Source organism: Gossypium hirsutum, chromosome D03 (assembly GCF_007990345.1).
Source record: "Gossypium hirsutum isolate 1008001.06 chromosome D03, Gossypium_hirsutum_v2.1, whole genome shotgun sequence".
In the NCBI taxonomy this organism is placed as follows: domain Eukaryota; kingdom Viridiplantae; phylum Streptophyta; class Magnoliopsida; order Malvales; family Malvaceae; genus Gossypium; species Gossypium hirsutum.
The window spans coordinates 12,619,436-12,691,524 of NC_053439.1; the positions used below are offsets into that span (position 1 = coordinate 12,619,436).

At 34.8% G+C, this 72,089-nt stretch overlaps 1 protein-coding gene and 1 non-coding gene across 3 annotated transcripts in view; one reads left to right on the top strand and one right to left on the bottom strand.

Annotated features, from left to right (window-relative positions):
• The window catches only part of LOC107949514 (cellular nucleic acid-binding protein), a 3,201-nt gene extending 3,019 nt beyond the window's left edge, over positions 1 to 182 (top strand). For both annotated transcript variants that reach the window (XM_016884177.2, XM_016884178.2), the window contains exon 5: positions 1 to 182. This exon is cut by the window's left edge and continues 480 nt beyond it. In XM_016884177.2, the coding sequence (XP_016739666.1) occupies positions 1 to 40 (40 nt within the window). In that variant the 3' untranslated portion in view covers positions 41 to 182.
• Positions 183 to 38,640: 38,458 nt separating this feature from the next.
• Positions 38,641 to 38,747, bottom strand: LOC121215641 (small nucleolar RNA R71). Its single transcript, XR_005911617.1, has one exon. It is a non-coding gene; the product is annotated as a small nucleolar RNA R71 (small nucleolar RNA).
• Positions 38,748 to 72,089: the final 33,342 nt, after the last annotated feature.

The window sequence follows — 72,089 nt, forward strand, 5'->3', positions numbered from 1 at the left end:
AGCAAGGATGTATGACCGCAGTGGCGTACGTAGGTATTAACTACTTAACTGACCAACTTTTATATGATTCATTCATTAGCATCCCTTTGTTTAACTCATCTTTATAATTTGATTTTCAATTGATTTATTCTTGAACTGATAAGCCATTGTTGTTCTGTAATTAAGGTCGCAGTTTCCTCTGCCTTGAAAATTGTCTTATTTTTCTTCAGTGGTGAATATTGGCATTAAATTTTGGAGGGAATACCTAAAATTTTAGGAAATTTGAGGGATTTAATGAGAATTTTCAAAAATTTTGGTAGGCCTAATTAGAACTTTAACAAATTTTGGAGGCTTAATGAGAGTTCTAAAAAATTTTGAAATGCTTCATACGATTTTTCAAAGATTTCGGGAGCTTAATAAAAATTTTCAAAACAATTTACGGGTTTAATAAAAATTTTCCAATATTTTGTGGGCTAAGTTCATAATTATTGGAGAAAAGTTGGTTAAAATTCGGGTATAAATCTTGGATATGGTTTATTTCTAATATAAATGTATACAAACTCACTCTAAATGTAAGAAAATTTTATTTAAAAAATGAACATTTCGAATCATAGATACTATATACATGAAAAAACTTCAAAACGATTAGACTATCATATACTTATGCTTATGTATAGAGACGAAGTTAGAAGATTTTTTTGAGAGTATGAATTAAATTATATATTTTTTATGATAATAAAAAGGTAATTTTATCATTTTAATAGATTATAATTATAATTTTTAAAAGATTAAATTAAAATTTTATATAAAAGATCTAAATGTAAAGTATGCATAAGAATATTATGAATTTAATAAATTCATATAAGAATATTATGATAAGTATGCATAAAATCTATTGATAAGTATGCATAAGTATGCATAATATCGAATAATAGACTTTAGTAAAATAATTATTTAAAATTATATTTTATAGTATTATATATTATGATTTTAGTAAATTCATATAAGAATATTTAATATTAAGAATTTTATTAAATTATATATTTTTATTAAATTATATTTAATAATAATTATGTTAAAATATGATTAAATTATTTATTATTTATATTAATAATCTTATTAAAATTTAATAACAATAACAATAATCATCTACCTAACAAAAATTCTGCTAAGGGTATTCTAGTCATTTAGTTTTTTTCCTTATGCTATTACAACATCATTCCATTCAACCAAATACAAGAATACTATTACAGTTCTATTCCATTCCATTCAACCAAACAATTGAATTACTATTACGCCTCTATTTCATTACACCTCTATTCCATTACAGCAAACCAAACGTACCCTTAGGGTAGATCATAAAGACAACAATTAAGGAAATTCATGCATATGAAAAAAAGGTTAGAAGAATAATGCAAGCATTGGTGAATAGGTTCTGAGGAACCTGCATAACAAGGCAAATGATGTAGAAAGGAAAATAGTCCACTAAATAGTAATCATGGAAGCCAGTAGGGCATAAGGGTGGCAACCTAGCAAGAACTAGACATGAGAAACGACGCACAAGTAATGCCTTGTAATTAGGCAAGGAAAGAGGACTTATCCATAGATCGCGGTGAAGGATCCGCCATTAAGAGCCTCAAAAGAAGTGTTGAATGAGGCTCTATATATTAGAGGAAAACTTTGGAGATTTATAGAGAGCCTCACTTCCAATAAACAGTTTTTTAATGTAACACTCCCTACCCGGTACGGTCGCCGAGCCCGAGTAATAGAATGCTATGAACAAATATCAAACAATTACATGTAATTTATTTAACAAATCTCAAATGAATATCAGCTCATCACACACAAGCAAGTATATCATGCTATTAAATCTATTTTGGGTTTATATCGAGCATATGGAAGCTTAAAAACAATTCGATATAAAACAAAGATCAATTTCATCAAAAACAAAAAGTTAAGAAAAATAGGAAAATAAGGGTCACACGGTCGTGTCCCCTAACCGTGTGAAATGGTCGAGGCTGTAGGGGTCAAAAGTGTAAATATTCAAAAATATGTTACACAACTGTGTCTTTGGGCCGCGTAACAAATTGTGGTCGTGTTCACCAAAAATCAACTAAAACCTACAAGCCACATAGTCGTGTCTTAAGCTGTGTAGGGCATATGGTTGTGTGTTAGGTCGTGTGTATTTGAAAAATACCTTCCAATTCAATCCATTCAACCTACATTCACTTAAGCAATGAGCAACCATTTAATCACATCCAAACCAATTCAAAAGCATCAAATTCAAACCAAAATAATCATTTATAACAATCAACCTATGTGCCTAACCAATATGCCACATTTGACACCTCAATCAATAATAAAAAATAAACTAAAACATTATGTGCATATCATTTCAATATGCCCTCCAAGGAACCTCAAACTATGATTCAATTAACACCAAACTAACCATTTGAAACAATCTCAAATTGACTCCTACTCAACTTTATTCCATATATAGCAAACTACCAAACCATTTCAAGCATAATATAGGCATAAGAGTCACTTTTTTCACATCTATTTAATAACACCTTACCTACTTACAAACTAAGTTGTCAACTATACAACCCAACTACTCAACCATATACCATTAATGATGTGAGCTTGCCTACGAATCAAATGGAGAACGAACAAGAAGCCATTAAGCTGCCCATTGGTCCAATAACGCGAGCTAGAGCTAAACGATTCAAAGATGCTATTTTAGCAATGGTGGAACGGGTTGAGGAAAATGATAGCAAGGAGTTTAAAAACGAGCTGAACATATTCAACTTCTTTGAAGCTGAATTTCGTTCTAGCTAATTAATTTGCTGCTGGAATTTTAGACCATTTAAATAAGCATTTAAATAAGTTTCATTACAGCTTTTAAATATGTCTTAATTAATTTAAGTGTTTAATATGTCTTGATTTGGCTGAATTAAAGGTGTCTAGATGTCATTTAATTTGTCTAAATTATTACATGTTTTAAATTTGTCCAGCCGAATTTATGTGTTATGATTTGTTAATATTTAAGTTGTCTCAATGTTATTTAGGACGTTCACATTATACTTTAATTTAGTTCAGCTGAATTTGCTTGAAATTAATTAAGTTTATGTGTGTTTTTAGGTGCAGCCGAATTTGAAGGTGAAATGGGACAGATTCATGCATGAAGATTCAATGGATGTGAAGATGCATGCATATTGGGTTCATGCACTTAACGATACATGCATGGAATGCATTAAAATTGGTGTGCTGATTTTTAAGTTTTCTATGTGTCCATTCGGCCAAAAGAGATGATTGTTCATTATCCAAAGCTGCCATTTATTTCCTTCACATTGCTGGAAATCTTTTGGCCATTCGGTTCAAGGTGTTCACACCTTAAGGCTCTTCAAAACCGTCCATTCACACCTGATATGGCTGCTCAAGTACTCTCTTTATTATTGGTAATTTTTCAGCAAGAGTTGCCTCTTGAATGCTCATTTAAACCCATTAGCTGAATGTAGCTGCTACATGCATCTCCAAGATCCACTTGCTTAAGGTGGAAGCTTCATAGTTGGTCACAATTCAGCTGAATCTACATTGCCCATATTCATGAAGTTAAGCTGAATTTTAGTTCAATGTTTGCTTAGAAATTAAGTCTTGAACTTGTCTATTCGGCTACTAGTTGAAAGTCTATAAATAGTTTCTATTTTTCTTGTAAAAGGACTTTTTGACAAATCTCTGAATGAAATATAATTTTAGTGAGGCAATTCACTCTCTTTATTCTTCAAAGCTCAATTGACTTATCTTTACGAGTGGCGTCAATCTGACTTTTTTTTGAACTTATCACCATAAGGTGTGGCGTTCCAACTATACCGAAGGTTCCTATTTTGCTAAATAGAGGGTCTCGGTTTTATCTACCATTTCTTTCCTTTTCTTTGAAACCTTTAAGCCCGGGTCCTTATTTGTTAATAAGGGTTCGTACTTGTTTCATTGGAAACCATTTATCCCCGTTTTGCTTCCTAATTCATTTAAAACCAATATAACTCATCTTATTGAATTTTGAACTAAATCGACACTACCTAAATTCGATCAGGAATATAATACGACTCGTCACATCATCCGAATCGAGCTCGTATCAGTTGGTATCAGAGCTGGTTAAATTAGGTACGTAAATTGTAGATTCAAAAAAAAAATCGAAAAAAAAAATCGAAATAAAATTGAAAAAAAAAATTTGAAAAAAAAAAATTGCATACGGTCTAGGTGCGGACGAAAAGAACGTGAAAGATCCGTAAAAAAAAAAAAGAGTTTGGAGACACTTCAGCAAATTTTTTTCTAAAATCACATTCTACACTCCTTTATACCCATTTTAGTGAATTTTCACGCTATTAAAAAAAAAATTTCAATTAGTGAATCCATTTTATACGCCACATCTTAAGCCTTTCTTTCTTTCGAGCCTACCCTAAACCCTACGACTTTCCCTTGCAAACCCCATTGAAGCCGACCCACAAGTGTGGATAAATCTAAGTAGCTTTTCAGAATATCGAGAGTTGGATTTGAGAGGTAAAAGGCAAGAGAGTACATCAAGATAAAAGCCGAAAATAGAGTGAAACACGAGAGGAGTGAATTCTTTTCTTGTGAGTGAATTGTGAGGTTTTTTTTTGGTGAGGATATTTTCTTAATTTTAATCATCATGTCAAGGAGCCCGGAACGACGAGCAACAAGTGGAGGAGCCTCGAATGCCGCTGGTGGAGGAGTTAATCTTCAACCAAGGAGAAACGTTCCCGGAGGCGGAGTGCCCGATCTACAAGTTCAAGCAATCGTGCGAGAAATTTCTCGTTTGTTCCAACCTCAATTTGATTCCCTTTATGAACGAATGGAACAAATGGAGGAACGAAGCCAACGTGCGAACACCCCTCCTATTCCGAGAAGAGAGCGAGAACGTCCATGGCAAAATGTAAATGATCTATATGAAGCAAGTGACGTTGAAAGTGATCGAGCTTCGCGACAAAGTGCAAGGCGACAAGGCCAACGAGCACGGGGACCAAGAGATCGAGAGAGGACCGATGATGATTTAAAAAACATTAAAATGGCGATTCCTGCTTTTCAAGGAAGGTCGGATCCCGAGGCCTATCTTGAATGGGAGAAGAAGGTGGAGTTAGTTTTCGAGTGCCACAATTACTCGGAAAGCAAGAAGGTAAAGTTAGCTGCTATAGAATTCTCCGAATACGCCATAATATGGTGGGATCAACTCACGATGAGCCGAAGACGCAATGGCGAACGTCCCGTGTCTACATGGGCGGAAATGAAAGCCATAATGAGAAAGCGATTCATTCCTGCTTACTATCACCGGGAGTTGTATCAAAAGCTCCAAAGCTTAACTCAAGGCCAACGAAGCGTGGAGGATTACTACAAGGAAATGGAAGTGGCCATGATCCGCGCCGATGTGGAGGAAGATCGAGAAGCCACCATGGCTCGATTTCTCGCCGGCCTTAACCGAGATATTGCAAATATTGTGGAGCTACACCATTATGTCGAGGTCATTGATATGGTCCATATGGCCATAAAGGTTGAAAAACAATTAAAGAGAAAGGGTACGTTCCGTTCTTTCCCTAATACTTCTTCTACGACTAAGTGGGGGCAAGGGTCCAACAAACGAGACTTGCCGAGTCGAAATAAAGAAGTAAGTGGAGCTACCAAATTCAACAAACCGATTGCCGAATCGAGTAAAGGAAAGATGGTTGCCCAACCAAATAGATCTCGAGACATCAAATGCTTCAAATGTCTTGGAAGGGGCCACATCGCAAGCCAATGCCCGAACCGAAATGCAATGTTTGTTCGAGATGATGGAGAAATTGAATCCGAAAGTGAACAAGAGAACGAGGCTGTTGAACAACTCGAAGAAGAGGAAGACATCGAACAAGCCGAGAATGGAGAAATCTTGGTTGTGAAAAGAAGTCTCACTTTGCAAGGTGCCGAAAATGATCAACAACGCGAAAACATCTTCCATACGCGATGTCAAGTGCAAGGTAAGATTTGTTGCGTGATAATCGATGGGGGAAGTTGTACAAATGTGGCTAGTACGTTGATGGTGGAGAAACTCGGATTGGCCACCACCAAACATCCCCATCCGTATAAACTCCAATGGCTTAACGATGGTGGAGAATTAAAGGTAACAAAACAAGTGCTCATTTCATTCACAATCGGAAAATATCAAGATGAAGTGATGTGCGACGTTGTACCGATGCATGCGGGACATCTTCTTTTGGGACGTCTGTGGCAATTCGACAAGCGAGCAATTCATGATGGTTACACAAATCGATTCTCTTTCAAACATATGGGACGAATGGTGACTCTAGCTCCGTTATCACCGAAACAAGTGTACGAAGATCAACTCAAAATGAGGAGTTCGATTGAAAAATCAAAAGAAATCGAGAGAGAGCAAAAAAATGAAAAGAATAAAGAAAAGAGTGACGAAAAGAAGAAAAACAAAAAGATGAGTGATAAAAAAAGAGAGAGTGATTCAAAAGAAAAAGAAATGAGTGATGAGATTGAAAAAAAGAATTTGTTTGTAAAAGAGAGGGAAGTTCGAAAATCGATGCTATTGAAACAACCATTGTTGGTTCTTTTGTACAAGGAGAGCTTGCTTGGCACTAACGAATTTGATGACAAATTGCCTTCTTCTATTTTGTCTGTGTTGCAGGAATTTCAAGACGTATTCCCGGAAGAAATCCCGAGTGGGTTACCACCTATTCGTGGAATTGAACACCAAATCGATCTTGTGCCGGGAGCCGCAATTCCAAACCGACCTGCTTACCGGAGCAATCCTGAAGAGACGAAAGAATTACAAAAGCAAGTAAATGAACTCCTTGAAAAGGGCTATGTGCGAGAAAGCCTTAGTCCATGCGCCGTACCTGTTTTACTAGTTCCAAAGAAGGATGGAACGTGGAGGATGTGCGTGGACTGCCGTGCTATAAACAAAATAACTATCAAGTATCGTCATCCTATACCACGATTGGATGATATGCTTGACGAGCTAAGTGGCGCGAGTTTATTTTCAAAAATCGACCTTAAGAGCGGTTATCACCAAATACGGATGCGTGAGGGAGATGAGTGGAAGACTGCGTTCAAAACGAAGCATGGGCTTTACGAATGGCTCGTTATGCCATTTGGCTTAACGAACGCCCCAAGCACATTCATGAGGCTTATGAATCACGTTTTAAGACCTTTTATTGGTAGATTTTGCGTAGTATACTTCGACGATATATTGATCTATAGTAAAAATTTGGATGAACATATTTTACATTTAAAATCTGTTTTGGAAGTATTGAGAAAAGAAACCTTGTATGCTAATTTGAAGAAATGTGATTTCTGCACTAACAAGGTTGTGTTTTTAGGCTTTGTTGTTAGCTCGGAGGGTCTTGAAGTCGATCAAGAGAAGATCAAGGCGATCCAAGAATGGCCCCGTCCGACGAATGTCTCCCAAGTCCGAAGTTTCCATGGACTAGCAAGTTTTTACCGTCGATTCGTGCCAAATTTCAGCACCTTAGCCGCACCTTTAACCGGGGTTATTTGTAAGAATTCCAACTTCATTTGGGGAGAGGAACAAGAAAAATCCTTTTTGAAAATTAAAGATTGTTTAACTCATGCACCGTTATTAGCTTTGCCTAACTTTGATAAAACTTTCGAGTTAGAATGTGATGCATCAGGTTTAGGCATTGGAGCTGTGTTGATGCAAGATGGTCGTCCTATTGCCTATTTTAGCGAGAAACTGAATGGTGCTGTCTTAAACTATCCAACATATGACAAGGAGCTCTATTCGTTGATCCGAGCCTTAGAAACGTGGCAACACTATCTTTGGCCCAAGGAATTCGTCATACACACCGATCATGAGTCCTTGAAGTATTTAAAGGGGCAACACAAGTTGAATAAGCGACACGCTAAGTGGGTAGAATTTCTCGAATCTTTTCCCTACGTTATTAAATATAAGAAAGGTAAGGAAAACGTAGTGGCTGATGCACTATCTCGAAGGTATGCGTTGCTAAATATTTTGGATGCTAAGTTAATGGGGTTTGTATTTCTTAAAGATTTATATGTCAACGATGCTGACTTTGGTGAATTCTTTAGATTATGTGCCAAGGGAGCCTATGAGAAGTACTATCGACATGATGGGTACTTATTCCGAGAAGGAAAGCTTTGTATACCCCAAGGTTCCGTACGAGAAGTGTTGATCGAAGAAGCCCATAGCGGAGGATTAATAGGGCACTTTGGTGTTGCTAAGACATTAGCTACATTGCACGAACATTTCTTTTGGCCCAAGATGCGACGAGATGTCGAACGATTTTGTAATAGATGCATTGTGTGCAAACGGGCTAAGTCACGAATTAAGCCCCACGGTTTGTATAAACCATTACCTATTCCCGAAACCCCTTGGTCTGATATCTCCATGGATTTTGTGCTAGGTTTACCTAGGAGTAAGAATGGCCGAGATTCAATTTTTGTGGTTGTAGATAGGTTCTCAAAAATGGCCCATTTTATAGCATGTCATAAAACTGATGATGCCGTTAATATTGCTAACTTATTTTTCAAAGAGGTGGTCAGGTTGCATGGCATGCCTAGAACAATCGTGTCCGACCGAGACGCAAAATTCCTTAGCCTTTTTTGGAGGACACTATGGGGGCGTCTTGGAACGAAGTTGCTGTTTTCAACCATTTGCCATCCGCAAACGGATGGCCAAACCGAAGTGGTCAACCGGATTCTGTCTACCTTGCTTCGAGCTATTATTCGGAAGAATGTGAAGGCTTGGGAAGAATGCTTACCACATGTGGAGTTTGCGTATAATCGAGCTGTTCATTCAGCTACCAAATTTTCTCCTTTTGAAATTGTCTATGGTTTCAATCCATTAACTCCACTTGATTTATTGCCATTGCCTTCTAATCAACTTGTTCATGTAGATGGGAAGCGCAAAGCTGATTTCGTCAAGCAATTGCACCAACGAGTTCGAGACAATATTGAGGCCAAGACCAAGAACTATGAGCAACATGCTAACAAAGGTCGTAAGCGAGTTGTGTTCGAACTGGGAGATTGGGTTTGGTTGCATATGCGTAAGGAGAGATTTCCTATGCAAAGGCGATCCAAACTTCTTCCGAGAGGGGATGGACCGTTTCAAGTCCTTGAGCGAATTAATGATAACTCCTATAAATTGGACTTGCCTGGTGAATATAATGTTAGCGCGACTTTTAACGTTTCTGATTTGTCTCCGTTTGATGTAGATTCCGATTTGAGGGCAAATCGTTCTGAAGAGGAGGGGAATGATGTGAGCTTGCCTACGAATCAAATGGAGAACGAACAAGAAGCCATTAAGCTGCCCATTGGTCCAATAACGCGAGCTAGAGCTAAACGATTCAAAGATGCTATTTTAGCAATGGTGGAACGGGTTGAGGAAAATGATAGCAAGGAGTTTAAAAACGAGCTGAACATATTCAACTTCTTTGAAGCTGAATTTCGTTCTAGCTAATTAATTTGCTGCTGGAATTTTAGACCATTTAAATAAGCATTTAAATAAGTTTCATTACAGCTTTTAAATATGTCTTAATTAATTTAAGTGTTTAATATGTCTTGATTTGGCTGAATTAAAGGTGTCTAGATGTCATTTAATTTGTCTAAATTATTACATGTTTTAAATTTGTCCAGCCGAATTTATGTGTTATGATTTGTTAATATTTAAGTTGTCTCAATGTTATTTAGGATGTTCACATTATACTTTAATTTAGTTCAGCTGAATTTGCTTGAAATTAATTAAGTTTATGTGTGTTTTTAGGTGCAGCCGAATTTGAAGGTGAAATGGGACAGATTCATGCATGAAGATTCAATGGATGTGAAGATGCATGCATATTGGGTTCATGCACTTAACGATACATGCATGGAATGCATTAAAATTGGTGTGCTGATTTTTAAGTTTTCTATGTGTCCATTCGGCCAAAAGAGATGATTGTTCATTATCCAAAGCTGCCATTTATTTCCTTCACATTGCTGGAAATCTTTTGGCCATTCGGTTCAAGGTGTTCACACCTTAAGGCTCTTCAAAACCGTCCATTCACACCTGATATGGCTGCTCAAGTACTCTCTTTATTATTGGTAATTTTTCAGCAAGAGTTGCCTCTTGAATGCTCATTTAAACCCATTAGCTGAATGTAGCTGCTACATGCATCTCCAAGATCCACTTGCTTAAGGTGGAAGCTTCATAGTTGGTCACAATTCAGCCGAATCTACATTGCCCATATTCATGAAGTTAAGCTGAATTTTAGTTCAATGTTTGCTTAGAAATTAAGTCTTGAACTTGTCTATTCGGCTACTAGTTGAAAGTCTATAAATAGTTTCTATTTTTCTTGTAAAAGGACTTTTTGGCAAATCTCTGATGAAATATAATTTTAGTGAGGCAATTCACTCTCTTTATTCTTCAAAGCTCAATTGACTTATCTTTACAAGTGGCGTCAATCTGACTTTGTTTTGAACTTATCACCTTAAGGTGTGGCGTTCCAACTATACCGAAGGTTCCTATTTTGCTAAATAGAGGGTCTCGGTTTTATCTACCATTTCTTTCCTTTTCTTTGAAACCTTTAAGCCCGGGTCCTTATTTGTTAATAAGGGTTCGTACTTGTTTCATTGGAAACCATTTATCCCCGTTTTGCTTCCTAATTCATTTAAAACCAATATAACTCATCTTATTGAATTTTGAACTAAATCGACACTACCTAAATTCGATCGGGAATATAATACGACTCGTCACATCATCCGAATCGAGCTCGTATCAATTAACATGGTCATTGCCATCACTTATACACACATATATATGTATACATATAATTTCTCAAAAATACCAACACAATCCATATAAACATTATATAAACATAAGACATACTACGTACATGCCAATAGCAAAATGAACACATACTAACATGTTAGTTCAGGATTTTCCCCTGAATACTAAGTCGATGGTCAAATCGTAATGTACTTAACCTGTGCACGGAAAACAAAATCATACTCGAACATTAAAACATAATATAAATTCTATAATGCATTTTAATATGTCAATCTACAAGTCCTATTACATCACCTAATTATTCAATCTATTTACATATCTTAAACCAAGCTATCATAGTTGCAACATATACATTTTCTCTATCTCAATCGAATTGATTAAATCTTACAATATCAAATCCATAATTCCAAGCTTAAAAACTAATATCCGTCATCCAACCTTGTTTCAATTTCATTTATACTCAATTTCTTAGTTCTATAATATAATTTCATCAACCAACCATTAAATCACACATGTGACATCATAATTCATCACTAATTGAATTCAATTGCACAATTATAACAATATATCATATTTTCAAACCTATTCAATTTAGTCTTTATCACAAACAACTAATTTGAATCAATTCAATTCAGCTCGTCCTATCATTTCCAACTTACCTTATGTTATTACCATGTAGCATAGTTCGTGAATGCATCAATTGAAAAGGTTCAAGTTATCGAAATACAAACCGTAACTCTAAACTATTTGTTGACCACTTTACCTTTTCCTTTCTTTTTCGAGGAATCCAAGTCATCATTAGTTACAAATTAGCATAAAGACATAAAATTATCAATACACAACCATTTTCACAATTAATTCCTATTTTATAAAACTTTTGCATTTTATTTAATTTAGTCCCTAAAACCAGGACTAACATAACTTTCAAATTTAATCATCGATGTTTATACCGATTTCACTCTAGGCCAAATTTAACTTCCTATTTCTCATTTTTACCCCAAAATTTGAATTCTTGTCAATTTAGTCCCTATTACACAAAATCATCAATTAACTTTATAATTTAGTCATTTTCAATACTAAACTTAAAATCTATCAAATTGGTCCCTAAAACTTTAACTATTCAACAATTTTAGCCCTCAAACTTTAACAGTATTGTAAAATATGACATGAATCATGTAACTTGAGCTCCCAGAATTCTTAAACCATAAAACTTATTAGAAAATAACTAAATTAAACATACAAAATTAAGTTAGAAATTTTGGAAAACCTAATTGCGTTCGTCCATCAATTGTTCTTCTTCACTTTCGAATGAAAAAACTATGAATACAAGTGGTTGTCTCTTTCTTCCCACTTACACATTTATTTTTTTTTACCTTTATTGATTTAATTAGAATTTTTTATTTTATAACTTAATTAAACCAAAATTTATTATTAACATAAGTAGAAACCGGCCACTACAACATATAAAGTGGTGCATTTTTTATATAAGGCCCTCACACTAATTTCTAATTGTAGATTCCTTAAAGATTTAACTTTTAATGTTTTTATTATTTAGTCTTCGTACAGTAATTAAACACTAATTTAACAAAAATTACCTGATCAAAATTCAATTCACTTATAATATAACTCCAAAAAAATTTAATAAAAACATTTACAAGTCCAGTTTATGAAAACAAGGTCCTAATTCCTCATTTTCCAAAACCATTGACTTTAGGGTTAAACCACTTGTAATTAACTAACTGTCTAATTAGATATTTTTTCATATCTAAATTTAATTTAAATTTATCGTAGACTCATAAATATTGTTAAATAATATTTACAGACTCGATTATCAAATTACGGGGTTTTGAAATCGACATTCTGGTCCCACTAAAATCAGGTTGGTACACTTGTACCTAACTAATTATCTAATTACCAAATTAGTTAGACCAAAGTTCAATATAATATTATAATTAATTAGTAAATACTATTAAATAATATTAACGGATTCGGTCAATGAAGAATGGGGTTCCGAAACTATCATTTTCGACACTACTAACTTTCGGTTCGTTACAGTCAAAGCCTAAAAAGTGTGGGGAGGATCGATCTTCTATACTCCGAGTAGTCAAACTGGTAAGAAGGGGTTAATTAATACCCCTTTGATAGGAAGAGGTACCATAAAGGATAAACCGATTGACAAATATTCATGTCAAGACTATTCTTCTTCAACAGGAAAACCATTGAGGAGGTACCAGGTAAATGGTTAGTTCCGTAGGGAACCAACATAAGAGAGAAATCATGAACATAGATGATCACTTCGATGATAGTCTGTTGGGTGTTGAATGCCAAAATGGTCCACAACAGATAGACATGACACACTTACGAGCTTGGTATCTCGAATAAGGTGGATTACAAAAGGTAATCCAACTGTTATTCGTCCCAAGTGGAACTTAGTCTGCTAGAGTGGCGAGGGGGGACCTCACTGTTAGAGTATGCCCAAAGATCAATCATGAGATGGTTGTAATAACATACTTGATTTATCATGTTTATTAATATAAGGCGTTACCATTATTATTTCAGTTTCTTTTCTGTGTGTATAAATAAACTGTTTTATAATAATATCCTAAGAGTAATATGATTATTCTTAAAAGGTCCTTAGTCAAGTATTATTGTTGGATAGGACAACAATAATGCATTAAGACTAACATGTAGTTGATTGATGATAAAGAGTTTTCATTGATATGGAATGTCAAAATCGATGCATGAATATGTGTGTTAGAGAACAACATATTGGACTGACCCGTTATGAGTATGTTTCTTAGATTATTATGTAATTGTCACAACATTACTCATAGTGATTAATTTGTATATGATCCTCAGACTTGAGATCATCATAATTCCAACTGGTTGTTCTATAAAGGCTGATGTTGGATATACCACGATCTAGGGATATGGTTGATCGATATAGGATAAGCCCCTCCTACATAATGAGAGTAATATCTTAGGCCACTTGATTGAGTGAGACTAGAAATGCATGACCATGCTCAAATAAGCTGATATGAGATGTCATACTTATTTATATATCATAGTCTACTTAAGATATCAAGGAACATGGAATGGACTATGCAAGTGTGACTATTCCATGACTTGTGTCCAATCCAGAGATAAAGGACTTAAGGATTATTGCATGAAAGGTTAATCATAAAAAGGTTATGTCGAATCATGATTTCTTGTGACTTAGGTAGCAATGATGCATTGCTAGGTGCCACTCATTGTTTGTAACATTGGAATCATTCTAGTATTACTGCTAACGTTACAAGAACCTACAGGGTCACACCCTATAGTTGAAATGAACGGAATAAAACATAGTTGGTATTGTGTTTGGTTGTCGCTTGAATTAAATTAATTATAGAATTAATTTAATTGGATAATCAAATATCGAACACATTATGTACAAGGTTGTTGTACGCATAAAGAGAACATGAATTTGATTAGTATATAAATTCAAATAAATATATAATTTATCGAAATCATTATTATAATTAATGTAATTATAATTTTTGGTTTAAAGCATAGTTATATTTATTTAATTTCTAGAAACCCTAAAAATAGATATAAAAATCTTGTTTTTCTTTGTTTGGGGTCTAACAACTGTCAAAGAAAAGTTTTTCCAAAACAGTTTTGGGGATTTCTTCCGTTAATTGTCAATTGGGTGGGTTACGTAGAGGCCAGAGTCAGGATAGATTGCAGCTTGGTTCGATAGTAGATCAGATTACTTATTGCTGAGGCGTTGCTGTCTACTTAGAATAAAAATTCGGTAATTTCAAAACCTTTATTTCACCTCGATTCGTTCCTCACACATGGATTCATGGTTAGGATCGCCGAATGTTTTAATTTTTCGCTGCGCCGTAGGGGTGCCGGCGTTCCAACAGTGGCATCTGAGCCACTTATGTTATACATACTCGGGTTTAAATACTTGGGTGATGCAGTTGTATGAGATCATGCTTCAATTTTTATTACGTTTACGATTGTTGAAATCGTTTAAGAGTAACCTGATAACCGTTCCTTTTGACAATGGATTAAATGTTAATTATGGTGTTATGGCCTATTCGGTTTAATGTTATTACTGTTAAGTGTTAACAGATCTGTAATGGTGCGACGGTAGTACTTATAGTTTCCAGTAAGAGTTAACTGGTTAGTGGAATAAGGGTTGTTCTGGCATGAAACCTCAAGGACTAAAATCTCGAAAACACGATTCTATTGATAAAATTTATCAAATCGTGAGGTTTCATTTGAATGCGATATGTGGTTCGTACCATGGGGGCTCCGCCCCGCACCCCTGGTCCATACCGCGGGTATTATGTATGCTATTATTGACATAAAAGTATGTTTCATAATAAATTAAACTTGGTGGCCATAAAAGTTGAAAGGATATGTTATAATTCACCTTAACAAGACGTTGTGTTATGTATGCTATTATTGACATGCACGGTGTTTGAAATGCATAGTTATAGCCCAATGACCCATTTGATAAAAGGTTGTAATTTTATAAATATGGCCTGCGTGTCGTGCCTTACTACTATTCTCTTGCATTTCTCTTCCCATCTTACTCCCTCGTATGTAAAACGAGTTTCTGCATATTGTAATTTGTAAGAGTTACTGTGGACTAGACGAGAAGGAAAATAAGCCAACTAGTGTGGACCGATAGCTTGTGAAACGACTTACACCTTTCAGTTTCCTTTTGGTTCTCCCATTGGCTTGTGTTGCACCACCATAGTGTATGGACTATAACTATTGCATTTATTTATTGCTTTATTTATTCATGTATGAGATGCTATGAATATCTAAAGCATGCCAAATTTTAAATATGATAAAAATTTGATAATAATGAACCACATTAATTGATGAGATCAATTAAATAATTAATAGACATGCAATACATACAGTAAACTCATATAAAGTTAGGTACATATTCAAATTTATGTCCATTTTAGATACAGATAACAGAATCAGATTATCAGTACAGATATGCAAAATCCTATCCCCATCCTCTACACACCATCTCCGACCAACCCATCACACCATGTGAGGTTAAAAACACCCACCCATCCCTACACATCAAATAGTGTCGATGCGACACGTTACAGATAATGTGCAACCAAGCTGCTAGAATAAAGGCGAAGTGTTGCCGTACAGATTACTTCCTCCACATATACAAAACCCACCCCAATCACAGATACATAAATAACAGATTCTGTAATATCATGCATATCATGCTCATATATGGATGTCCTATATATATATGCTTAACAGAGTAATCAGTCATGCATTTTAGTGTCATACTCAGAGTAAAATTTTAGACTATCAGATCACATAGTTTTAGGGTTCAATTAGCCCTTACCGACCTTACAGTAGGCCCATAGTCAATCTGAACGACCCGTGCGACCCTAGGGAAAATTTTAGAAATATGGGCCCATGTGCCCATGTGGGCCCACAAACCTAGATTGGCCTTGACCGTGTAGCCCACACGGCCTAGCCCAAAACCTACATGCCCGTATGGCATACTAGTGTGGCCCACACGAGCCCAACTTGGCCTAGCACGTGTGGCCCAAATAGCCACACTCACACCATCACACGGTCTTGTCTAGTGCACGACCAAGCCTTTATCGATCACATAGTTGTGTCTTGCACACGGCCAACCACACGGGCAGACACACGCCTGTGTGGTGTCGATAGTCTGATTTTTCATCTTTTACCGAAGCTCGATTTTTTGCGTTTCGGGTACATACCTGGTACAGTTTTGATACGAAAACATTCCCGAAGCAAACAACACCTAATACAGACAACAAAAACACCCATGATTACTCAAATACTCAAATCCAACGGAGACACTTCTTGACCATAACTCGAAAACACAACAAAAACCTACTCTGAATTGATCCCAAAAGCTTACCATTTACAGCGACAACCTTGAAATTCCACTTAACCACTGAAGCAGATACACATTTATGTTAGGTTTTTACAGAAACAGAAATAAATTATTTAAGGTGTTACAACTCTACCCCCTAAAAGAAATTTCAACCTTGAAATTTACCTGATTAGAACAGATAAGGATACTGCAGACGCATTGAGTCCCCAGGTTCCCACGTGGCTTCTTCAGTGCCATGATTCCACCACAGTACCTTTACTAACGGGATAGAATTCCTCCTCGGAACCTTAATATCATGATCCAAAATCTGAACTGGCTCCTCCTCAAAAGTCAAATCTGGTCTAATCTCGATCTCTTCAACAGAAACAACGTGAGATGGATCAGACCGATACCACCTCAACATCGAGGCATAAGACACATCATGGATACGGTCCAACTCTAGAGGTAACTCTAACTGATAAACGTCTGATCCCACAAGCTTCAAAATCTGATACGACCCAATAAACCTAGGGCTTAACTTGCCTTTAAGACTGAACGTCAAAACTTTTTTCCACGAAAAACCCTTAAGAAACATGAAGTCACCCACAGAGTACTCAATATCTCTTATCTTCAGATCTGCATAGGACTTCTGTCTATCAAAAGCCACATTCAGATGATCTCGAATCAATCTAACCTGATCTTCGGTCTCAAAAACCAACTCTGGACCTAAAACCTGACGCTCACCCAACTCAGTCCAACATAGTGGAGTACGACACCTACGACCATACAAAGCCTCGTAAGGTGCCATCTGGATGCTAGCCTGGAAATTATTATTGTGGGCGAACTCAGCTAGCGGCAGATAATACTCCCAACTATCTCAGAAATCAATCACACAACTCCGAAGCATATCCTCCAGTATCTGAGTCACCTTCTCAAATTGACTATCAGTCTGAGGATGGAATGCAGTACTGAAGTCCAATCTCAAACCCAGAGCCTCGTCCAATTTCTTCCAAAATTGAGAAGTGAAGTGAGGATCTCTATCAGAAATAATCGAAATAGGAACCCCATGCAATCTTACAATCTCAGAGATATCGAGCTTCGCTAGCTTTTGCAAAGTGTAGTTTGTCTGAACCGGAATAAAATGAGCGAATTTAGTCAATCGATCCACAATGACCCAATCAGAATCCTTCTTAGTAGGTGTCAAGGGCAACCCACTAACGAAGTCCATCGTTACCCGTTCCCACTTCCATAAAGGAATCTTAGCGGGTTGGAACAAACCCGAAGGCAACTGGTGTTCAGCCTTAACTTGCTGGCACGTCAGACATAGAGCAACAAAATCTGTAACCTCACGCTTCAAACTCGGCCACCAGTGCAACTCACAAAGATCGTGATACATCTTATTATCACCAGGATGCATAGCATAAGAGCTACTATACACCTCCCTTAGAATCAACTACCTCAAATCAGAATCATTCGGCACACAGATCTGACCTCAAAAACACAGAACTCCATCTTTATTTAGCCTAAAATCTAAAGTACATCCACTCTCAATTTGACGGAACTGCAAACCCAAAGCCTCACCCCCTAACTGCTTATCCTGAATTTGATCAATCCAAGTCAACTAAGGCGAGCGAACATTGCTCTCAAATCAGTCATCGCTCTATGACTGAGAGCATCGGCCACCACATTGGCCTTAACAAGATGATACTTTATCATGCAATCATAATCTTTTAGCAGCTCAATCCATCGACGCTACCTAAGATTCAACTCTTTCTTGTAGGAGATATTTGAGGCTCTTGTGATCAGTGTAGATAATACACCTCTTACCATACAGATAGTGCCTCCAGATTTTCAACGTAAAAACCATCGCAGCCAACTCAAGATCATGCGTCAGATAATTCCCCTTGTGCGTGTTAAGCTGACGGGATGCATAAGCTACAACCTTACCATCTTGCATAAGTACACATCCCAAACCAACGTGCGACGCATCACTATACACCACAAACTCTTTACCAAATTCAGGTTGTATCTGAACAGGAGCCTGAGTCAGAACAGACTTGAGCTTCTCAAAGTTTGATTATTGCTCATCCATTAAAACAAAATAAATACCCTTATGCAGAAGCTTAGTCAAAGGAGATGTGATCAGAGAGAACCCTTCAACAAACCACCGATAATAACCCACAAGACCTAGAAAATTGTGAATTTCAGATACGTTTTTAGGTTGCTTCCAATCCAACATTGCCTTAATCTTTCTAGGATCAACTCGGATCCCCTCAGAAGAAACCGGGTGCCCCAAAAAAGTCACCTCTCATAGCCAGAACTTACACTTGCTCAATTTAGCATAGAGTTGCTTTTCTCGGAGTATCTGCAGCACTACTCTAAGATGCCCATCATGCTCATGCTTGATCTTAGAGTAAACCAGAATGTATTCAATGAAGATCACAAAGAACTGATCCAGATATGGCTGAAATACGCGGTTCATCAGAACCACGAATGCAACCGGAGCATTCATCAGACCAAAAGGCATAACTAGGAACTCGTAATGCCCATATCGAGTCTTAAATGCAGTCTTATGAACATCAAATTCCTTAACTCTAAGCTGATGATACCCAGATCGAAGATCAATCTTCAAAAACATTGAGGCCTCTCGGAACTGATCAAATAAATCATCGATCCTCGGAAGTGGATACTTATTCTTTACATTCAGTTTATTCTGTTGCTGATAATTAATACACATCCTTATAGTCCCATCTTTTTTCTTAACAAACAAAACTGGTGCCCCTCACGGAGACACACTAGGACGGATGAAACCATGATCTAGAAGCTCTTGAAGTTGAGCCTTAAGCTATGCAAGCTCCTTCAGTGCCATACGGTATGAAGCGATGGACACTCGTGCTGTACCCGGTAGAAGCTCAATGCCAAACTCAACTTCTCAATTAGGAGCTAAACTCGGTAAATCTTCAGGGAAGACATCAGAAAAGTCCCTCACTGCTCTGATATCCCGGTAGAAGAGTCCTTAGAAACAAAAACAATAACGTAAGCCAAATACGCCTCACACCTTTTCTTAACTAGTTTCTCAACCACAAGATTAGAGATCACATTGGACAGATAATCTCGACGCTCAATGATCACAACCACTTTTTTACCATCCTCTGTCCTCAAAATGACCTTCTTAGTCACACAATCCAAACTGACTCAGTGCTCAACCAACCAATCCATACCCAAAATCAAATCGAACTCCCCAAACGGTAAGTCCATCAAATTTGCCAGAAATACAACCCCTTGCACCACTAATGGAACATTCCTATAAAGTTTACTAGCCCGAACAGGCTACCCCAATAGACTTACTATAGTTATTTCACTAGAAGTGCTCTCAACTGAAATGCCCAAGTTTTCAGAAACAAAACTAGCTACATATGAGTGTGTAGAACCTATGTCTATCAGAGTAGTATAAGGTACATCAAAAATAAAGAATGTACCAGTTATAATGTCTAGAGCATCTCTATCCTCTCGGCGTCGAGTAGCATAAACCAGTGCAGGCTGCCTCGCCTCCATCTGATTAGCACTTTTGCCCTTGGCCAATACCATTACCACCCCTAACCGATCCACGGCCCCTAAGTGACTGCTGAACTACCCTTTAAGGCTGTACAGAACTCAGTCCTGAAGCTTGCATCTAATCTGCCCGCTGTGGACACTCTCTAATACATTGCTCAAAAGATCCACACCTCAGACAAGCCCCTATCCTACTCCAACACTCGCCCGGATGACACCTACCACAATCTCTACATGGCTAAATCCCAGTAGGAGCAACAAAAGCCCCCACTCTAATTGGCCGATCAGGTCTGGCCCGTTTCTTAGGCCTCTGAACAGAACTAGAGGGCTTCGATTCCCTCTTATTCTTGCCTCTCTCACAGTCCCTATTCTGGTGCTCTACACGTTTAATCTCTTCGGTGATCTTCGCCTTATCAACCAAAACTGCGAACTCTCACTCCCTCTGTTGAGCAATTAGTACCCTTAAACTGTCCCTCAAACCAATCTCAAAATGAACGTACTTCTCATACTCAGACGCCACCATGACTCGAGCATAGCGGTTAAACCTCAGAAACCCGACCTCATACTCGGCCACATATCTATCACCTTGCATAAGATTCATGAACTCACGCCTACGAGCGTCCATATAGCTCGCCCCCACATACTTTCCCTAGAAGGCAGTCTTGAAGAAATCCCAGTTCAGACGATCAGGCTGAGTACCCTCCTCAACCGATAACCACCACTGATATGCCTTGTTGCGAAGCAAAGAGACTTCACCCTTAAGCTTCTGCTCGGGTGTACAGTCTATATCATTCATGATCTTTTCGGTGGCCTCCATCTAATACTCGGCCACAGTAGGGGCAACTCCAGTGACACCCCTAAATAGCTCAGGACCATTGGACCGGAGTCGTTCTATCATCGACCCATGACCCCTTGATCTAGAATGGGGTCCAGGGACCCTCTCCAATACCTTCAACATGGCTTGGGAAAGTACGTCGTCCCCAGCCGAATGACTTTGAGACCTAGTCTCAGTAGCAGGCGAAACCGGTGTCCTACTCATGTCTAAATTTGGCATACTGCCCAAAGAGGAAGACTCAACTCAAGCCCCCCTATGGCCTCTACCACGGCCATGACTACCACGTCCGCGAGTTCCACGAGCGCTCATCATAAATTTCAAATTTTATCTACATTATAAAATTTTATGTATCAGTTCCAGTATTTATTAGTAGATATTTTATACATAGATTATCAGAAGTTTAGAAATGTTTTTACAGGTTTCAGTCTCTAACTATTTCAATACAGTTTCAGAAGGTACTATCTATAGTGTTTTCAGAATAGACTATCTAAGTTTCAAAAATACTTACAGGGTCGATGCTAGAGACTCGGTGTACCACATACTTTCTGAACATTATTCAAATTATTTGAAAATCGGTTCTTTTTGAAACATAATTTTGGAACCCAAAATTTAATAGCCAAAGTTTTGCAACCTTGCTCTGGTACCACTAAATGTAACACCCCAAACTCGGCCTAGACATTATGGTTGAACCAGAAAATGTCACAAGGTAGGGTTTTAAAAACAGAGTAGTTTCGTCTAATAATCCAAGTTTCATAATTCATATTCGTTTATATCTACTTTCGAAAAGTTATTTAATTCATTTGTTTACCAAAACATAATTTACAATGAAAGTCTTAAAACGTTATATTTTAGAAATACAGTTCGTGTTTTCAGAAAAACCTTTGTTTTTGTAAAATTGTGTTTCCATTAGGCATCGCAATGGAAGAGTAAAAATGCATCCAAAACTAAAATAAAAACCAACAGTCTAGAGAGTCCCAAAAATTACAAACTCTCAAATGAAACCAGAATTATAAATAAAAACATAATTACTAAGTGAAATAGTTTTCAATCAAGTGGTCACCGTTGAGCCTCTGTGGCACTAACCCGTCTAAGTTTGTGGATTACCTGAACAGAGCAGACAAATGGATGTGAGTTTTCGCAAACTCAGTGTGTAACCCAATAGAAATTGACATGCAATACATACAGTAAACTCATATACAGTTAGGTATAGTTTCAAATTTATGTCCATTTCAGATATAGATAAGAGAATCAGACTATTAATACAGATATGCAAAATCCTATTCCCATACTCTACACACCATCTTCGACCATCCCATCACACCATGTGGGGTGAAAAACACCCACCCATCCCTACACACTAAATAGTGGCGATGCGACACGTTACAGATAATGTTCAGCCAAGCTACCAGAATAAAAGCGAAGGGTCGCTGTACAGATTACTTCCTCTAGATATAAAAAACCCACCCCAATCACAGGTACAGAAATAACAATGTGTGGGTTATAGAGCATTACCGAACAAAACAGAACCTTTGTCTTCAAAATAAATCAACAAATCAATTTAATATCAATTTATAACAACTCATCAAAAACATAGCAATCATACACAACTGGGCCTTAAATCGAGCTTTTTAGGCCCTAAAAAAATAATTTGATAGCAATCGGGGATCAATTTGAAACATACCAAAAAATTTTGGAAAAACATGAAAAGTTGGGAAACAGGGGTCACACGACCGTGTGGCCAAACTGTATGGACATTTGAAATAGGGACAGATGGCTGTGTCCTAGCCCGTGTGTCAGCCATTGTGTGTATTCGAAATAAGGCCACATGGCTGTGTCGCAAGCTGTGTGCCACACCGTGTGTAAATTTGATGTTGGGTCACAAGACCGTGTCGTAGGCTATGTGCTAGACCGTATGACAAAATGTTTTGAGTTACATGGTTGTGTCATAGACCGTGTGAAACTTGCACCTAAAATATAAATGAGACATGACTATGTGTGTGATAACCCGTGTCTCAAGCTATGTGCTCCAAATTTAGCCCCTAAAACAAGCCATTTCTATACCTATTCTTGCCCAACAAGATACACCATTTGCACATGCATTCAATTGACCAAAACACTCATCAAACATCCTTAAAACATACCAAATCAAAATCACATTATAACTTAAACATACATCATCACAACTACAAACCATTCAACCATTTCAATGAAATATAAATATACCTAAAGTCATCTATTTACATATCACTCATAAGTGACCCAAGACATATTTTTACTAAATATTACAAGTCCATCAAACATATATACTTAAAAGACATAACCAAACCAAGAAGACTAAATAACATATTCACAAAACCTAGTTCATTAAGCCTTATACATGCAATTTATAAACATACCCAAAATAACCAAAAACTACCAAAGTGATTGCTGGATAGTGTGGTAGAACTCCGACAAGATTCCAACCAATTGAGCTTCCAATGATCTACAAAACAAAGGAAAAACAACTACGTAAGCAATTAGTGCTTAGTAAGCTCGCATAAGATTAACTTCAACCTACTAAACATCAATTGATAAACCATTCAACCATCTTGCTACATCAATTAAACATTATACTTTCCTATTCACCACAAACCACATGGTTAGTAGACAACATGAAAACATAACATTTATGTAACATATTATATACAAAGAAATGAATTCCATAATTCTCTCTTCCATCACATGATAAATTCTCATCCTTTATATTTCATATATACATATTCATCTTTCCTTTTAATATGAACATTAGCAAAAATAAGTTTTTATACGTGTCTTTTCATTAACCTTTACTTACCCGTTGAACCACATAGAATAATATCAGATATTCGAGAATGCTCACACATAGTGTGTCTTTTCATGTAACCATAACATTTTCAATAATGCTCACATGAGCAGTGAAATGGGTCTACTCACACGAGTTGTGGGTCAGAATGTTAACTGCACGATAATGATCACAGGAGCTGTGGAGAATCCATATCAAATGTAGAACCTCAGCCATGGGTAGGACATTCAAGACTAACACTCGAAACCGTATAATCCCTAATGACATGTCTTTTTTATCCTAAGAATTCCTAAGGTTTAAACGGAACACTTTTACAATTCAATCCTTTAATTTCTTCCATTTACCTCATTTAAATTATATACATCTATACAACTCACATTTTTTCCCAATTATTTACCAATTGAATAAACATTACTATCCAATCCAAATAATTAATTAACATGTATATATAATCATTAGTAATTAAACAAAGTATAACATTAAATAATCATTGATTCAAATTTAAAATTAACCATTTTACCACTATACGAACTTACCTCGACTAAAATGATTGTAAAAACTAAATCGAGAACTAATCTGAGACTTTTGTTTTTCCACGATTCAAATCTAGTTGTTGCTTATCTTGATCTGAATAAAAATTTCATTCGATTAAATCATACTAATAGCTTAATATCATAAATTCTAGCTTATAACCTATTTCATTATGAAATTACAAAATTACCCCTAATGTTTTAAACTTTATACAATTTAGTCTTTAATCCCGAAACTTACAATTCAACCATTTTTAATTGAAAACTATGTTAGTCTATTTTTCCATAGACTTATGTCAACCAACATTTTTCTTCATTTCACACAAAATACATAGAATTTATTATTTTTCACAAATAAATCATTAAACCCTAAATTCACTAAAATCATTTAACAAAACAAATCCATTGAACAATCAAATTTAATTATCTATCAATTAACTCCACAAGAGCATCAAATTCATTCATGGCAAGTCCCTCAACCTTTAACAATTCTATAAACTAAACTAACCCCCGACCTAACTAGACTAAGTTAAAATGAGTTCAAAAACATAAAAATCACTAAAAATAAGGTTCAAAATCTTATCATGCATTAAAATTTTTTAACTGAATCTTTTACCCTTCTTTAACAATGGTGAACAATTTTTAGGGCAAAGAAAGTGATGAAGATGATGTTTAATTCATCTTTGTTTTATAAATTTTAACTTATTTTATTTAGTTACTAAACTAGCCTTTAAAATCTAATAAAATTTCACTAAAACCTTATCATAACTATCCACTAACTTGAAATATGGTAATATTACCAAATTAGCCCTTTAATTTATAATTCTAAGGCCATTTACTCCATTTAATTAATAGAAACCATATTTTTGCATCTTTCACGGTTTAGTCCTTTTTATCTATTTAACCATTTAAACTTTAAAATTTCATAACAAAAGTTTAATACGACCTTAAAATAACCCTATAGACGTTAAATAAATATTAAAAATTTACTCACTCATCAGAATCATGGTCCCAAAACCACTGTTTCTAACACCACTGAAAATAGGTTGTTACAACTCTCCCCCTAAAGGAATTTTTGTTCCCAAAAATCTTACTAGAAAATAGGTTTGGGTATTGAACTTTCATAGCTTCTTCCAGTTCCCAAGTAGCTTCCTCGACTCCATGATGATGCCAGAGAAATTTAACTAAAGCTATGCTTTTATTTATCAAGTATTTGACTTCCCGAGCCAGAATTCTAGCCTGGTCCTCACTATACAATATATCAGGCTGAATTTCTATGTCGATTGGTGATATTACATGTGAAGGATTAGATTGGTACAGTCATAACATTGAAAAATGAAATACATTGTGAATTCTCTCTAATTCAAATGGTAAGGCTAAGCAATAAGCTGGCAGCCCGATAAATCTTGGACTAAGCGTCCCTTTTTGGCCAAAACAGAGAACATTCGTCTAGGACGATACTTTTAAGAACACTCTATCGCCGATTTGAAAATCAATGTTTTTTCTTTTCAATTTAACATATGATTTCTGACGGTCAAAAGCACATTTCAAACTATCTCATATCACCTTGACCTTTTCTTCAATTTCCCGGATCAAATCAGTACCGAATAGCTTTTTCTCACTCAACGCAGTCCAATACAATGGAGTTCTACACTTTCGACCATTTAAAGCTTCATACGATGCCATTTGAATTCTCAACTGGTAACTGTTGTTATATGCAATAACCCGGATGATAATAACCCGGATGACATTTTTCTTTTGTGAAGACAATGGTAACCCTAACACAAAGTCCATAGTAACCTGTTCCCACTTTCATTTTGGAATCATAACAGGTTGTAGCAATCTAGAAGGTACCTGCTGCTCGACTTTAACTTGCTGGCAAACTAAACATTTTAATACAAATTCAAAAATCTCACGTTTCATACCTGGCCACCAGTATATTTGTTCCAAATCGTTGTACATTTTATTACTACTAGGATGAATCGAGTAACTATTACTATGAGCTTCCTGTAAAATCTTCTATTTAATTTCAGAATTTCTCGAAACAAATATTCTGTTTCGAAAGTATAAACTATCATCAGAACCAAGATGGAATTCTGAATCAGATGCATTCTCAGTTTGTTCCCATTTAGAAATAAACTCGGGGTCATTTTTCTGACCTTCATAAATTTGTTGTAAAAATGTCGGTGTAGCATTTAATTAAGCTAAAATGGAACCATCATCAATCCTTATCAATTGAGTACTCAAAGCTCACAAAGCAAACAAAGATTTTCGACTTAAAGCATCAACAATAATATTAGTTTTACCGAGGTGATAATAAATAATTAGATCATAGTCTTTTAGCAATTCCAAACACCTACGCTGTCGTAAATTTAATTCTTTTGGTGACATAAAGTATTTCAGAGTTTTGTGATCTGTGAAGATGTGTCATTTTTTGTGACACCTCAAACCCGACCGGGACGAACCAACTCGAATTCGAAGCGTTACATTAGGAACCTAAGTGACTCTCCGGCTAACGACCACCCAAGACACACCTCAACCTTATAACACCTCAGTCGTATCTGATTATTAGTTATTTATTAATGTAGAAGCAAATTATGAGCCAATTTTAATCTTTTCCAAGGTAATTTAATCTAAGGGCATTTTCGTCATTTTACTACCTATTGTAAAACTAACCTAATTTTAGATTTAAACATTTACTGACCTTCTATTAGTCAAAATTATGCAAGCCTAAAAATTTTAGCTTAAATTAAGGTTGTTTGCTATATCTGATTCAATTTTTACTATTAGGGACTAAATTGTAATATATACCAACCATCAGGACCCATTCCAATTTACAAATTAAGTGTGTTTCTTTTGAATTACGAGTCTAATCCTAAATTATTACCAAGTTTCCTTATCATCTAGGGCTCTAATTAAACTAATCAATTTTTAGGATTAAATTTTAACTTAAACAAATTAGAACTCCAATTTAAAAAGAAAAAATTCAAACCCCCAAGAACACAAACGGCCGTGTCTCCCAGGCCGTGTGTCATTAAATGCCCGTGTTCATGTCGTGAAAAAATTTTTGGCAGATTGCACACGCCCGTGTGGGAATCTCACACGTCCGTGTGTGATAGCTCTAGTTTTCACATTCCCGTGTCAATTACCCATATGCCCGTGTGCAACCCTTCAAACGCTTGTGTGTATAGGCACACGCCCATGTGAAAACCACTACTCCTATTTTTGCGAAATACTCTTTTTTAAACTCGATTTTGCATATTTTAATAACTAATTAAACCCGATATAACTATGATTAATTAACATATATATACAAACACCCTCAATTGAACTCATTGACATCAATTAAGCCTTAATTAAATAGAATTAGGCAATCAATTTCATGCATAACAAACACCGAATAAATAAAATAAGTGGCGTACCTTAGTCGCTAGTCAACCACTCCAGGGAAGCTTCAATTAATCAATCGTTAGTAAAAATTTAATACTTCATTCACACACCGTGTTATCAAGCAACAAAACACTATAAATCATTCAATAATTAAACTCAAACATGCCTTAAAGTAATTATAAAAGCATCCAAAATAGATGTCCAAAGTCCAAAGTCCAAAGTCCAATTACAACCAAAATCAACTAATTCCCGGGAGTTCAACTATGCCCGACTACAGTCTCTAAAATGTGTAATAAAGTCTCTACCAAGCCTAGATCTCTTAGAACTCTCTTACTCGGCTCCTTAGATCCTCAATCCCGATGATTATCTACACAAATGTGAGGGTGTGAGCTTTTAAAAGCTCAATGAATGTTAATAAAAATGACAAGTAAATTAACATTCAATTCATGTTTAATTCACAACCAATCAATCACCAATTATCAGCCAAAATAGTGAAACATGCCAATTAAATTTTCCATAAGCATTTTCAATACCAAAAATCGTCTATTCATGGAATTCAATCATCAATTGATATAGCAACAATCACACATAAATGTATTGGCATTCATTTCTCATGGCTTAATCTGGTGATCATACATCAGATAAACAGATATCTGAACTCCCAAAAATATCAAATATAGTCCACTAAGTTGAGCGGGTCGAAGCACGCACTCCCTTATAGGCTTCAAATAACCCATTGAGTGGAGAATCATGCTCAACACTCATTTATCTACTCCAAACAAATCAGTCCACCTAGAGTCATATGCTCACAATGTCACAAATAAATGTATATATCCACAAATCCTATGGCATGCCAACTATATCCAATGGATCCACCATGCATGTTGCTAATATAGTCACTCATACATAGCATATAAATCAGTCATTTTTTTGCTCAATTTATTGTGAAAAAAATGATTATGTATAACTTGTAACATAGCCATTCAGCATCCAATTAAATCAAGCAACTCTTTCATCAATTTCCCATACTCAGTTACCAATTGTAACACCAACATATCATGATAAAAAAATTTAGTACACATGTTTAAAATCACCCTTAAAATTAATCTAATTAAATAGCACGACACCACCCAAAAACTCACTTACCATTTTTTTCAATAAAAATTCAATTTTTGCACATTTAATACCAATCTTTCAAAATTCACCATTCATCCATAATTAATTAATTTTAATCAATTCATTTTAATCATTAATTAAGGTACTAATTGAACATAGTTGAGGGTCAATTTACCAAATCGCCCTTAGAAACATTCACCACACAATTTTATTCTATCACAACAAGTGATAAACTAAGCAATTCCAAGCTTCAATTCTGGTTATCTTGGTCCTCTTCAAGATTTAGAACTTCAACAGAGGTAAAGTAGACATTACCACCTTTCCAATGCTATAATAAACACAAATTTTGATTAATTATACTAATAGAAATTCTCTCACAAAGATACTTTATCGAATTTGTAACATCAAGTCGCAAACTCGATTCCTCACAAAATCGATCTCTCCGGCCCTACTAATCACTTCCAAACATCAATACTAAACCAAATACACATAAACTAAGCACCAAAAATTAATTTCACAAAAATTTGACAAATCGATTCATGAAGATGATGAAATTCAAATTTCTTCAAATTACCCCACAAATCATATTTAATCTTGATAATTAAGATGAAAAACCTTTTAATAGATCCATTTTGAGTTGCAACATCTATTGATTTGTGGATTTCCTCTGAAAATTCAAGATCCAACATTAAAGCACCTTAAGCTTTTGAAGAAGATGACATTGATAAAAAAACCTTTAATTGACTCTCTAATCATGTAAAAATGTTTCTAATCTCCATAAAAACAAGTTTAGGATTGAAGATTACCTTTGATTCACTTTAAATTCGTTGATTGAAAATCTTAACTTAAGAAGCTTGAGAAATTTCAGAATGTTTTTAGCTGCTTTTGAGAATAATTTGGGGTAAATTAAAAGAGTATTTTGAGAAGGAAATTAGTTGGATCTATTCTCTAATGATATATCTTTAAAACCATGCAAAGAAAACGAAATTTATAGCTTTCTAATCTAATGTAAATGGTGTGAAAAGTAGCCTTGATGCATTGTGTTTAAAACTGAAACAACCCACCAGAATTTAAAGATTGGAGAATTTGCCTAATGACCACTCTTACATTTCCCTTACTTCACCAATTGATCCTTTCCCTCCAAAATTCTGAATTTTAAGGTTTATTTACCAAATAAATACTCTAAAATTTTCCTTATTTTACAAATAAACCCAATTTAATTAATATTTAAATTTAACTCTAATTAACCCCAATAAAAATTATTTTAAAATTCTTTTTTGACCCAATTTAATTATTTTCACTTATAATTATTTAATTACTTTAAAATTAATTTTCCAAAAATATTTTTATTTTTTCGGATTATTGTTTAATCGATTTTAGATGAAATTAACCTCCTATATTAAATTCAAAATTACTAGGAACCCCATAAATTCCTAGTTTCACACTCGGAACCCAAAAAATATACCTAGAACTACTAGACCCGATTTAGGGATATTACATTTTTCTCCATATAAATAATGTCGCCAAATTTTTAAAGCAAATACAATAGCCACAAGCTCCAAATCACGTGTCAAGTAGTTTTTCTCATGCGATTTTAACTGACATGAAGCATAAGCTAAAACCTTGCCTTCCTACATCAAAACGCAACCCAAACCATTAAGTGAAGCATCATTATAAATCACAAATTCTTTACCGAACTATTGCTAGATCAACAAAGGGGCTTCAATTAACATCGCTTTTAATTGATTAAAACTTTGCTGACATTTATCAGACCAAATAAATTTTGCATCTTTCTAGAGTAGTTTCATTAATGGTGTAGCAATCATCGAAAACCTTTTAACAAATCATCGATAATACTCGGCTAAACCCAAAAAAATAATGATCTCAGTGATATTTTTCGGAGGCATCCAATCCAAAATAACATATATTTTACTCGAATCCACTCTAATGCTGTTAGCCGATACGACGTGACCCAAAAATCCAACTTTTTACAACCAGAACTCACATTTATTGAATTTCGTATATAATTGTTTCTCACGCAAAGTTTGTAATAATATTCTCAAATGCTAGGCATGCTCAACTTCGTCTCGGGAATAAATCAAAATATCATCAATGAAAAAAACAACAAATCTATCTAAATATGGTCGAAATATTTTGTTCATTAAATCCATAGACACAGTAAGTGCATTTGCTAAACCAACTGCCGTAACTAAAAATTCATAATGTTCGTACCTGGTCCTAAAAGTAGTTTTTAGCATATCAGAATCTTTAACCCGTAGTTGATAATATCCAAAACAGAGATCGATCTTAGAAAATACGATCGCACCTTTTAGTTGATCAAGCAAACCATCAACATTCAGTAATGAATATTTTTTTTTGATTGTGACCTTATTAGGTTGTCGATAGTAAATACACCACCACATAGATCCGTCTTTCTTCTTAACATATAGTACAGGTGCACCCCAGGTAGAAAAACTAGGCCAAACAAATCCTCTGTCTGTCAACTCCTGTAACTGTGCTTTCAACTCTTTTAATGTACTAGATTCCATTCTATACGGACCAATCGATATCGAAGTTCTGGTACTAACTCAATAACAAACTCAACCTCTCTGACTGGCGGTAACTCTTCTAAAAACACATTCGAAAATTCACAAACAATCGAAACTGATTCCAATTTGTTTTCTGAAGCTCTAGTATCAATATATAACCTAAATATGCCTCACAACATTTTCGGACACATTTCTGAGCTGACAAAGCTGAAATAATATTGGGTGTACTATCACCTCTATTTGATTCAACCTTGACTATCTTAATGTTTTGACATTTCAACAAATTTGCTTTTGTCTACAATTTACAATAGCATCGTGCAAAGTCAACCAATCCATGCCGAGTATCACATCAAGCTCATCAAATGGTAAGAACATCAAATCAGCTGGAAAGTTGTTATCCCAAATTTTTAGAGGACAATTTCTACAAACTTTATCGACTAACACATACTGGCCTAATGAATTAGTTACTTTGACCACAAATTCAGTTGACTCAACAAGTATTTTCTTATCTGATACTAATGTTGTGCATATATATGAGTGCGTTGACCCCGAGTTAATCAAAGCATAAATATTAACATCAAAAATATAAAATGTACCGGTAATCACATTAGGTGCTGAAGCCTTTTCACGAGCTCTAATTGCATACACCTTACTGGTGCCCGAGCCTCAGATCAGACTATAGAACCTTTTGTTCTACTTTGACTATTCCCCTCATTACCACTGTTTCTAGATGGTCTCCCTCTCAAAGGCATGTTACCCAACAGTGTATTTTGCGCTTTAAAAAATGTTTGTATGAACCGCATTTAAAAAATGCTCTATATTTCAATAGACAATCTTTGAAATGCCATCTATTACATTGTTGTCACTTAGGCTTGTTATTATGAGCACTCCCCACACTCGCTATAGAGGTAGCCTGGGTTTTAAAATAACTTGCTTTCCTATATCTCTCCCAGAAAATGAAGATGGTGCTGACATACAACTGCAAAATTCTTTCGATTTCTTTGCTGGAGAAGAAAATGATTTTCTTATCGGTCAGTTACCCGTGTCTCAAGTTTTGGAATATGCTTTTATTTTTGCTTTACTAAGTTCTTCGGCCTTATGTGCTCGATCCATGAAAACCATAAATTCTTTCATCTCAAGCATCCCGACAAGAAATTTGATATCTTCATTCAAACCATCTTCAATCCAGGTATACATGACAACTTTAGTTGAAATACACTCCCAAGCATATTTGCTGATATGTAGAAATTCTCTTTCATATTCAGTTCCAAATCTACGACCTTGCTTCAATTCCAGAAATTATTTCCTCTTCTTATCATGATACCTCTGACCGATATATTTCTTTTTGAATTATGTTTGAAAGAAATTCCAATTTACACAATCTTTTAGTACCACTACTACGTTGACTCTTTTAACAGAGATATCGCACATTTTAAACAATCAGCAGAAGAATAAGATAGTTCATTAAAAACTCTAATGGTATTCTCTAACCATATCTTAGCTTTTTCTGGATCATCTTCAGCTGTGCCACGAAACTCTTCTGCCCTATATTTACAAATTTTATAAACCGGAGTCTTGTTCACACATACCTACTCCGAACATTATGGAATAGGGGGAACTAGTTGAGGTACTAGAGGGGGTGGAGGTCGTTGAGCCATTGGGTTCATTCGAAAAAATTCAGTAAACCATTTAGACATATGGAAGAAGGCTTCTTTCACCTCACTTCCTTAGCCTTTTAAAAATGGTCCCACTGCTAGCTGTTCCTTGAACAAAGGATTGTGTATTACTTTCGAATTCATCGGAGTCAGCTTAGTTGGATGACATCTTTTATCAATTGAAAACATAATTCAATTTAAGTCAGGAGATATCACACTATCACAGGTTATAAAATGACATGTATTCTATACTCTATACATGCAACGTTCAATCTGAGAACTGACTAAAATGTAACCCTGATACCACTAGATGTAAAACCCTAACCCATCTCAATCATTAGAATAAGGTTATAAAGCATTGCTGAACAAAACAAAACCTTTATCTTTAAAACAAATCAATAAATCAATTTAATATCAATTTATAACAAAGCATCACAAACATAGCAATCATACACAACTGGGCCTTAAATTGAGCCTTTGGGGCCGTAAAAATTAATTTGAAAGTAATCAAGGATCAATTTGAAACAAATCAAAAAATTTTGAGAAATAAGAAAAATTGGGAAATAGGGGTCACATGGTCGTGTGGCCAGGCCATGTGACATAGACTAGACCATGTGGACATTTGAAATAGGGACACACGGCCATGTCCCATCCCGTGTCTCTACACGTGTGTATATTTGAAATTGGGCCATACGATCGTGTCGCAAGTCGTGTGCTAGATCTTGTGACAAACTGTTTTGACAAACTACGTAAGTAATTAATGCTTAGTAAGCTTACATAAGGTTAACTTCAACTTACCAAACATCAATTCAACCATGCTCATTACATCATTTAAACATTATACTTTCCAATTCACCATAAACCACATGGTTAGTAGACAACATTAAAACATAACATCTATGTAACATAGCATATACTAAGAAATGAATTCCTAAATTCTCTCTTCCATCACATGATAAATTCTCATCCTTTACATTTCATATATACATATTCATCTTTACTTTTTATATGAGCATTAGCAACAATAAGTTTTTATATGTGTCTTTCCATTCACCTTTACTTACCCGCTGAACCACATGGAATAACATCGGATCCTCAGGAATGTTCACACATAGTGTGTCTTTTCATGTAACCATAACCTTTTAAATATTACTCACACAAGCTATGAAATGGGACTGCTCACACGAGATGTGGGTCGAAATGTTAACTACATGATGCTACTCATATGAACTATGGAGAATCCGCAACTAATGCAGGACCTCAGCCATCGGTAGGACATGCAGGGCCATCACTCGAAATCGTATAATCCCTAATAACATATCATTTTTATTCTAAGAATTCTTAAGGTTCAAATGGGACACTTTTATAATTCAATCCTTTAACTTCTTCCATCTACCTCATTTAAATTATATACATCCATACAACTCACATTCTTCCTAGTTATCTATCAATTGAATAAACATTACTATTTAATCCAAATAAATAATTAACATGTATATATATATTCATTAATATTTAAACAAAGTATAACATTAACTAATCACTGATTCAAATTAAGAATTAACCATTTTACCACTATACGAACTAACCTCGACTAAAACAATCGTAAAAACTGAATCAAGAACTAATCCGAGACTTTTGGTTTTCCACGATTTAAATCCAGTTGTTCCTTATCTTGCTCTAAATAAAAATTTCATTCAATTAAATCATACCACTAGCTTAGTATCATACATTCTAGCTTATAACCTATTTCATTACAAAATTACAAAATTACCCCTAATGTTTTAACCTTTATACATTTTAGTCCTTAATCCCGAAACTTACAATTCAACCATTTTTAATTGAAAACTATATTAGCCGATTCTTTCCTAGACTTATATCAACCCACATTTTTCTTAATTTCAAACAAAGTACATAGAATTTATTATTTTCAAAAATAAATCCTTAAACCCTAAATTCACTAAAATCACTTAACAAAACATGTCCATTTAACAATCAAATTTAATTATCTCTCACTTAACTCTACAAACACATCAAATTCATTCATGGTAAGTCCCACAACCTTTAACAAATCTAGAAATTAACCCCTGGGCTAACTAGAGTAAGCTAAAACGGGCTTAAAAACATAAAAATAACTAAAAATTTGGTTCAAAATCTTATCATGCATTAAAATTTCTTGACCGAAGCTTCCCCCCTTCTTTAAGAATGGTGAACGGTTTTTAGGGCAAAGAAATTGATGAAGATGATGTTTAATTCATCTTTGTTTTATAAATTTTAACTTATTTTATTTAATTACAAAATTAACCATTAAATTCTAATAAAATTTCACCAAAACCTTATCATAACTATCCACTAACTTGAAATATGGTAATATTACCAATGAAGTCCTTTAATTTATAATTCTAAGACCATTTACTCCATTTAATTAATAAAAACCATCTTTTACATCTTTCAAGATTTAGTCATTTTACATATTTAACCATTGAAACTTCAAAATTTCTTAACGAAAATTTAATATGACCTTAAAATAACCCTATAGAAATTAAATAAATATTAAAATATTTACTCCTCATCAAAATCATGGTCCCGAAACAACTTTTTTTGACACCACTGAAAATGGTTGTTACATATAGATTCTCTTTTCTACCATAAATTTATATGATAGTCCTTTTGCCTACCACCCTCGTGACCTTTTGGTTATGTATTCTTTGGCAATCATTCCAAATTGGACTAGTCCTTAGAAGACTCCCTTTCCTTACCATATTCTTCAAAGACTTACTGTCATTCCATTGGTAAGATTAACTAATGAGAACCTACACCACTATGGCAGACTTAATCTCATTTCCTCAAGCACTTGGGCTAAATAGTTGGTTGGATTACTCACTTGTAATTTTCCATATTTGTGGTTCCTTAGTTTTAAGGTGTAGCAAGCCCGTCTGCATTAGACCATTTTAGCCTACAGTATCCAACAGATTGTTACCTGAGCTAACACTTGAGTTTACCCTTTCTCTTATAAGATGGTTCCTTGCGGGAATAACTCTATGGCGAGTGTACCCGCAGTATTTTCCCTTCAAAGAGGAATAGTCTTGATAGACAAAATTATCACTTGGTTAATTCCCTAACAGTACAGCTTTACATATAGACATTCTGTAGTATATATGTTTGTGCCTCCCCATATAACTATGGTTTCATCAAGCCTTATAGTGAGAGTAGACCTCTTGTTAACCTTCCAAGGTCTTCCTCTGACGTACAGACTTTCTTTGAGCACTTCCTAGCGTTTCTTAATGGCGGATCCTTATATGCAATCCAAAGGTAAATGCTCTTTCATTTTCCCCAATAAAAGGCATTCTACGCATGTCATTTCCATAACCGATTCTAGCTGGTTTACCACCTTACACCTAACCAGCTTCCTTGTTTACCGCTTTGGCAAAATTTTCCCAATTTTATTACTTTTGCTCTCCTTTTGCGACTTCCACCAATCCGTTGAGAAGGATTAATTTTAATGTGAGTTGAAGATTTTCCTGGAGGACAAGCAAATGTTTAAGCATATGGATATTTGATAAGTTATTAAAGTAATATATTTTAATCTCATTCTTGATGCGTTTTTGGATGATTAATTAGGAAAATTAGTTAATTTGATGATTTTAATCCTTTAAATTCATGTTTCTATAATTAGGAGAACATTTGAGAGTGAAAGGAGCAAAAAATGAGTCAAAATCGGACAAATAAAGCTATTTTCAGGAGCCACAAGGCCTGGACACACGCCCATGTGCCAGTCAGTGTCGATATCGCACCCTACTTCCCAAATACCTGAAAAAACCCAATTTTTAGGCTTTCTAAGCATTATAAAGTCAATAAATACCAATTAAAAGAAGACAAAATGGAGCAATTAGAGAAGATCAAAGAAAACACTCGAAGAACACCATCGAAATCAACTCGGAAACGAATCTCCAACAAGATCGAAGATCTCGTTTTAATTTCTTTCGAAGTTTTATTGAGTTTCTTTATGTCTTGTGGTTATTCTAACTTTGAGATGTTTTTATTCAGGATTATGAACTAATTCCCTAGATACCTAGGGAGGATAAAACATATGATGAATCCTTTTATTTAATTTATGTTTTATGCAATAAATACTTGATTCCTGTTCTTAATTATATATGTTTATTTCTTGTTTTAATATTTCTGGGATATTAATTCATGTTTAATGTGCTTATTTAAGTGGAGAAAAAGTATCTGTTTAAGAGTAGATCTAGCATAATTGAGTGGAGTTGCATGCAATCCTAGAAATAGGATGACATAAGTCTACCAGATTAGAGTTAAATCTAATAAGGGAATCCATAAATTGAGTTAATGTGACTATAGGGGTTTTAATTAGAAAGAGATTTTAATTAATCAACCTAAAGTCAGTTGTTTTTACTTTCAAAAGAGATATTAACATAATTTAAGGATTTCTACGGATCAAGACACAAGTGAATAAATCATTTAACTCAGATTCATAATAATAGGTGAATGCTAGGTGGATTTTTTCTTGGGTATCGCCTATCTTATTGGTTAATATTCGATTATTTCCTTTATTCATTCTTTGTTGCGTTCTTAGTTAGATTAGTTTAGTATATTTAGATTAAAACACATCACTCCAAATTGTCAGCTAAATAATAGAGAAACAGTAATTATTAATAGTTTTAGTCCTCGTGGATACGATATTCTCTACTCACCATAGTTATACTCTTGTTCGATAATTGCACTTGCTTTTTTTTGTATTTATAGTTTATTTAGTGACCATAAAGTTTTTGGTGCCGTTGTTGGGGACTAAAATATTAGGAACACTTGATTTTTATTAATTTAGCCATTTTTTATTTTTTATTATTTTGTTTTTAGTTTAATTTTTACATTCTAATTTTTCTTCTATTTGCTTCTGGCAGGTTCCTTTAGTTTATGATTAGAAGAAACTCGTCGGGACCATTACTATTTGATAGTGAAATTGAAAGTACAGCTCCTGGAAACCGTATAGAAGCAAGGCAGAATTGATAGAATATAGTAGACAAACAAGAGGACATTATTATTACTGAGGAGATGGCTAATAATTAGAATAATTAGCTACCTCCTGCAGTTGTTGCAAATCCCGTATATCCAGATCATGTTCCTCGTACTATGTACGATTATGACAAGCCTACTTTAACTAGGGCTGAATCTAGTATTGTGAGACCCACCATTGCTGCAAATAATTTTGAAATGAAGTCGAACACTATTCAGATGATACAACAGTTTGTTCAGTTCGATGGTTTGCAAGAAGAAGATCCAAATACTCATTTGGTTAATTTCTTCAAAATCTACGGCACTTTCAACGTCAATGGTGCCACTGGCAATGCCATTCATTTACTGTTATTCCCTTTCTCGTTGAGGAACAAAGCTAAACAGTAGTTAAACTCTTTACCACGGGGTTCCATCATTAGATGGGCTCAAATGACAGAAAAGTTCCTTCTAAAGTACTCCCACTGGCTACGACAACCAAGTTGAGTATTGATATCTCCTCCTTTATGCAGATCGATTTAGAGATTTTATATGAAGCATGGGAGAGGTACAAGGATTTATAGAGAAGGTGCCCTCACCATGGGTTACCTTTATGGTTACAAGTTCAAACCTTCTACAACAGTTTGAATCCCTCAACAAGGCAGTTAATTGATGCAGTAGCCGGTGGAACACTTAACAATAAAATACCCGAAGTGACTTATGAGTTTATAGAGGAGATGGTACTTAATAATTATCAGCGGCAAGTCATAAGGACAAAGCCAATGAAACAAGCCAATGTTTTTAATATTGATGCAGGTACCATGTTATCGAATCAAGTAGAACTTTTAAATAAAAAATTAATGGTTTATAAGTTTCTACGCAGGTACATCCAATGATGCAATGCGATACAAATGGAGGTGGAATGAACAATCCAAAATGTTTACCCTTCGCTCCTAGCATAGAGAACGAACAAATCAATTATATAGGTAATAATTCTAGGCTTCAAAATAACCCTTATAGTAATAACTATAATGCAAGTTGGAGGAACCATCCAATTTCTCTTGGGGTGGTCAAGGAAATCAAAGAGCGCAACCTCATCTAGGCTTCCAACAACAATCTTACTAGCAAGAGAAAAAGCTGAACCTTGAGGAGATGTTGACCAAGTTCATTTCGGTGTTAGAAACCTACTTTCAAAACACTAAAGCAGCACTCAAAAATGAACAAGCATTGATTCAAGGGCTCGAGAACCAAATAGGTCTACTTGATAAACTAATCTCAGAAAGACCATAAGGTAGTTTGCCTAGCAATATCGAAACTAACCCAAGGGAGCAACTTCATGAAATTACTATTCGAGATGAAGAAGGGTTAGTTGAATCTGAACAAAAATCGAGGTAAGAAATTATGGTGAATAACGATAAGATTGAGGTAAGCCAGAAAGAGGAAAATTCGATTTCCAAAGAATATAAACCTCGAGCTCCATATCCTAACGCGATGATGAGAGATCACACGAATGAACAATTTAGTAAATATCTTAAACTCCTAAAAAATTACATATTAACTTACCATTTGTTGAAGCTCTTTCGCAGATGCCTAATTATGTCAAATTTTTAAAGAAGCTGTTGGAAAACAAAAGAAAGTTAGACAATTCATCAACTATGGAACTTAATGCAGTTTGCTCGGTCATCTTACAAAATAAACTACCTAACAAACTGAAAGATCCAGAAAGTTTTACTATTCCTAATTTAATTGGTAGTTTAAATATTGATAATGCTTTGGCTGATTTAGAGGCTAGTATTAATGTCATTTCTTACAAAATGTTTAAACAACTAGGTCTTGGGAAACCCAAACAAACTAGGATGAGTATTCAATTAGCAGATAGAACCATTAGATATCCTAGGGGTGTTATTGAAGATGTGCTTGTTAAAATCGATAAATTCATATTCCCCGTTGACTTTGTTGTGTTAGACATGGATGAGGGTAGTGAAGTACTTTTAATTTTAGGGTTACCCTTTTTAGCAACTACTAGAACTATAATTGATGTTGGTACGAGTAAACTTGTACTTCGTGTAGGTGATGAAACGATTACTCTCCAAGCTCGTGATTCTGCGAGAACAACTAGTGATAGAGATGATTTTAAGTCTTCTATTAATGTGAGTAACCATGTGGCTTAGCTTTCTTTGTAGGAAACCCCTCAGAAAAACACAATGGAGCCACGTTTCAGTCACTGCGACAGAAATAGAACAACTTCTGAAGAACGAATGTTACAAATCGATGAACTTGATGAATGACAGACACATGTCATGGAGAAACTGAGAAAACACGATGAAGAGCCAAAACGACGCCATGATGATTATGTGGATGGAACGAACTAATTTAAGGTTGGTGACAAAGTACAACTGGACACATGGGCATGTCTGAGGCTGTGTTAAGACTGGGCTGGTATTTTTAATCGTACACGGGTCGAAGGAGTCACACACGACAGCGTCACCCTTTTAAAGCAAGCCCTAATTTTAGCTTGTCACCCTTTTCAACCTAACCCGCCACTCCACTCTTCATCGTCGACCAACCCCTACGCCTTTCGACCATCGACACGTGACCTTTCCCTTTCCTACCCTGCACCACCATACAACTCCCCCTTCTTCCCACGAGACTAGCTCCTCCTTTCTCCTTCTTTCTTCCCCATCGTGTCAACCCCATATCATCAAGCCCTCACCCCTCTCGTTGCACCTCTATCGCACAAACTCCACGCCCTAACCCTTTTTTCCCTTCTTTTCCCCTTTCTTACCCCACACGGCCCCTCACTCCCTCTCAGCCCCCAACCGTACACACCACCCTCACCGCCTACTCTCCTATCAACAACCCAACCCCAACCCCCTCCTTCCGCACACGCTAGCCTCATCGACCATTTTCACACCCCCAACCTAGTCTATCCCTCACATCGACCACCGAACCATCAACACCCACCCCACCGTGACCACCATCGTTTCCACTATTGGTTTCCCTGATTTATTATTTTATTTCATTTATATTCAGACTTCTTTTATTTTGCCTTTTTCTTTTTATTTTTTTAGTATTTATTTTTCATATTATTTTTCTTCTTATTATTTTATCTCTTTGTTGTTATTTTCTTTCGTTTAGTTATTATATTGTTTCTTATTTTTCTTCTTAATATAGTTACCAGTTGTGGCATGATTAGGTACTGGCATATACTATTTTCAGAATAAAGTATCTATCTAGGCCACTCAGATGTTTCCGTTCGTCATGAGAGCACCATAGTGACGTATTTGAATTTGCATGTTGATTTCTCGGCCCCTCTATTTGCGTATTTGGTGATGCCTTATTTTTTGTTTCTCTAATATTGATTTTTTTATTTTCGAGCACACCATGACAAAAAAATCGCAGTAAATCTAAGGTCGTCGTTCTAGCTTCGAAAAAGTGAAAGACTACGGGTGCAACTTCTTTCTCGAGTGCTTTTGCCGAGGCTTGCCATCCATACATCCACTTTTCATAGGATCCCCAAGAGGACTTATATCAGCTTCGTCGACTGAGGCCACTCGGCTTAGGCTGCTCTATTGATTGGGCCACTTTGGAGCAAGTCCAATTAATAGATAGCGTGCACACCATCATTGCCACAGCTCCTTGAGACTGATTTTTCTCTATCATCGAGCCCACATCATGGAGTTGACTTTGGAGTTTTGTTCTACATTTATCCTTCAGTGGGTGATGATGACCCATAATGAGCTCGGCATCATCACTTTTAGACTCGGTGGTACGACACGACATATGAGTGTCCTAGAGTTCAGAGCAGCATTGGGACTCTACAACGTCAAGTTCATAGTGCCAAGAGCTTTCTCCGATTATACTGGCACATCCACTACTCGCCTTCTCTTTGTTGGGTAGACCTCAAGGTGGGTACGACACCTTATGATGTGAGTCACTCGAAGGCGACTTATGGTATATTCATGCCATCTTGGCTTACACATTAACCGGTAGGAGAGAGAGCACCGGAGTTGTCAGTACAACCGACGCATATTTCCTTTGGAGCATGGCCACGGAGTGTATTTTCAATTTAACTACTTCATTGCTCTCGCCTTTCACCATCAAACAGAGCGCAGCAGGAAGGGTCATATCTGTTTAGGGCCTCATGTGACTCGACTTGCATGCCACTTCGATCTCCTCGACACACCGAAGCAGTCTTCCTTGCTTACACTAGTCGGCCAAATGTCCCCGCAAGGATTATTGAGCATGAGCCATATGAGGATGATTGAGCGACTTTATGGAGTGGATCCACCTCAGTACCAATTATCTCATTTTGATCCTCAGGATGAACCCGAGGACTTCACTGACGATGTCCCCTTCTATCACAAGGATCCACCTCATCATCCACCTTCAAGTCACCGTCCTGCTTCTTCTGCTGCTACCTTAGCAAACCTCTCCGAGTGGTTCATTCATGTGACTCGACTTGCATGCCACTTCGATCTCCTCAACACACCGAAGCGGTCCTCCTTGCTTACACTAGCCGGCCAGATGTCCTCGCAAGGATTATTGAGCATGAGCCATATGAGGATGATTGAGCGACTTTATGTAATGGATCCACCTCAGTACCAATTATCTCATTTTGATCCTCAGGATGAACCCGAGGACTTCACTAACGATGTCCCCTTCTATCACAAGGATCCACCTCATCATCCACCTTCAAGTCACCGTCCTGCTTCTTCTGCTGCTACCTTAGCGAACCTCTCCGAGTGGTTCACTTGTTTCGAGTAGTATTGCTTTCAAAGGTTCAATAGTATTGATGTGACATTACAATAGATTTGTCAGTACCTTCATATATCCTCTTCAGTTCCGGTGACTCATGATACTGATGCCTTTGACGATGAGGATCATTGAATTTATTTGTTTTTCTTTTAGTTTTATTTTTATTTTTAGTTGTTTTATTTTTATGTTCTTTGACTTATTTTGTTTCTTATATTTTGAACTAAATTTTTATTTTTATGGTTGTTTCTAATTGAGTTGTAACCTTTTTAATCTTCTTCACTATTTGTGTTTATTTTCTTATCAGTTTTCTCGGAATCATGCACTACATTTACATTTGTCTATAATTTCGCTTTTCACCATTCTAGTGATTTCATCAAATATTTAGGGCAGTTTTAGTTTTCTCCCTCTCTTCTAATATTCTACTCATACTATGATTATATCTGTTTGTACATTGAGGACAATGTATATCTTAAGTGTTGGGAGGTTATTTATATAATTATTAGAAAATCCCTGAATTATGTATTGTATTTAAGTATTTTTTTATACTTCCATTAGAATGAATTTTTGTCGATTTGGGATTTTTTGTTGATGTGTTTTGGATTAATTTGTAGATATTTGTGTATTGGTTGATTTAAACTTTAAGGCATGAGAGAATCAAGCATGATAAGTTATTTTTCAAAAATGAAAAAAAATTAGGCTGTTTCTCTAAATTGAATTTTTATCTTGAAGTTTTGATATTTGCAAGTTTGACATCAAAACCATGATTTTTTGTGAGATTTTGAGCCTCGAGAGCATACGTTTTTCTTTCTCATTTTATTATTGGTTATAAGTGTGTCAATTTGATTTGTTATTCTAGAACTTACTTCGATTATGCATGTTAAGACCACAACTTTGATTTGATATACTGAGATGATAAAGACACTTAGGTTTTAACTCACTTATCCCATAAAAAGCATACCTTCATAACTAACCTTTAGTGAACCCCGTTGAGCCTAACACACTGTTTCTTGATTTGCCCATTTATGTTATCCCATAACTCATTTTTTGTTCGTTGAGACTTTTTTCCCATTTTATTGACTCCCTTTTTGTTGAGATTTGATTTGGTTGGTTGCTTAACTATGCTCTTTTGTTTGATTTGATGAATTATTTCTAATTTTTCTAGATAAAAAAATTGAAAAAAATTGATTATTATTTAGTTCTATGTTGATTGAGCTTGAGCTATTAAATTCATATTTTGAGAAGAAGCTCGTTTTTATTCTTGAATAGTTCTTGATTTATGCTTATTTTTAATTCAGTATTTGTTTATTTTTTCTAGTTTGGTAATTTATCAATTCGATCTTGATTATAACCAACTTTTCTAGTCTTTATCCACACCTTTAACCTAAGCCCCGTTACAACCTTTTAATGATCTTTTGATTTGTGTATCATCTCATTTTATAGTGGTGGAGATTTGATTTTCATGCAAGCCTATGGTAATGACATTTCTTGTTCGACTATTGAGTGCATATTATTGAGCCTTAAACACTTTGAGTGCTTGAGTGAATCTTTAGTGAGGATGTCAATTCTTGTTGATTTTGACACTTTAGTGCTCTTTAAGTTGAATTGCCAATACATGATTATTTTTCAATTATTTTGAGACATTATTGATGGGAATTACAAGTTGAGAAATATTAATTTTAAAGTGAGTTGAGGATTTTACTTGAGGACAAGCAAACGTTTAAGTGTGGGGATATTTGATAAGTTATAAAAGTAACATATTTTAATCCCATTCTTAATGCATTTTTGGATGATTAATTATGAAAATTAGTGAATTTGATGCTCTTAATCCTTTAAATTCATGTTTTTATACTTAAGAGCGAAAGGAGTAAAAAAGAGCTAAAATCGGACAAATAGAGTTGTTTTTAGGAGCCACACGGTTTTGGCACTTCCACATGGGCTGGACACACGCCAATGTTCCAGCTCATGTCGACATCGCACCCTGTTTCCCAAATATGCGAAAAAATCCAATTTTTAGCTTTTTAAGCATTCTAAAGTCAATAAAGACCAATTATAAGAAGACATAAGGGAGCAATCAGAGAAGATCGAAGAAAACACTCGAACAACACCATCAAAATCAACTCGGAAGCGAATCTCCATCAAGATCGAAGATCTCCTTTTAATTTCTTTCGAAGTTTTATTGAGTTTCTTTATGTTTTGTAGTTATTCTAACTTTGAGATGTTTTCATTCAGGATTATCAACTAATTCCCTAGATACCTAGGGAGGATGAAACCTATGATGAATCCTTTTATTTAATTTCTACTTTACGCGATAAGTACTTGATTCTTGTTCTCAATTATGTATGCTTATTTCTTGTTTTAATATTTCTGGTGTTGAAACCACCTTTTTTGAAAAACAAAAAAAAGTTTGTTGTCGACTTTAAAAAATAAAAATTGGAGTCGCCACCGATCTTTTAAAGAGGTGTGATCGGATCACCTTAAAAACGATTTTAGGTCTACGAATTTTGAAAAAATAGGTTCTGGAGTCGGTTACGCACGAGGAAGGGTCAGCACCCTCGTAACGCCCAAAATTGGTACCGAATTGATTGTTTAATGTCTTAGTGTCGAGAATTTGAAAAGATTTTAAAATACGATCCTTCATTTTTATTAATGTTAATTTTATAAAAGATGCTTGGATAAATCGAGGCGAATGCTAAAAACCTTCTCGTCTCAGAGTAATAAAATGTCATGTTTTAGTCCTCGAGAATAAACTTATCTTTTGATTTTCAAAACTCTTGCGATGAAGTTAAAAAGGGATATTCAATTGCTTTAAGTCAGATGAAAAATTGAAACCCAATACGTTAGGGCTCAATTTCTCAAAATTCCTAGCATTGAATACAACCACTATTATTTTTTAAAGATCTTCATTTCGAGAAAACGACATGTCATATCCAATACATTAGGGCACAACGTATCAAATTCCCAAGAATGAATTTTTATGTTTTTAATTAAAGCATATCCTCGATTATTTAGATTCAATGAGGAAAATTGGAACCCAATACGTTAGGGCTCAATCTTTTCCAAGATCCCAAATGTCGAGTATTGCGGTATTTTTGAAAACTTTTGTATGAAATAACTTTGACATTTGTAATCTTTTGAATAAATAAAAAATGATTGCATAATAATGTACAACGCGAAATGATAATTTGTGAACTAAAGCATGCATTAATGAATAACAAAGATTCGATATATACGAATAAACAATATCATATACGTAATTAAGAGCAACAATTTTATACCCTACACTATGCATATACTAACATCCATATTAGCAAGCAAAATGAATTAAAAGGTTAATCTTAAAAAAAAACAAGTGAATTAAATAAAATGTAACAAGTTTTTAAATAAAAAAAGGTAACATGAAAGAAGGGAAATTATATATTAAAATAATTTTAAAATAATATATATACATGAAAGTTTGAAATAAGCCAAAAATATAGTTAAAAATAATAATTTGAAATCAATAGTATTTTATGTACATACATATGTATAATAAAAATAATTTAATATAGGTTGTATACATAAAAAATATTAAATAGGGATATTATCATATAAATCTTTAAAGATGAAATATATAAAAATGGCTTTTAAAAGTATATTATAAAATAAAAGTTATTAAAAATATATTATATAAAAAATAATTCATCACAAAGTTAAAATAATAATGTATGATAATAATAAAATAAAAGAATTTAAAAATAATAGTGCATAATAAAGTAATATATATATGTAAAAACAATAAGTAACCGAAAATGTAACCAAATATAACAATAAAAAAATAAAAAAATAAAAATAAATTGATATTAAACTAATTAATAAAACAATGGGCTGATTTGGAATTAAAGCAGAAATTTAGGGGTAAATCTGAAACAAACAAGAAGGCAATGACCAAATTACAAAGCGCGAATAACATGGGGGACTGAAAGGGGAATATTCCCCACCCTCCAAAACGCAACGTTTCATGCGGACTCAATTAAAAAAAAGAATAAAATGCGGGGCAAAGTTTAAAGGAAATAAAAAGATCTATTTAAACACGCTATAGTAATCGAGGGACCACTTGTGCAAAAAAACCAATGAAAGAAAGTGCGCGGATCCTGCCCTCAGGTCGGGTCACCGCGCGGGTCGCAGGCCATTAGACGGCGCCATTTTGAAAACAATTTAAAGCCTAAAAAAAACCTAAACCTAAATCTAAATGTTTCATTTGGAGCCATAGAGGAGAAGTGAACATCGCCTCCAGTCTCCCCCACTCTCTGCCGTTTCATCTTCAAGACCTCCGCCCGTTCAACTCCGTTTTGCACAGAGGAAAAGAGGGCTTCATTGGTGCTTTGCGAAGGTAAGCTTTCTCCTACTCCTCTATTATTTCTTTCTCTGCGCGCGATTAATCAAACAGAAGATGAAAATCTCGAAGAAAAAAAAAAGGTAAAAAGAACCAAAAAACAAATCACCTTTCGAAAACCCTTTTTGATTCTCGGTTTTTTTTATTCAATATCTCCGTGTCCGTAATCCTTTAAAAAAGTTTCGCCTTTTCTTTTATAGGCCAAAACAATGAACCAGAAAAATGAAAAATGAAAATACAATCTTTTTTGTTTTCTACTTTGTTGTTTGCTCTGTTTGCAGGTACGGCGTACGGTGGCCAGTTGGAGGCGCGTGGAGGTACTGCATGCATGGAGAGTGGCTCGGCACTCATGGAGGGTGGCCTCAGTGGCTGCGGCCCTAGAAACTGTTGCTACTAGGGTTTCTGGTCGTGATCTTGCATTGGGCCGCTTCATGACTGGGCTAGGGCCTAGGTAAACCTGGTTTAGGCTAGTTGGGCTAGTTGTAATTGGGGTTTTAGTGATTGGGCGGGCTTCAACCCGAATTTGGCCCATTGTAATTGGACATTTGGACTTTTAATTTTTGGATCTGGTTAATTTTATTTATATTGGGCCGGGCAATATTGGGCCATTACATCTGGGATATTAATTCATGTTTAATGTGCTTATTTCAGTGGAGGAAAAGTCCCTTTTTAAGAGTAGATCTAGCATAATTGAGTGGACTTTCATGCAATCCTAAAAATAGGACAACATAAATCTACCGAATTAGAGTTAAATCTAATAAGGGAATCCATATATCGAGTTAATGTGATGACAGGGGTTTTAATTAGAAAGAGATTTCAATTAATGAACCTAGAGTTAGTAGTTCTTACTCTCGAAAGACATATTAACATAATTTAGGGATTTCTACGGGTCAAGACACAAGTGAATTAATCGTTTAACTCAAATTCATAATAATAGGTGAAGTCTAGGTGAATTCTTTCCTAGTTATTGTCTATCTCATTGGTTAATATTCGATTATTTCCTTGATTCATTCTGTATTGTGTTCTTAGTTAGATTAGTCTACGATATTCTCTACTCACCGTAGCTATACTATTGTTCGATAGGTGCATTTGTCTTTGCCGTATTTATAGTTAGTTTAGTAACCATCATCTACTTTTCTGACTCAAACCCCATGATCAACTCTTCATAGAGCTTCTTGTAATTATCTCCTCTTCGGAGCAACCAAGAAGAAGCTGAAGAAGGGAAGAAAATAATACAGAATAGTAAAGAACTTATCTGAGGAGTTCATTTCTCAATTATTTATAGCCTTTTTAGCATGGTCTTCAACCATATAAAAACCAACATTGGTAATCATTTTGTCTCCCACTAAGGAACTAGTTAGTTCTCATCTAACCGAACTAGATTTGGAACTCAACTATGTCCAAATCAACCTCTAAATTTCCATAATTTTTTAGTAGAAGCCGCCAACGTACGACTTCTTTCAATTTAATCCCCCAGTTATTACTAATTTCTAAACTTAAGGAAAACTAAGTGTGATAATTGTCCCACCTTGAAAGAAAATTTCATCCTCGAAATTTTCTTTCATAGTCAGTCTCAGAGGCGGACTCAGAGAAAGTTTTCCCCATCTCTACCCTCACATGGTTCACGAAAGTAATCACCTTTCATTCTTACCGAAACCTTTAATCATGGTTTATCCTTTCATACATTTTCTTTATACGTGCTCTATTTGATTTGCAGTTCCATTAGCACTTAACAAAATATAGATAACGACTCATCAATAGATATCTATTGACTTCGTTTTTAGATACACTCCAATCCATAGATTCACTTTACAATCTAAATTTGCGAATGCTCTAAGGTTAGCATTGCCTGACTAGCATCTCCTTGATTTTTAATTCTAGCTGATAATTCTCCAAATCCTAGATTTTTTTATACGTTAACTCCAGCCATCTAGTGGGTTAATTCTCTCTTGTTATAGGATGACTAAGCTCACCCATGAAATATTTCCACCACTACCTTGGCGAATTACTAGAGCTACCACTCTGATTCTGGAATTCTATTCTAATGGTAACAAAGGCTTATTAGTCATCCTCACAATTATTTTCGTTTGAATAACTTGGAACTTATTCTACTTACCCAATGGTTACACGTTATTGGGTAACAGTTGGAAGGTATCCTCACCTCGGAAATACTAAACGATTTTTCTTCTTCCATTGTCAATAGGTGTCGTTTATGCATTGGTGGACCTGAATGGTTTTTTAATCACTCTTAAATTTTCCACAACTTCCCATGCATGCTTTTGGTTATAAATAAACCAGAACATTGAGAGGAAAGTTCAGAAGGCTATAGACATTTGGTTTGACCAATTCACTTATTGTCCCTCACTTCTTCCTATCTTTCTTTTTCTCTTCTAATTACAATACTAGGTGTCATTCCCTTATACTATCGTCATTGAATTTTCAATGATAAACTCTCTTTTTCTTTGCCTTCCTATTCACTGAATAAAAATTGAGTAGACGACTTAGGTAAAGTGAGAAATTTTAACTCTCAGGGGTACATTCACTAAACATAATATGGTAAATCACTTGAATATCCAAAGAATCTAGTTACCCTATCTTGATTTTGCTTTTGGGGTGGTTCAAGAAGAGTATCGACTAGGTGACGCAATTGACTACCCCATAAACCCTTTCTAGGCATCTATCTCTACTACTAACCCTCTCATTTCTTACAGTACCTTTCCCTTGTATGATATGGGTCTTTCCTTCTCCTAGGGAGGATAGTTTAACGTAGGAGAATATACATCTCTTCCACTTATGGTTTAGCAAAGGCATGGCAAGAATTTGCTTCAAGAATTGGGGGAGTCCTTTTTCTCAACCTCCCTATTCCTTTCCTGGACTCTACTCAGTAAGACTCCTTCTGTAACATCATGGGGAGACCACATCAACACCACTCATGTCCCTTTCTTTTCCTTTTCAAGAGTTCACCACCCTTCTTTAAAAACCCTTACAATTCCTTTCAATTATTGATGGGGTGGGGAAGATCCTTGATTGCCCTTCAAAATGAAAGTGAAGATAAATTGATTAAGGAGGAGAAGTGAGCAAGCAAGTGATACATCCAAGGCTAGCGTTTTGAGTATGTGATGTGGCTTCTAAACTTACAAAGTTGAAGGCAATGTGGGACTATTTTCTAGGGTTTAAACTTTACCATTTCATTGGTTTGTAAATGGACATTAAAGACTGTTTAAGGAATTTTTAAACTTGGTTTGTGATTGTTTCAATGCTTGAACAATGTTTGAATGGCATGTTACGTATTATTTTGAAATATAGATGTCTGAAATTTTTTAGAATGGTTGAAAATTGGTATAATTGTTACAATGGTATGGTTTAGGTTGAGACAATTTTAAAATGACCATTTGGTATAATTTAAACCATTATTGCACTTGGAAATGCATGAAATGCAAATTTGGGTATGTTGAGCAATTGAATTGTGGTTTTAGGATTGCATTCTAGCCTAGCTAATTTCTTAGTGTGTCAAAATTAGTGATTGAAGGATCTAATTTAGTTGAGCATGTTTTGAATGTTCTATGTATGCTATATGATATGTTAGAAGTGAGAAATTGGCGTTAGAGTACAAAATGGTATGTTTGCTGTTGAGCCGAAATGGTAAGTGCGGGTTGCAGGGGTGTTTCTGCAGAAACTGTATGCAACGTCGCGGTGACATTTGTATGACGTTGCACTGAGAGATCGGTGTCGGGATGCCCTTTTTCGCGTCTTCACGGCATGACTCACAGTTTGTTTGACATGTTTTGTTATCGTTGCAATTAAATCTTGATTTTTGAGTAATGCAATTTGAGTTCTTATATGCTATGAAATTTTGCATGGATAAGTTTTCATGTTTAATTTAATAATTTTAATTCCAATTTTTCAAAAAGGGGTTTTCTAAATATTTTACTAAATTTATGATTTTGGTTAATTCTTTCAAATATTATTTTAATAATACTCAAAAAAACTAAATGTGTGTTTAATTTGATGTTTTATGAGTGTCTCGTATGATGTTTTTTAAATGGCAGTTTTACCCCTAATTGTTGTATTGATGATTTTTGCTGGATACGCATGATTTTAGGGTTTGTGTAACAGCTCAATTTTTAGTGGTGTCAAAAATAATGGTTTTGGGATCACAAGTCCAATGGGTAAGTTTGAATAATTAGTATTTAAATTATACGAGTCAGTAATAATTTTTATATTGAATTTTGATTTGATGACCTCATTTCCGTAATTTAAAGCCGTAAATATTTTATTAAATATTTACAGATTCGTACTATATGTGAATTAAAGTTTGGTCTGGTAACTTTAATGATTTATTGCTTAATTACAGTAAAAGGATTATAATGTAAAAGAGGTAAAAGTTAATTGTTTTTTATTTAAAATAGTAAAGAGACCAAAATGGTAATTAAACCATGGTCAAAAAGTCCAAGTAGTGGTGACGTGATTAAATCCACTAAATTTTGGACTATTTGCTCATTTAGTCCTAATTAGTTTAGGATTAAATTGAAATTAAGTTTGCTTAGTTAAATTTTAAAATAATTGAAGGACCAATTGTGCAATTAAACTCTCCTTAATTGGTAATTATACCATTTAAATAGATAGTGGATGGTTTGCAAGGCTAATTGCATGAAATCTTATTGAAATTGTAAGGTTATAATAGTAATTTATGAATTTAAGCAAAATGTAAATAAAATAAAAAGCCAAAATGGCTATCATCTCTTTATTTCTTCTTTCAAAAACTGATTCCACCATTGTTCAGAAGAGAAACCTTTGGTCAAGCTAGGTTTCGTCGATTAAGTAGGTAAATATTTCTCATTTTTAGTAATTTTTATGTTTTTAAGCACGTATTAGCTTAATCTAGCTGACTCGGGGACTAATTTGTAAAAATTTCAAATGTTATGGATTGTGCCATTGATGAATTTGAGTTTTTTTGAAGTTTTATGATAGATTATTAAGCTTGGTTGCTAAATAGAAATATTTTGTAAAGTAATTTTTATTGATTTTAATGTTCAAGGACTAAAATATGAAAATAGTAAAAGTATAAGGAATTGATGCAAAATAAAAAGTATGGGCTGTAATGAGGGGCTTAATTGATCGGCTAAGCTTGGATTAAATAGAAAATGGTTAAATTGCATGATTTGGACCTAGGGACTAAATTGCATAAAAATGAAATGTTGGGGTAATTTCGTAAAAGTTTTAAAAGGACTTATTTGCATAAAATGAGTTAATTTTACTATTGGAATTAGTTAATTTAAAGAAAATATTATTTTTAGATCAAGAAAGTGTGGAAAATCAAGGAAAAGAGAAAAATATTGAATAGTCCTTGTACCTTTGTCATTGCTGCAATTTAGTCAGGTAAGTTCATTTAGTTTAATTTTAGTAAATTTATAAATGTATTTGTAACCCCCCGACCCGTGTCCATCGCCAGATTAGAGTTACGAGGCATTATCGGTCAAAGCCCAACTTAGAAATTATTTTTTTTCAATTATACTAACTCCACCACGAAATTTCATTGCATATATATATTATCACATAACCAATTAAAATCAAACATGCATCATTAATCAAATTTCATATACTAATCATGTTTCAACAATTCAACCATATCATTATCATTTACCTAATCAAAATTCAATATCATAAATCAAGCATATATCCAAACATTTATTTCATTTCAATTTACTAACTATACTACATATTACAACATAGGTAATCTACTCTGTTTGGACAGCTTTTATACATCAATTTGGACAACATTTATATACCAAATTAGACAGCATTTTCACATCAAAATTTGGACAGCATAAATACAACAATTTTGGGCAACATATATACAACAATTTGAGCAGCATTTTTACACCAAAATTGGACAGCATAAATTCAACAATTTGGGCAGCATATATACAACAATTTGAGCAGCATTTTTACACCAAAATTGGACAGCATATATACAACAAATTTGGACAGCATTTAAGCATCAAAATTGGACAGCATATATGCAACAAATTGGGCAACATTGAAGCATCACCTATTCGGTCACTAATAGAACATTCAAATAATTCATACCATTTCCATCTCCCAAACTTAAGCTTAACACACTATCTCTTAATCTCATATCAAAACAATATGTCACTTATAACTAATCAAATGACCATTATAAGCCGTACCTAAAAAAATCCAATATAGAAGCAATCATGTAAATATAACTTAGCTCATATAAGCTTACCATGATCTAAATCACGACCATCACCACATTAACATCACATAACCGAATCATAAAACAAATACATTACACTTATATACATCATAAACCATACTTCTCAAAATGAACTTATACTATAACTGAATATTCACAACCATTAGCAACATAATTAAGCCATTTTCGCATGGCTATATGTGCAAAATTCAAGACCAACCATAACAAGCTAGACTATACATGCCATAAGTCATAAATACAAGTTTTCTTTCAAGGTACCAAAATACATATCGATAGCGTGATGACGTTCCTTGTCGATCCCGAGCTCGAGCTAGCTTTCAAACTCTATAAAATGAAGAGCAACATACACACAGTAAGTTTTCGCAGCTTAGTAAGTCATAAGCATAATTATAAATATTTTAATAACGGCATAATAACATTTAGCTAGTTAGCCGAATTCACATAATTTACAAAACAAAGATATCATTTACTACCAAAATCATACTTTGATCTCACATACCTATTAAATGGCCGAATATAACTATCATAAATTACATACATGCATAAATTTCACTTTTAATTTCATAATGACCTAAATAGGCCGAATCACATACATATGTTCAAGTATACTACTCCAAAAATTCATATTCACATACCTTATGTCAATTCAAGTAATCAACTTACTTTGTATCCATATAAACATTTACTATCACATACATGAATCTGTAATTTGATTTTTTTTTCATTCAGTCTTTACCTCACATTTTCCCGTTGAACTTTTCGGAATTAAACGGATACGCGGATAATCGGAAAACTCGTACAATGCCAACGTCCCATACGTGGTCTTACATGTAATCTCATATCGATGCCACTGTCCCAGACAGGGTCTTACATGTAAACATAAGTCGATGCCAATGTCCCAGACGTGGTCTTACGCGATAACACATATCGAAAATCCTATGTCATGACATATGTATCCTACCTATTCCTAGGGTTCGTACGGGGCTTTCGGACATTAAATCACGATCGAATCGAATTTGAAACATAGTCCCTATCTCAAAATCACATTCGGCCAAATACATATATATATATTTGAATAATTCATTTCATCACATAACATTTATATATTTTCATGTTAAACAACATTTAAATGCCTATAGACTTACCTCGGACGTTGTCGAACAGTTAAATCGGTTACTCGACCACTTTTGTCTTTCCCCAATCCAAATCCAATTTCTTTAATTCTTGATCTAAACATATTCAAATTAAGCTTATTTAAACACCATTCTATTCAATTTAGCCTAAAAACACAAAAATGGGCAAATTACAATTTTGCCCTTACATTTCACACTTTTTACAATTTAGTCCAAATTGTACAAAAACACAAAATATTCCAAATTAATTACACTATAGGATGGCTGAATACTCCCTAGTCTCATATAGGTCCTTGCATGTCATATTTTTTACATTTTAGTCCCTCAAAAATTTATTTTTACAATTTAATCCTAATTACTCAATTTCATCAAAAATTCAAAAACAAACTATGTTAATCTAACACATATATTTTATATTTCACTTTCAAACATCACAAAACTCATAATTTCATCAATGGCATATTTCAAAATCATCACCAATTCACAAAATTGGGGCATGGGCTTTAAAGAACACAAATCAACGATCTCAAAAACGTAAATATTATCAAAAACCGAAACCAAAACATACCTTAATTTGCTTGAACAATGGCCAAATACCTAGCTTGGTTTTCTTATTTTCTTTCTCTTTTCATTCAGCACAAAAAAGATGAAATGGCCACTTTCTTATGTTTCGTTTTTTTTATTATAATAACTTTATAATATATTTTTTTTTATTATAACCTTTATAACTAATATAAAAACTATACATTACAACCATATGCAGTCCATTCATTTATTAGATGGCAAAATTGCAACATAAAACCTCCATATTAAAAGAACATCCACTATTCGGCCCTTCTAAAGATAACCACAAAATTTTTATTTTACGCAATTTAATCCTTTTATTTAGTCGGACACTCAAACGACGAAATTAAAGCATGAAATTTTCACACAAGTAAATTCACACATAATAAACACAGAAAATAATATTAAAATATTTTTAGGACTCGAATTTGTGGTCCTAAAACCACTGTTCCGGTCAAAATCGGGCTGTTACAACTCTCTTCCCTTTAGGGATTTTCATCCCCGAAAATCTTACTGGTGAATATGTGTTGATAACGTTCTTTCATTGTATCCTCCGGTTCCCAAGTTACTTTTTTAACTCTGTGTTTTTGCCATATTACTTTGACGAGTAGAATTTTCTTATTTCATAATTCTTTAACCTCACGAGCCAAAATGTGAATTGATTCTTCTTCATATGTCATATTAGACTTAATCTCAATCTCTGTCGGACTAATCACATGTGAAGGATCAGATCGGTATCACGGAGCATCGAAACTTGGAATAAATTGTGAATCTTTTCTAACTCCGGTGGTAGCAGCAATCTATAAGCAATCGGCCTGACACGCTCTATAATCTCATACAGTCCAATGAATCTCAGACTCAGTTTGCTTTTACGACCGAATCTAAGTATTTTCTTCCACGGTGATACTCTCAAAAAGATTTTATCTCCAATCTGAAACTCTATATATTTTCTTTTCAAGTCTGCATACGATTTCTGACGATCCAACGTTGTTTTCAGACTATCCCGAATCACTTTCACTTTCAGCTCAGTTTCTTTAATCAAATTGACCCCGTGTATCTTATTTTCACTAAGCTCAGTCCAATACAGTGGTGTACGACATTTACAACCGTACAAAGCCTCGTAAGGTTCCATTTTGTTACTAGATTGAAAGCTATTATTATACGTAAATTCAATCAAAGGCAAGTATCATTCCCATGCACCTTCAAACTCAAGAATGCACCATCTCAACATATCCTCAAGTATCTGAATGATTCGTTCGGACTGACCATCTATTTGTGGATGGAAAGCTGTGCTAAAGTGCAATTTCGTTCCTAAAGCATCTTGTAGTTTCTTCCAAAACCGTGATGTGAACCTCGGGTGTCTGTCCAAAATAATAGAAATAGGTACACCATGCAACCTGACAATCCGAAAAATATATAGCTCAGCTAACTTATCAAGTGAATAATCTGTGCGAACCGAAAGAAAATGTGTCGATTTAGTCAATCTATCCACAATAACCCAAATTGCATCTTTCTTGCTCAGTGTTAACAGTAAACCAGATACAAAATCCATTGTGACTCTGTCCCATTTCCATTCAGGTATCATGATCGGCTGAAGCAATCCAGAAGGTACCTAATGCTCGGCTTTTACTTGCTAACATATTAAACATTTTGAAACAAAGTTAGAAATATCTCGTTTCATACTGCGCCACTAATAGTGCTGTTTCAGATCATTATACATTTTCGTGCTACCCGGATGAATAGATAATCGACTATTATGAGCTTCATTCAAGATCATCTAAATTAACTCTGAATTTTTAGGAACACATAGTTGATTTCTAAATCTCAAACAATCCTCAGCATCAACTAGAAACTCTGAATCAACATTCAAATCACACTGAGACCATTTTGCAATTAAATCATTATCGGCTTTCTGAGCTTCACAAATCTGTTGAACAAATAACAGTTTTGCTTTTAACTTAGCTATTATCGTACCATCATCAAACATAGCTATATGCACATTTATTGCACACAAAGCAAACAGTGATTTTTGACTTAGGGCATCAGCATCAACATTAGCTTTTCCCAGATGATAATCAATCCCAAGCTCGTAGTCTTAAATTTAGATCCTTTTAAGTCATCAAATATTTTAGGCTTTTGTGATCAGAATAAACATGACATTTTTCACCGAAAATATAGTGGCGCCATATTTTCAAAGCAAACACAATAGCGGTCAATTCGAGATCATGCATCAGATAGTTCTTTTCATGTGGCTTTAACTGTTTCGAGGCATAAGCTACAACTTTGCCTTCCTGCATCAAACACAACCCAAACCGTTCAAAGATGCATCACTGAAAATAGCAAATTCTTTACCCGTCTCTGGTTGAACTAGTACTAGAGCTTCGATCAAAAGGGCTTTCAATTGATCAAAGCTTTTCTGACACTTTTCTGTCCACTCAAACTTAACATCTTTCTGTATCAACTTCGTCATCGGGGTCACAATCATAGAAAAACCTTTCACGAACTGTCTATAGTAACCAGCAAGTCCCAAAAAACTCCAAACTTCAGAGACATTTCTCGGAGGTTTCCAATCATGTATAGCTGAAATTTTACTCGGATCAACCCAAATACCCGATGTTGATACAACATGGCCCAGAAAACTAACTTCGCGTAACCAGAAATCACATTTACTGAACTTTGCATACAACTGTTTATCTCGCAAAGTTTGTAACACAAGTCTCAGATGTTCGGCATGCTCAGTTTCATCACGAGAGTAGATCAAAATGTTATCTACGAATACTACCACAAACTGATCCAGATACTGTCTAAAGATCTTATTCATCAAATCCATGAAAACAGTAGGAGCATTAGTAAGTCCGAAAGGCATAACCAGAAACTCATAATGTCTGTACCTCATTCGAAAAGCAGTCTTCGGCACATCAGAGTCTTTAACTCGCAACTGATAGTAGCCTGATCTCAGATCTATCTTCGAAAACATAGTAACCTCTTTCAACTGGTCGAACAAATCATCAATCCGTGGTAACGGATACTTATTCTTTATAGTCACCTTATTGAGCTGCAGGTAATCAATGCACATTCTCATTGTTCTGTCTTTCTTTCTCAAAAATAGAACTGGTGCACCCTAAGGAGAGAAACTCGGTCGTGCAAAACCTTTATCTTTCAACTCTTTTAATTCATTGGTGCCATACGGTACAGAGCTATCGAAATTAGAGTCGTCCCTGATATTAACTCAATAGCAAACTCTACCTCTCGAATTGGTGGCAAACCTGACAATTCTTCAGGAAGCACATCTGAATACTCACACACAACTAGAACGGATTCAATCTTCCTTTCGGTCACTTTACCAAGAATATATGCAAGGTAAGCTTTACTACCTTTTCTCACATACTTCTGAGCCAACATCGATGATATTATTGTTGGTAAACCATTCAGATCATTAGATTCAATCAGAATAATCTCATCGTTCTGGCACCTTAAATCGATAGTCTTTCTTTTGCAGTTAAACACAGCATCGTGTAAAGTCAACCAGTCCATACCCAGAATTATATCGAACTCCTCAAATGGCAACAACATCAAATCAGCTATAAAACACAAATCTCGAATCATCAACGGACAATTCTTACACACTTTGTCAACCAAAACACACCGGCCTAGGGGGTTTGATACTCTAATCACAAACTCAGTAGACTCAACAGGAAAAGTCTTACTAGATACTAAAGTCTCACACACATCTGAATGAGTCGAACCAGGATCAATCAATGCAATAACATTTGTATCATAGAGAGTGAAAGTACCAGTAATAACGTTTGGGGATGAAGCCTCCTCACGTGCACGAATGGATTGGCTCTGGCAGGTACGCGGGCCTCGGATCTAATAGTTATATCTTTAGTTCCCCTCTGACTGACACTCATAATACTCGTGTTTCTGAGTGGTCTACCTCTAGCTGCAATGTTACTCGTCTCATTTTCTGTACCAGATTTTGATCTGCTAACTCTGGGCACTCATGAATGAAATGATCCCTCGATCCACATTTAAAACAGGCTCGATCATGCAATCTGCAACTTTCAGAATGTCGTTTACCACAATGTTCACACTCAAGTTGATTTTATCTGACATTACCCACACTCGCTAATGAAGTAGCTCTTGAGCTCACAGGTGGTCTATCCTGATCCCGTCGTGAATACCCCGCAACAGTTTTTGAACGACTAGTATCGTCTCGAAACTTCTTTGAGGTCGATTAAAATGACTTACCAAATGATCTTTTACGGGAATCTCTAGCTTCAAAGTTAGCTTTTCTCTTCTCTTTCCTGAGCTCATCGGCTTTACAAGCTCGTTCAACAAGTACCAAGAACTCTTTTATCTCAAGTATGTCAACTAACAGTTTAATATCTTCATTCAGCCCATCTTCAAATCTTTTACACATAATAGCTTCAGTCGAAACACACTCTCGGGCATACCTACTGAGTCTCACAAGTTTCCACTCATATTCTGTCACTGTCATCCGACCCTGTTTCAATTCAAAAAATTCCTTGCGTTTTTGATCAATGAATCTGTAACTGATGTATTTCTTACGGAACTCAATCTGAAAGAATTCCCAGGTCACTCGCTTTTTCAGAACCATCGATACTAGTGTAGTCCACCAGTGATATGCAATGTCCTGTAGCAAAGATATGGCACATTTCAAGCACTCATCAGGGGTGCAAGATAACTCATCAAACACTCGAATAGTATTATCGAGCCAGAATTCAGCTCGCTCAGCATTATCATCGTCAGTGGCTCTAAACTCTTTAGCCCTGTGTTTTCGAATTTTATCAACAATAGGCTTAAGTAATCTCAACGGATCACTCACTTGAGGTATAGCAGGAACCGAAGATGGATTAATCGGGGGTGGAGGTTGTTGTGCAGCCGGATTAGTCCGGATATATTGAGTAAACCAGTCATTCATCATTTGGTAGAAGGCTTGTTTAGCCTCTCCCTCCTGGTTACTCGAGGTCGGTCTAGAATCTACCAGCTCTGTCCCTTGCACGGCAGCAGGCGCTATACTCTCAACATCATCAGCTATGGCTCGATCGGGATCCATTACTATACGAAAACAAATTTTCAGATGTCAGAAGTCATCACACTATCTCAGTATAAATTATGGCATGTATAGCTAGACTCACACACACTACATTAGTCTTAGAATCGACTAAACTGTAGCTCTGATACCAAATCAAATGTAACACCCCAACCTGTGTCCGTCGCCGGATTAGAGTTACGAGGCATTACCCATCAAAGCCTGACTCAGAATTTTTTTTTTAAATTATACTAACTCAACCACGAAATTTCATTCCATATATATATTATCACCTAACCAATTAAAATCAAACATGCATCATTAATCAAATTTCATATACTAATCATGTTTCAACAATTCAACCATATAATTATCATTTACCTAATCAAAATTTAATATCATAAGTCAAGCATATATCCAAACATTTATTTCATTCCAATTTACTAACTATATTACATATTACAACATAGGTTATCTACTCTGTTTGGATAGCTCTTATACATCAATTTGGACATCATTTATATACCAAATTAGACAGTATTTTTACACCAAAATTTGGACATCATAAATACAACAATTTTGGCAGCATATATACAACAATTTGAGCAGTATTTTTACACCAAAATTGGACAGCATATATACAACAATATATATTTTTATTATAACCTTTATAACTAATACAAAAACTATACATTATAACCATATGCCGTCCATTCATTTATTAGATGGCAAAATTGCAACATAAAACATCCATATTAAAAGAACATCCACTATTCGGCCTTTCTAAAAATAACCACAAAATTTTTATTTTACGCAATTTAATCCTTTTATTTAGTCGGACACTCAAACGACGAAATTAAAGCATGAAATTTTCACACAAGTAAATTCACACATAATAAACACAGAAAATAATATTAAAATACTTTTAGGACTCGAATTTGTGGTCTCGAAACCACTATTCTGATTAGGGTCAAAATCGGGCTGTTACAGTATTATATGAACCTAATTGCATAATCTTAGATTATATTTATGTTTGTAATTAAAAATAGAAATAATGAATTGAAATAACGTTGATCACTATTGAGATACTCTGAGTCGTTACTGCAAATAAATCCTATAAGTTCATACGTTTATTTATACTTCTAATGATTTTTATATTCTTTTTTAATATAATTTTCTTAAATGTTATATTGTATAATAGTATGATCTTGAAAAAGAAAAATGGAATACTAAATGGCTCAAATGAGTAATGTCTACTATTATACTGAATATGCTCAAATGAGCAATATCTACTAAAACTACTGAACGTGCTCAAAAGAGCAATATCTACTGATTATATTGAAAGTTGCTCAAATGAGCGATATCTACTGATTATACTAAATGGGCTCAAACGACCAATATTTACTAAATATATTGAACGTGCTCAAAAGAGCAATGTCTACTAATTATACTGAAAGTTGCTCAAACAAGCGATATCCACTGATTACACTGAATGGGCTCAAACAAGCGATATCTACTTGTTATATAGATTGCATGCTCAAACGAGAATTATCCACTGATTACATGAAATGAGGTCTTACTGTACTGATAATTTGAAAATAAATACCGAAATAATGCTCTGATCACTATTCGTCTATTGAAAGTTGTGATTGATAGGAACTTTGTTCATTAATCTTTATTTGAATTATTATTTATGTTGATTTGATAAGCTTTAATGTTCAATCGACGGACTTACTAAGCTTTATGAAAGCTTACTCGTGTCAATTGTCTTATTTCTTGTGGATACATTTTGTGGACCAGGAGATCAGATTAGCATGAAGAAATCACACTATCCGGGGATCATTTGGTAACTTTTGAGCATACCCTGGCTTATATGGCATGTAATAGGAATAATTGGTCTGATTGTAATGGTTCATAAGTATTTTGTAATAAGTAGGTGATGTACTTTGATTTTATGGTATGAGTAACTAATGTGGTATGCATGTTAGTCTCAAGTTAAAGTAAATGGATGAACATGAAATGGTAAGTTAGTATGAATTAGATATGGTAGGTGAAATTGAATTCAAATTATTTTAGGTGTGTAATGATGCATAATTGCTTTTGTTGTATAACTTGATATGCTTATGTCCTTGATGTATTTATAACTACTCGATTCATGAATGTATGACACCAAGTTAGTTGCAAGTGATATGGTTGTGTGATGTAATAGGGCAAATGGCATATTAAGTAAGTTTGTGTAAAGGGTCATGAAGTAGAAGTAACATGTTAAGTTGGTATGGTTTATAAATTATTGCTTTGGTAATGAATAGCATGAACATTATAATGTGATTGGTATGTGATACTTTAGTGTGTTTTGATGAATAAAAATGACATATTTTAGTTGTCCTAAAGTGTATTTATAAACTTGTGAACATGTGAGATAAATTAGGTTAGGTACTTGTGCATTTGAGTGAGATATAAGGATGAATTTAGATATTTTTGGGCACACAGGGCCTGGGACACCGGCGTGTGCTCTAAACGTGTTTAGGTGCAGATTTCACACGGGCTGACACATGGCCTTGCAACACGGCCGTGTGAGGGTATTTCAAATTTTACACGGACTAGCACTCGGCCGTGTGGAATTGTTTCGACAGGTACACGGTCAGCCACACGGGTGTACTTCAGCACCACACGGCTTGGGTTGAGTCATGTAACACCCCTTACCTGAAACCATCACCAGAATCGAGTACGAGATGTCATCCAACTTAACTTACCAATTCAGAACATAAAAATTTGCTTTTAAGATTAAATTCACTGTTCACAACAAAACTATCCACCTGCGCGACTATCACTAATTTAATTAAATCCTGAGTTACAAAACTCAAAATTTAAATCCGTAAATTTTACCTAAAACTAGATTCATATACCTTCTTACCATAAAATTTTTAGAATTTTTGGTTTTGCCAATTAGTACAGTTTATTCATTAAATTCTCCCCTGTTTCACTACTCAATAGTTCTAACCTCTTTTCACTAAAAATAAATTATATCATTTTAAAGAATTCATATAATGTTATCGTTTATTTATTTTTAAAATAGACTCACTAAGGAATCTATACATATAAATTATGACCCATAATTCTTTCTGTAAAATTTATAATGATTTTCTAAAGTCAGAACAGGGCACTTCAAAAACCATTCTGAGCCTGTCTCACGAAAATTCAAATATCTCAAAAAATAAAATTCCTATACCTACATCGTTTCTTTCATGTAAAAATAGACTTGATAAGATTTAATTCTATATATCATTCACTCTCTAATTCCATTTCTACTATTTATGGTTATTTTTCACATTCACGTGACTGCTGCTGTCAAAGAAACTGCTTCTTTGTATTAGCTACCATTTAAACATACATAACACCAAAACATAATCTTTACTAACCATTTCAATAGCTAATCTTAGCCATATCATATGAACATACACAAAATGATTAAGACTCTATACATGCCATAGTTTTACACATTTTGAAAACACATAATACCGAGATGGTTATGATAGTGTGATACGAGCTCCGATGATCCCCAATTCGAACAAGCTCAAATCACTATAAAATAAAGGAAATGAGAAAATGTGTAAGCTACAAATAGCTTAGTAAGTTACATGTAAACAATAAGTACTCATTTAATAATTGACATTTCTCTCATATAACTAATCAAACATTTCTTAGCAATTTCAGTCACTTACACATGCATAATCTTACTCATTTCACTTGCACATGCACTTATACACTTAACATTTATCACATATGCTCATTCTTTTAAACGTACATGCATACACACTTCATTTCATATTCACTTTAGCTCATTATTAATCTCGTTGAACAGTTGGAATATACACAGATACGTAGAGATTTAGCATATAAGTGCCACAATGATATGTAGCCGAAGCTACCACTGATCAATAACACTCGAAATGTCCACGGGCCTGCTCACACAAGCTGTCATGTGTCTAGAACACATACTAGATCACCCAGCACCCAGGACTCATTATAACACTGTAACACTGATCTCTAGTGACATGTCACTTGTATCCACCTCTATTCCTAAGTTCACCGGGAATTTACACTTAACACTTTATTTTAAACACTTTATCACTTGAATAATTCATGAACAATTTTCCTTTCACATTCAATATTAATTCACGTATCACATATAATTCACAATTTATAAAAATATATTGCTATTATTTACACGTAAATTACCTCGAATGCAAAATGACTATTTTTGAAATTTAGTCGATAACCTTCTCTTTTCCCCGATCACTTCCACTATTTCTTCTTTCTTGATCTATATCAACACAATTTAATGCATTTTATCAATATTCCATTCAAATACAATTCATACACAATATTTTGGCAAACTTATATTTTTTCCCATAACTTTTAAAAAATTCCACTTTTGTCCCAAAGCTCGTAAAAATAAAATTCACTAAATTCTTAAGTTTCAAACTTCACTAAATCATATTTCTTGCTCATAACAGCCCTCAATTTCACAAAATCACAACTTTATGCACACTTTACCATCTTTCACAATTTAGTCATTTTTCAACATTTTCTTCGAAATTCATCTAGAAAAACTTGTAATTAACACTTCAAACATTCATTATCTAACATCACTAATCAATTTACAATTATATCATGAATAGGTCAATTTTTAAACTTTAATTTCATTTAAATTAAATGGTAGAAACATGAAATTCAAGCTTCAATAAGCATAAAAATACGAAAATAATTAAAAATCGGGCAAGAAATCACTTACAATTGAGCTTAGAAAAATCAAGAACCCTAGCCTATAGAACATGAAAGTTTCGGCAGCAACTCTTCAATTTTGAAGAAGATGGACACTTATTTTCTCTTTATTTTGTCTTTTATTCAATTTGGACAAAAATGCCCTTGACCCATTACTTAGATATTTTTCTAGAATTACCCTTTTGTGTCCATAACACTAATTTATGGTCTAATTTACACATAAACACTTCCAATTTCATGCAATAATTCAATTAAGTCATTTAATCACTAATTAGACACACTTTGCATTTTTCTCAATTTAGTCTTAAAAATTCAATTAGGCACTAAATCATTAAAATTTCCTATCCATATTTTCACACAATATTTCATTCAATCAGTAATTAATAAAAATTTATAAAATTAACCTATTTCACTTCGAATTTGTGGTTACGAAACCACTATTCTGATTAGGCCCTATTTCGGGCTATCACAATTCTCCCCCTTAAGGATTTTCGTCCCCGAAAATCTTACCAGTGAATAAGTTGGGATACTGTTTCCTCATGGCCTCCTCGGTTTCCCATGTTACGTCATCCACTCCATGTCGTTGCCATTACACTTTCACTAAAGCAATTTCTTTTTTTCTCAACTGTTTTACTTCTCGTGCTAAGATTTTAATCGGCTTTTCTTCATATGTCATATCCGATCAAATTGCCACTTCAATCGGTGAAATCACATGCGATGGGTCCGATCGATATCGCCTCAACATAGAAACATGAAACACTTTATGAATTCTTTCCAATTCTTGTGGTAAAGACAATCGATAAGCCACTGGACCGATTCTTTCTATCACTTCATACGGACCAATAAATCTTGGACTTAATTTACCTTTACGGCCAAATCTCAAAATTTTCTTCCATGGAGACACTTTCAAAAATACTTTATCACCAACTTGAAATTCAATCTCTTTTCTTTTCAAGTCCGCATACGACTTCTATCGATCCGATGCAACTTTCAAACAATCACGGATTATCTTCACTTTTTCTTCAGTTTCTTTTACCAAATCGACTCCATGTAATTGATTTTCATTAAGTTCAGTCCAATATAATGGAGTTCTACACTTTCGTCCATACAACGCTTCATAAGGTGCCATTTTTATGCTCGATTGATAACTATTATTATATGCAAATTCCACCAAAGGTAGATATCTTTCCCAATTACCTTCAAATTCCAATACACAACATCTCAACATATCTTTGAGTACTTGAATTACTCTTTCAGACTGTCCATCAATTTGAGGGTGGAATGCTGTACTAAAATTGAATTTATTACCCAATGCCTCTTGTAATTTCTTCCAAAACCTTGAAGTAAATCGTGGATCTCTATCAGATATAATAGACATAGGCACACCATGTAATCGGACTATCTCAGCAATATACAATTCAGCTAACTTGTCAAGTGAAAAACTCATTTGCACAGGAATGAAATGGTCCGACTTAGTTAATCGATCAACTATCTCCCAAATTGAGTCTTTCTTTTTCGGTGACAATGGCAATCCGAAAACAAAATCCATAGTAATTCTATCCCACTTCCACTCCGGCACCATAATAGGTTGAAGTAACCCTGAAGGTACTTGATGTTTAGCTTTTACTTGTTGGCACACTTGTCACATACTCGGAGATATCCCGTTTCATACCCGGCCACCAATATAATTTCTTCAAATCAGTGTACATTTTTACACTACCGGGGTGAATTATCAAATGACTATCATGTGCTTCTTGCAAAATTTTCTGAATTAAATCAACATTTTTCGGAACACATATTCTGTCATGAAACATTAAACATCCATCTGAATGAATCTGAAAATCAAAATTATCGTCCACTGCACACTGAGTCTTTTTTCTTTGCAATTCATTATCTACTTTTTGAGCCTCATAAATTTCTTGAAGAAACAATGATCTAGCTTTTAACTCTGCAAACAATGATCCATCTTCAGTCAATGTTAATCTCGTATTCAAAGCTCTCAAAGCAAAGAGAGACTTTCTGCTCAAAGCATCAGCAACTATATTGGCTTTTCCCAGATGATAATCTATCACAAGTTCATAATCTTTCAACAATTCCAACTATCTTCGTTGCCGCAAATTTAGATCTTTTTCTGTCATAACATATTTCAATCTTTTATGATCTGTAAAAAAACGACATTTCTCACCATATAAATAATGACGCCAAATCATCAAAGCAAAGATAATAGCAACCAACTATAAATCATGGGTAGGATAATTTCATTCATGCAGTTTCAATTGTCGAGAAGCATACGCTATCACTTTTCCTTCTTGCATCAATACACATCCAAGCCCATTTAACGAAGCGTCATTATAAACAACAAATTCCTTTCCTAACTCGGGTTGCACTAACACTGGTGCCTTAGTTAAACACTTCTTTAATTTCTCAAACCTTTGTTGACACTCCTCGGTCCATTCGAACTTAACATCTTTTTGTAACAATTTTGTCATCAGTGAAGCTATCATCGAAAAACCTTCTACGAATCAACGGTAATATCCCGCTAAGCCCAGAAAACTCCTAACTTCAGATACATTTCTTGGAGGCTTCCATTCAACTATTGTCGATGTCTTATTCGGATCCACTCGGATGCCATCCCCCAAGACAATATGTCCCAAAAATCTAACTTCACTGAGCCAAAATTCACTTTTGCTAAATTTAGCAAACAATTTTTTTTTCTTGTAGAGTCTGTAGCACAATTCTTAAATGTTTGGCATGCTCAGCTTCACTCAGGAATAAATAAGAATATCATCTATAAACACCACCACAAATTTATCCAAATAGGGCCGAAAAATCCGATTCATCAAATCCATAAAAATAGCTGGAGCATTAGTCAGACCAAAAGGCATTACAAGAAACTCATAGTGGCCATACCTGGTACTGAAAGTAGTCTTTGGCACATCTGACTCTTTAACTCTTAATTGGTCATATCTGGATCTCAAATCAATTTTGGAAAACACTGTGGCATCCTTTAACTGATCAAACAAGTCATCTATTTGGGGCAATGGATACTTATTCTTCACTGTCACTTTGTTAAGTTGACGATAATCAATACACAATCTTAATGTCCCATCCTTTTTCTTCACAAATAGCATGGGAGCACCCCACGGAGAGTAACTTGGTCTTATGAGTCCTTTATCCGTCAACTCTTGCAATTACTCTTTTAACTCTTTCAGTTTAGTTGGTGCCATCTTGTAGGGAGCAAACGATAATGGAGCGGTACCTGGCATTACTTCAATACCAAACTCTACTTCTCTAATCGGAGGCAAACCTGGCAACTCTTCTGGGAACACATCTAATTATTCACATACCACTAGCACTGATTCGATCTTTGTTTCAGACACTTTTGTATTCAACACATAAGTAATATATGCTTCACAACCATTTTTCAAACATTTCTAAGCAGACATGGCAGAAATCACGATTGGCATCACATTTGACTTATCTGTTTCAACCCGAAGAACTTTACCACTACAACACTTCAACTCAAGAATTTTCTGACTACAATCTATCTTGGCCTTATGTAATGTCAACCAATTCATTCCCAAAATAACATCAAATTCATCAAATGGCAACAACATCAAGTTGGCAGGGAAACACTGACCTTGTATCATCAAAGGATAATTTTTGCATATTTTATCAACTATCACATGCTTGCCTAAAGGATTTGACACTTTAACCACATACTCAGTCAATTCAACACACAAATTCTTATCAGACACTAAATTCATGCATACATACGAGTGAGTAGAACCAGGATCAATCAATGTAAGAACATTAGTGTCGTAAAGAGAAAATATACCAGTGATCACATCAGGGGAAGATGCTTCCTCTCTAGCTCGGATGGCATAAGCTCTCGCTAGAGCTCCCGCTTCGGATCTTACGGTAGTGTCTTTTGTTACACCTTTACCACTAGTTCCAGTCCCCACATTTCACGGTGGTCTTCCTCTAGTAGTCACACTGCTCGATCACGCATTCTAAAACTTTTCTATCTCTTCTCTTTCTGGACAATCTTTCACAAAATGATCTTGAGATCCACATTTAAAACATGCTCGGCTGATTAAATAATATTCTCCCAAATTTCGTTTTCCACAATGTTGACATTATGGTCTAGTAGGTTTAACACTTCCTACACTTGCTATAGAGGTCGCTTGAGCTTTAGAACTTGAATATTTCCTTCCTCGATCTCTTTGAAAATTCACACTAGAAGTATTCGATCAAGTATTCATTTCTCTAGACTTTTTCGCTTAAGATTGAAATGACTTGCCCATTGATCTTTTTCTTGCATCTCTTGCTTCACTTTCCACCTTTCTTTTCTCTTTACTCAATTCTTCAGCCTTGATAGCTCTTTCAACTAGTACCACTAACTTTTTAATTTCAAGGATTCCCACTAACAATCGGATATCCTCGTTTAATCCATCTTCAAACCTCTTGCAAAATGTAGCTTCATTAGATACACACTCTTGGGCATACTTACTTAATTTGACAAATTCTCGTTCATATTCGGCTACCGTCATGCGCCCTTGTTTCAATTCAAGAAACTCTTTTCTCTTTTGGTCAATGAAACACTGACTTACATACTTCTTTCGAAATTCCTCTTAAAAGAAATCCCATGTAACTTTTTCTTTAAGCACCACTGACACTAAAGTTTTCCACCAATTATAAGCTGAATCCCTCAACAATGAGATAGCACATTTGAGACTTTCTTCTGGAGTACAAGATAATTCATCCAACACTCTGATGATATTTTCAAGCCAGAACTCTACTATTTCAAGATCATCATTTACATTAGCTCAGAAGTCTTCGGCTCTATACTTTTGAATTTTGTCCACTAGAGGCTTTAACAACCTTAACACTTCAGTTTGTTGAGGAGCTATGGGAACAACTTGAGGAAGAGGAGGGGGAGGAGGAGGTTGAGCATTAGGATTAGTTCTAACAAACTCAGTATACCAATTGTTCATCATATGAAGAAAAGCTTCTCGACCCTCATCTACTTGACCCTAAGTCTCGGGTCGACTTTCAACTGGCACTGTCCCTTACGCGGAAGCAGGCGCATTACTTTGAGCATCATCAGCTGTATCTCAATTAGGATCCATTACTATAAAAAACATTTTAATATTTCAAGAGTCGTCCCAGTATCATTATTCAATTATGGCATGTATAGATAGTCTATTACACTCGCTACGTTAGTTCGAGATCGACTAAAACTGGCTCTGATACCACTAAATATAACACCCCTTACCCGAGACCATCGCCGAAATCGAGTACAAGATGTCATCCAACTTAACTTACCTATTCGGAGCATAAAAATTTACTTTTAAAATTAAATTCACTGTTCACAACAAAACTGTCCACCTGCGCGAATGTCACTAATTTAATTATATCTTGAGTTACGAAACTTGAAATTTAAATATGTAAATTTTACCTGAAACTAGACTCATATACCTTCTTACCATAAAATTTTTAAAAATTTTGGTTTAGCAAATTAGTACAGTTTATTCATTAAATTCTCCCTTGTTTCACTAGTCAACAGTTCTGACCTTTTGGCACTAAAAATCAATTATATCATGGTACAAAATTCATATAATGTTATCATTTGTTTGTTTGTTTTTTTTAAAATAGACTCACTAAGGAATCTATACATATAAATTATGACCCATAATTCTTTCTGTACAATTTATGATGATATTCTAAAGTCAGAACAAGGCACTTCAAAAACCATTCTGACCCTGTCTCACAAAAATTCAAATATCTCAAAATATAAAATTCCTATACCTACATCGTTTCTTTCATGTAAAAATAGACTTGATAAGATTTAATTCTATATATCATTCACTCTTTAATTCCCTTTCTACTATTTATGGTTATTTTTCACATTCACGTGACTGCTGCTGTCAAAGAAACTGCTTCTTTGTATTAGCTACCATTTAAACATACATAACACCAAAACATAATCTTTACTAACCATTTCAATAGCTAATCTTAGCCATATCATATGAACGTACACAAAATGATTAAGACTCTATACATGCCATAGTTTTACACATTTTGAAAACACATAATACCGAGATGGTTATGATAGTGTGATACGAGCTCCGACGATCCCCAATTTGAACAAGCTCAAATCATTATAAAACAAAGGAAATGAGAAAATGTGTAAGCTACAAATAGCTTAGTAAGTTACATGTAAACAATAAATACTCATTTAATAATTGACATTTCTTTCATATAAGTAATCAAACATTTCTTAGCAATTTCAATCACTTATACATGCATAATCTTACCAATTTCACTTGCACATGCACTTATACACTTAACATTTATCACATATGTTCATTCTTTTAAACATACCTGCATACATACTTTATTTTATATTCTCTTTAACTCATTATTAATCTCGTTGAACACTCGAAATATAAACTGATATGTAGAGATTTAGCACATAAGTGCCACACTGATATGTAGCCGAAGCTACCACTGAAATGTAGCCGAAGCTACCACTGATCAATAACACTAGAAATGTCCACAGGCCTGCTCACACAAGCTATCAGGTGTCTGCAACACATGCTAGATTACCCAGCACCCAGAAATCACTGTAACACTGTAACACTGATCTCTAGTGACATGTCACTTGTATCTTCATAAGTTCAACCGGGAATTTACACTTCACACTTTATTTTAAACAATTCATCACTTGAATAATTAATGAACAATTTTCCTTCCACATTCAATATTAATTCCCATATCAAATATAATTCACAATTTATAAAAATAGATTGCTATTATTTACACGTAACTTACCTCAGATGCAAAACGACTATTTTTGAAATTTAGTCGATAACCTTCTCTTTTCCCCGATCACTTCCACTATTTCTTCTTTCTTGATCTATATTAACACAATTTAATGCATTTTATCAATATTCCATTCAAATAAAATTCATACACAATATTTTGGCAAACTTACATTTTTTTCCCATAACTTTCAAATATTCCACTTTTGTCCC